At 38.8% G+C, this 63,202-nt stretch overlaps 1 protein-coding gene and 1 pseudogene across 2 annotated transcripts in view; both read left to right on the top strand.

Moving 5' to 3' along the window:
* GRM1 (glutamate metabotropic receptor 1) overlaps positions 1-4,559 on the top strand; it is a 419,049-nt gene extending 414,490 nt beyond the window's left edge. Inside the window, exon 8 of one of the 2 annotated variants that reach the window (XM_034990933.1) lies at positions 3,647-4,559. In XM_034990933.1, coding sequence (XP_034846824.1) covers positions 3,647-4,559 — 913 coding nt within the window. The remainder of the gene's footprint in view (positions 1-3,646) is intronic. The other variant, XM_034990934.1, reaches the window with a different exon arrangement.
* A 38,806-nt stretch (positions 4,560-43,365) lies between these two features.
* LOC118001381 lies at positions 43,366-59,080 on the top strand (annotated as a pseudogene).
* The last annotated feature ends 4,122 nt before the right edge of the window (positions 59,081-63,202 follow it).

The raw sequence follows: 63,202 nt of genomic DNA on the forward strand, positions 1-63,202 counted from the left end.
GTAGCCACTTGAACATAAAACACAAAAAAGCTTCTCGAATTTAGCTCCACGTGTATCTAGCAGCACATTTTATCATGATAGCACTTACATGCATTTGAAAATAGCAGTGTACAATCTATCAAGACGTAATGTCGATCCAGTCTAAAAACAAAGCTTATCGCATGTGTAGATTCATGGACCATTCAAGCTGTATATGGACCACATGTCAGAAACATCTAATTCAGAAGGACTGAAGTTTATACACTGTCCCGAAGTTTCTATGAGATGATACATTTCCTTCACTATCTCTGGTTTTTAGGAAGCAATTTATTTTGTCCTTGGGAAAAAAAAGTTAATCTAATTTTCTTAATCTGATAAATGTCCTGGGACATTCGGAACTATTTCCTAATTAAACAGTTCTTTACAGCAAATCTAGAGCAAGACTCTGAGGGGAAGGGCTGCTAATTTTGACAGCCAGGGTGAAAATCTCCCATTACAAGAGTAAAAATGGTATTGGATTAAAACAGAACTAAGATGTGATTTTATCTATATGCAAGATGATTAATAATATCATTAAAATAGGGAAGCGCATGATTTAAATAGAGGCCTACGTAGGGCCCTGGGAAGTGAGGAAAACAGCCCATGTGAGTGAGTGAGTGACGTTAAGTCCCAAGAATACAAGGATGCCTTTCTGCCAGCATCTATGGAGACTGGAGCAATGGTTTGTTGGGGTATGTAAGCCTGGTGGTTAAGTAAGGTGTAGACTAGCTCTCAAGGGACTTGTTTCTTAAACACCCACACATACACACACATATGCACACACGTGTGCACACACACACACACAGCTAAATAAAGACACAAAACATCCTTTTAGTTTAATGATTTCTTAAATAAGCATTGAGAGGCAGGCATTGGAAGAAGGAATAGATGTTTCCATTGCAATTGAAAGTGATGCAAATCAGGGGCTCCTGGGTGGCTCAGTCCGTTAAGCATCTGATTCTTGATTTCCGCTTAGGTCATGATCTCAGGGTCCTGGGATTGAGCCCTGCATTGGGCTCCCTGCTCAGGGTGGAGTCCATGCCCAGGGAGGAGTCTGCTTATCTCTCTCCCTCCCCCTCTGCCCCTCTCCTCACTCATACTCTCTTTCTCTCTCTCAAATAAATAAATAAAATCTCTTTTTTAAAAAGTGGTGCAAATCATTGAGGTTGGATGGTACACTAAAGCATATTTAAGAGGCAAGGCAAGAGGCAAATCCATGGTTTTATACTTTCTGAAAGAGTAGTAATGAACGTATAAAGAGAGAGATGGTCTGAGTAGAGTAAGGATTGGAGGAAATTGAGAAAGAAGGAGGTGGGAGGTGAGCTCACCTAAAGTTTCAAACTCAGAAGAGGAACTGTGGCTTGTGGTCTTGGTTACTGACTGGTTGATTGTCTGTTCATGCTGGGAACACTAGCCGTCTGTTCTATAGTTGACTCAACTCGGAAGAAAGGTATTCTAACAATAGTGTGGAAGCTGAAAAGCTAGGAATTTTGCATTTACAAGTACTTCTACATTCTCAGCAAATATATTAAGCGTATATTTCAGAGAAATATTAATTTTCACGAAGTATTTTGGAGATGAGATTTTTCTTAGACAATTAAAAATATAACATAAATGGGGTGCCTGGGTGGCTCAGTTGGTTGAGCATCCAAGTCTTGGTTTCCGCTCAGGTGGTGATCTCAGGGTTGTGAGATCAAGCGCCTCCAACCCCATTGTTGGGCTCCACGCTCAGCAGGGAGTCTGCTCAAGATTGTCTCTCTTTCTCCTTCTGCCCCTCCCCCTGCCTGCAGCTCTCTCTCAAATAAATATACATATAGCATATAAATTATAAGAAAGAGGAACTGCCTTTTCCCAAATAATGAGTTCAAATTTTTAACTATTATATCTATTTTAGGACTTTTATATCCAGAATTTTCTATAATAGATATCAGAATTTCTGCAAAACTCTGTATTTATTTGGCTCACTTCATTTTTCAAAATTATAATATGTAAAATGTCAAAATATTATTGTCATCATAAATGCAACACGCATGATTTTTGAAGTATTCATTCTTGCATTTTCAAAATGATTAAATAAACCATTATATTAACTATTGATCACTTCCTACATTTTTCAAAACCAAAGACCATGATACAGAATAGTCTATTTCACATATCCACCTAAGAAAAAAATGTTCCTTATCCCTATTCCTTTTACTTTCAAAAATGTGTTAACATTGTGCTACCTTCTCTGTTGTTTTCATGGATACAGTGAAAAAGCAAACTCAAAAAACAACAAAAAAAAGAACAACACGCACACACAAGAAAAAATATTTCCTGATATAAGTATTAACACTGCTGTTATTAATAGTGTGCTATGGTAAGTTACCACCATCTCCTAAAAGTTATACAGAAAAAAAGCTAAAAGTCCAAAAGTAAGACCAGAGTTATTACAACATGCAGAATAGAATTTGAATGATATACACAATACCTCTCTTTTCTTCCTCCTTCTCCTCCTCCACCTTCTCCCACTTCTCCTTCTTCTCCTTCTTCCTCCTCCTCCTCCTTCTATTTGATTGGTTTTTTGATGGTCCCGTGAAAATGAAAGTTGATAAAGCAGGAGGGCTGCTGGTTCCCTAACATTTTTCTTCTCCAAAGCTCAAAGAGGAAAAGGCCAGGGAGGGACCTTTGTCTCCATAACTTCTGCTTTCTCTGAATCTTAATTTTGTCTCATTTTCATCACAAACTATGTTGAAGGACTAAAGCAGGGTCTGAGCATCTGTTTTTTGCTGGGCTTCCTGGTTCTCTCTCTTTTCAAACACACCTAGTTAAAAGTCCCCAACGGGGAAATCCCAAACTAGCTGCTCTGAATCAGGGCCTTTATGTGAATTGTGATTCATTGTATGTGTCGGGAATAATGCGTTGGAATAAAAAGAAAAGCCAAAGTGATGACACACATAAGTGGAACATGGGTCTGGGTTTTCTGTCATCCGCTTTTTTCTCTTCTGGACAGGTGCCATGTGTCTGACCTTGCTGCGCTGGTACCAGGAAGGTGCCTATCAGAAAGGGCGACTGAGGGGATATATTTTATAACCTCACAGGATAATGAGAGTAGCTTAATATGTGGGTTTCATTTTGTTCCAGGGACTTAAGAAGAAAGGGAGGCAAGAGCTCCGGGCATTACGTTCAGGTGTCCATGTGTAACTACAGTGTTATTTCTTATTTGTTTCCTCCATCAATTGTGGAATCTTTCAAAGGCTTGCACTGAGGGGCGATGTTGTGGTTACCTTAAGGGTATGTGTGTGTACCTGAGGGCGTAATAGCTTTGTGAAATCTCAGACCGAAATGAAAATAGCTGCTTCTGCAGCAGCCTGGCGTTTCTCCCGCTGGGACTTTCTCCGGGTCAAAGTGTTCTGCCTTGTCTTGGGGTTGATGGAATCACTGACCAGCTACAGAGGCAAGCTGTGGTCACCGCAGCTTTTGGCCTTTGACCTGTGATAAGGGGAGGTTAAGGGTATGGAGGCCGGGCACACTGGGGCGGTGGGGGGGAATCAAATTGCATTGAGCTGGGATTGCGTATAATTTATATATATTTTCTCCTGTGTGCACGGTATATCTGCAAATAAATCCATCTCTATTTTATTCATAGTTCTAATGGCAAGTCTGTGTCATGGTCTGAACCAGGTGGAAGACAGGTGCCCAAGGGCCAGCACGTGTGGCACCGCCTCTCTGTGCACGTGAAGACCAATGAGACGGCCTGCAACCAAACAGCCGTCATCAAGCCCCTCACTAAAAGTTACCAGGGCTCCGGCAAGAGCCTGACCTTTTCAGATACCAGCACCAAGACCCTTTACAACGTGGATGAGGAGGATGCCCAGCCGGTTGGCTTCAGCCCTCCCAGCAGTCCTTCTATGGTGGTGCCCCGACGCGTGCCACCCGCAGTGAGCACCCCGCCTCTGCCGCCCCACTTGACCACAGAGGAGACCCCCCTCTTCCTGGCAGAACCGGCCATCCCCAAGGGCTTGCCCCCTCCCCTCCAGCAGCCACCGCAACCGCAGAAATCCCTGATGGACCAGCTACAGGGAGTGGTCAACAATTTCAGCACCGGGATCCCAGATTTCAATGCGGTGCTCGCAGTCCCCGGGGGCCCAGGGAACGGGGTGCGCTCGCTGTTCCCGCCCCCGGCGCCCCCGCAGCACCTGCAAATGCTCCCGCTGCAGCTGAGCACCTTCGGGGAGGAGCCCGCCTCCCCGCCAGCAGAAGACGAGGACGAGGACGACAGCGAGAGGTTCAAGCTCCTCCAAGAGTACTTGTATGAGCGGGAAGGGAACACGGAGGAAGATGAACTGGAAGAGGAAGACGAGGACCTGCAGGCGGCCAGCAAACCGGCCCCCGAGGATTCGCCTGCTCTGACGCCTCCGTCGCCTTTCCGCGACTCGGTGGCCTCGGGCAGCTCGGTGCCCAGCTCCCCCGTGTCCGAGTCGGTGCTCTGCACCCCTCCCAACGTGACCTACGCCTCGGTCATCCTGAGGGACTATAAGCAAAGCTCTTCCACCCTGTAGGAAGGAGGTGTCCACATGGAAAAGCAAGAGAAACCAGTGAGCACCAGCACCTCCGGAGATGTGCGGACAGCTGGGAGGAGGAGATTCGGGAGAGGAGGGTGAAATCAGAGGGAAAGGGAGACGAAGCTGCTGCCTTAGGGAAGGCCAGAGGGAACTGTGCTCTGCAATCAAAAAAGGAGCCCGGCGAGGATCCCGATTCTTGAATTATTCAAAAGCTTTCTCTGGGAAGAAAGGGAATTCTGACAAAGCACAATCCCATATAGTGTACAACTTTCACCGCATAAATAAATAAATACATACATACGTACATAAATAAATAAATCAACAGAAATAATCTCCTCTTTTGGACAATTGTGCATAGATATACGTGCCCACACACACTTGGCCAGTTTGAAAAGAGACAGCACATGTGGACCAGCCAGGTGGATCATTAGTTGACATCATGGTATTCATGGTAGTCATAGTGAGCGTGATGGAGCCAGACAGACCGGGTGGGTGAAGGAGGGGCAGGCATGGAACCACCCATGGCATGGCAGCTCATTTTTCTCTACCCTGTCTCCTTACTGGTGTTCAGGAGCCTCGGGAATTGGCCCAGACAGGGGCCTCTCTTCACCCATTGCACCTGATGCAGAGCCAGCCTTGTCACATTTGGAAAAAAGTGTATGGACACCCTGCTGCTCTGTGATTTCTCTCTACTTAGGAAAACAGGAATCGGAGCAAAAGCATCACCAAAAAGTGCTTCATCAGGAGTGCTAAGGGAGGATGGAGTGAGAAGCAAGACAGTACGTAAGCATGAGGTGGTGAACACAATCAGCACAGATAACGTCTCATAGTTGATACTCACTTATTGGTGATTTTGGAAAAAACGCTGGAACAAGAGATTGTTTTGAGAATGGCAGAAGATGTTTTGTGGATTATCTTGTGTTTGTGCCAAGGGGGGCTCTTCTCTGCCCTTCAATTAAAGAGAACAAACCATGTGGCAAAATTGTTACCTTACATTTACTGTAGCAAATATTATTACCAGTTGAACTCCTATGATGCAGTATGTGTATTTGGTGCATTGTTTCTCCTACGTACTACAGAAACTACAGAAACAAATCCATCCTCGAACTTAATGGTGTACTCACAGCAACTATTACTGATTCAATAACAAATAATTCTTTCCTTCTGTCATCCAAGTCCCTGTAACTAGTACTTAAATGTGTTCCTGTGTCCTTGTATATGTGTGATAATAAAATTTGTGCAATGTAACGTCAGTGGAACTTCGACTGGAAGGTTGTCTTTCCAATAGAGTATAGATATTTTTATGTTCTAATAATGTTTTATATATTTTCACCAATATTTACAGGAGCTCTTTGAAGGTTTGAGTGCTGTGATCGAGTGGTTTTCATACGCTGCTCAGATGGTCCTTCCTCTTCTAAGAGGGAACTTATTTTTCAGATATTTTATGATGTGGAACACATTATTAATGAAGTGGCTTGAAAATTTGTCACATTAAAAATTCATAAAAACCTGTGGGTAACAATAAAGAGGTACATTTTATAAATTTTCACACATCATTATTAAAACATGACATTGAAATGACAGTATTGAGATTACTTCAGGTCACTTTAGATTTTTTTTAAAAAAGATTTTCCAAAGCGACTTGAGCTTTCAGTGACTGAAGCATATACTAACCTCTATGTCTGGTCATAATTTTTCAAATTATCTATTCATCACCTCTTACTTTCTTTTATTTGATATTTCCATGTACTTTGATTCGTCTGTTTTCACTGTCATCACTTTTCTTTATATTTTTGTCATTTGCTGTGTGTAATATCCACATACGTGTAATACAGTTTCATTTTTATCCTCCTTTTTACACCCAATAAAAGCAATTTTTCTTGCTGTTTTGATTTCTTCTATTATTTGTGGAATGAAGCTTACCCCTTTAAATATCTGTTTATGCCTTATGTGCAGTCATATTTTAATATGCTTCCTTCATGTGGAAGCTAATTTCTCAGCCAAAAATCATCTTAGAATCTTTAAATACCCACCGCATCATTTGTTCAGAATTTAACATCAGCTCCGATATTTGAGGCTCATGTTTCTTATGTCTTCCCATATTCCACTGCCAAGTTTAGTCAGTTCCATATCAAGAATGGACTGCCTTTCCTTTAAAAATTTATTTGTAACACCTTTGGTAGAAAGACCTCATGACTGAAACAAGAATTTCAGTTCCATGTTTTCACGGTAATGAAGCAGAATGAGGAGCGTAGATGGTTCCAGTGCTTAATAGGTGGTCTGCTTATTGGCAAACAAGCAAGTAAAAGCCTACTATCTATTATTCGTGGAACATGTTTTCTTATCTTAATGCCACTAACATATGTCCTTGATATCACAGGACTTGTGCATTCAGATTTTTTTTTTTTAAGTAAGAATAGATCAGGAAAACTGCTCTACTATTCAAATAATATGTCAGTTTGTTCTGAGGTTTTAGTCTGAGACATTTGGTGAACACATTCAACACCAATTACATTATTTCTCTGAATGCCTAATGTCATGATTAAAAGTTTTCTTGAATACAATACAGTATTAGCTCTTATAGCATAATTTTTCAAAATTGGAAATGTACACATACATACCCTGTACCAAAAGGGCAGATATCTTCACCTTAATGTATGTGCTTATACAAGTTGTTTAGCTTCTTGTAAAAGTGTTTTCCTTTGGCTCATTACTGCCTTTTGTCAGATAATCTTGATAATGCTGTATAATAAATATTTTCTATTTATTAAATGTGTGTATTCCTTCTCTATGTTTTGTTGGAGTTACAATAAGAGAAATAGACTGGTACAAAAAACAGTTATTGTGGTTTGATTTTGCTCACAACATGTCTTCTAGATCAAAGTTGGAGAACATCACACAAAATCTATAGGCCAGGTAGGTAGCAAAGTGGAGTACATTTTGATTATGAGAAAGGTGGTAACTGAAACTCGAAATTTAAAATTAAATCCAGAATTTCAATATTCAATGCTATGGCAGACATTGTCTTTCATCTTTTTGATAGAATGTATGAGGCTTGACAAACTCCTGGATCTCCAGCGGAGCCCTGGAGATGGAGGCATCTGAAGGCTGCCATCTTTGTTTTATTTGTGCCCCACAAGACTCACACCCTAGAGGAACCTGGTTTCTTACTTTGTTGACATCCTCCTTCTATTCTCTTACATTTCAATAGAGACTTCACTGGTCTTCAAAACAAAGAAGCCCATTATCCATCTTTTGCCATAAGATACCTACAAAGTAAAGCATCTACCCAGTGTCATTCAAGGGGACAACAATGCTCACACGAGGACCACATCCACGAGATTGTGATGTATTTAGATGGTAGGAGCAAACTGTATACAGGAAGGCTGATGTTGAAGAAATTTCCAGAAGCAGGGGCTGAGCCACCAGGGGGTTTCTTCACTGTGTCCAGAAAATAGAATGAGAAATCATGAAATGGCAGCTTGATGTCTGAGAGAGAAAAGTCATGGGAGAGAGAATGAGAAACAAAGAAAAGAAGAAGAAAAATGGAAATGTTTCAGATGTGTAGTCCAAAAATACCCTCAGATTGCCCAGTAGGTCATAAGGACCTCCACTTGGAGAGTCCAGAAGCTTCACCATAAGGAAGACATTTGAAGCGGCTGGGTCTGGGATCCCAATACCACAAATGTTGTGTGAGTAACTGCCCCAATAATTTCTATAGAGACTTTCCTGAAAGGGAATCAAAGAGAAGGGAAGCAACATGTTCATTGGCTTACTATGCACCAGACATCTTGCTAGGTCCTTTACATTCATTCTCATTTAATCTTTCAGGTACTACTGCTCCATGGATATTTTGGAGTATTGAAATAACTTACCCAGAGTCTCTGAGCTAACATGTGGCCCATAAGCGATTTGAGCTCCATCCTAAGTTGGCCCAGAGCCAGTGAATTCGTGTTCCTTTGCAGAGCTCAGGAGAGTATCCCCTTTTTGTATCCCCATAGCATTTTATTCACATCCTAACTACATTATAGTTTGCCTGTCTCTTTCCCTTAATAGATTCTAAGTTCCTTTTTGTTTGTGATCCATTTTTTTTTTCTAATCTGTGAGACTTCAGGGCAAAGCAGATAATCAGTAAATGTCGAAAAAAGGAAATAAGTTTTGTAACACCATGTAGTTTTCCCAGCTTAATTCTTTGAAGATTTATTCCAAGAGCCTTGTGGGGTACAGAGCTCTATATTTCCACCTACTGATCCTAACTCTGCCAACTGGAACAACACATGTTTTCATCATGAAAAACAAGCTCTCCTTTTGGCATCAGAAAGAGCTGTCCCACTGAGCAGCAGGTCTGACTTTCTTGCAGAAGAGCATGGCAATACTCAGTGTCCATTGAGCCCAGCCAGAGGTCTGGCAAAGCAATAATAGGTGTGGGAAACAGTGTCCTCTTCAGGAGAACTGCCAGTAACACATAGACTACTAAAGTGGGACCCCCATTAAAGTGAAGGCAAATAACTCATCCACAGGGAAAGCATGGGCTGGAGGTTCCTTCCTTACAGAAGTACATATCCTTAGACAAGGTAAAAGGTGAAAGTAGTCACCAAGGCTTGTTGGGGACATGGAAGAAAAGGAGAGCCTAGTTTAGGGATTTGAAGTAATGACACCATTAAACCAAAAACTGGCTTGATTTTCTCATGGTACCTTGAGAAGCAAGGCTTATAAATTAATAAGAGAAAAAGAGAAGAAGAAGAAGAAAGAAGAAGAAGAAGAAGAAGAAGAAGAAGAAGAAGAAGAAGAAGAAGAAGAAGAAGAAGAAGAAGAAGGAGAAGAGAAGGAGAAGGAGGAGGAGGAGAAGAAGAAGAAGAAGAAGAAGAAGAAGAAGAAGAAGAAGAAGAAGAAGAAGAAGAAGAAGAAGAAGAAGAAGAAGAAGAAGGAAGAAGAAGAAGAAGAAGAAGAAGAAGAAGAAGAAGAAGAAGAAGAAGAGGAAGAAGAAAAAGAAAGAAGAAGAAGAAAAAGAAGAAGGAGAAGGAGGAGGAGGGGAGAGGGGAGGAGGAGGAGGGGAGGAACAAGGAGGAGGAGAGGAAGAAGAAGGAGGAGAGGAAGAAGAAGGGAAGGAGGAGGAGGAAAAGGAACTTAAGAATGAGGATAACAAAAACTGAAAAGGAAAATAATTATAGAATTATGGAGTTGGAAGTAAATTTAGATGTCATTTAAAATAAGCTATCACCTCGGGTGCCTGGGTGACTCAGTTGGCTAAGTGTCTGATTCTTGGTTTTGGCTCAGGTCACGATCTCAGGGTTGTGAGAATGAGCCCTGAGTTGGCTCCATGCTCAGCATGGAGTCTGCTGGAGATTCTCTCCCTCCCCCTCTGCCCCTCCTCCCACTCACATGCTCACTCTTGCAAATAAAATAAAAAATAAAATAAAATAAAATAAGCTATCACCCCATTTAGGACTCTATTTCTTTGTGTCCTTTTCCTCTTCCTGTGTTAGAAAGGGATAGGTGAGGAATCACTTCTGACTGGGGTGGGGACAGGTGGAGGGGCTGGGGTATAATGCCTATTACCTGCAGTTGTACAAAAAGGGAGCAGATAGCTCCTAAGTTATTTCATTACAGTTATGTTCCCATTTTTGTTGGTGATCATTTTTATTTTATCTGGGAGAGCATCTAAATTGACTGGGAGAGCAGTGTCCAAAACAACATTGTTAATCCATGAAGCTAGCCAGAGAACAGAACTAAGACACAATTTCAGAATGAAGGTATTGGAGGGCCAGGAAAACAAGGGGGTAGGAGAAGTGAGGCACCTTAACAGGATGGTAGTCTGAAGGAATTCCAAAACTAGAACCCTGGTGACTGAAATGAGCTTTTAGTGAGAATCACGGAGGCTTACGTGTGTGACCTGGGTTTATTTTAAGGAATGAGATGGATTCAGGTGATTTTTGCCCTCTAATGAAATATTTCCAGGGACTAGGATCTTGCATTTGATAAGGGAAAGTTCTAATCATTAGAAAAGCTTTTGTTTTCCTGAAACAAAGCTTTTCTTTTATTTTACTTTTGCCCAATCAGAGATTTGTCTTCTGGAAAGAGATTGAATAAATTTAGTGCACTATGTACATGACTTCCCTTCAGCCACTTGAAGACTGATTATGCCATTTGTTAGTAGTTTATTCTCCAAGCCAAATAGCTTCACTGTCTTTAACTGTTCTCTTTGTTATTAGGTTCCTAAACTCCTAATCAGGCAATGGTGATATTCCAATTTTGAGTATCCTGTAAAAAATTTTGCATCCAGAACTAGACAATACTGCACGAATACTTTGATTCACTTTAACCATTATTCTAGTATTGCTGCCTAAGATTATGCTAATTTTGTTAGCAGCCTTGCCACATTTTGAGCTCAGGCTTAGCTCGGAGCCAGCTATAATCCATGAGCCATTTTCTTATGAACCACAGGAAATGGATATGAATATACATATCTTATTAGGATGGATTTCCCCAGGAAGAGACCCTGAGAGGAGGATTTGAGTGAAAGTTGTGTACTGGGGAAGTGATCCTTGGAAGCACCAACAGGAATGTGGGGAGGCAAGGCAGTAAATGATAAGCACCCAATAAAGGGTGTGTTACCAGGCAGGTTACCACCATGGGACTCAGTTCTGCTGGAGACTCTGGGAGACGGGGGAGAGCAGGCTTCGTAATGTCCATCATCTCCATGGGGCAAGGATGTGGGGAGCATTTAATCACCAATTCCTGTCCTGGTCGAGGGCTGCTGGGGAGGGAGGGACATGCTAAATTCCAGCTACTTCCAATGTGTCTTGTATGCAGACTCCAATCTCCAAAGAAAGCCTTCAGGCAAAGAGTTACAGATCCTAACAGTTGGAAACCTAAGAGTTGGCCTGTGTGGGGAAGGTGAATGCCAAGAGGGGGCAGGGCACTAAAAATATGTGCTATAGATATGAATATGGAGATAGAAAGATAGATGATAGATAGATGATAGACAGATAGATGATAGATGATAGATAGATAGATAGATAGATGATAGATAGATAGATGATAGATGATAGATAGATAGATAACGTACACACACACAGACACAAATACCAGCACAGATAAAGAAAACAAAGAGCTATACAAGGGAAGATAAAGCTGTGATAAGGGCTTGAAGTGAGAAAGTGTTTCTAACATCAGCCAAAGAAACCCATCTCCTTATAGCAAGGTAAAGTCACAAAAGAAAATTCAAGTACAACTGTCTTTTAAATAAATTTGATGTTAGCCTCTGGATTATTTCTTCAAAACAACTTCTTAAATTGTGTCATTTTTCTATTAAAAAAGCAATAGAGGGGTGCCTGGGTGGTTCAGTGGGTTAAGCGTCTGCCGTCGGCTCAGTTCATGATCCAGGATCCTGGGATGGAGCCTCGCATCAGGCTCCCTGCTCAGCGGGGAGTCTGTTTCTCCCTCTCCCTCTGCCCCTCCACCCACTTGTATACTCTCTCTCTCTCAAATAAATAAATAAAATCTTAAAAAAAAAAAGCAATAGAATATGTGGTAGAAATTTAGAGAATTGAAAAAAAAATCTATAGTCATGTCATCCAAATATTAACATTACAGACATTTTTTTCTTCTAGTGATTCTCATGCCTATAAGTTTGGTTCTAACAGAGTTAGGATCATCTTTTATTTATAATTTTTTTTCCTGCTTTTTAAATTTTCCATTATGACCTAAGCAAGGATTTCCACTTGATCAGAGCTGAGGAAGCACTTGCTCATGGAGTTAGACAAAGTTCCCTATCCCCATGGAATCTGGATCCAGGAACTCTTTGGGGAATAATTTATACCCAGTTCCCAACTGAGAGATTCAAACATGCACCAAGTTCAAATATATAAAGCTTAGCTGATAGATGGGATGGTCCTGTGCAAGCCAGGTTAGGGGGAGAGGCTATAGATTACCTGAAAGGGAAAACAAGTAGTCATGAGAAAAGAGTATGGAATCTGGCCAGGCAAGAATCACCAACAGGGCTTGGGCAGACAGGTGGTGAATAAGCCCCTCAAAGCCTAGTGCACTCAGTGATGGAGGGGCTGTGTGGCTCAATGGCAAGAATGGATCTCTAGAGGTCTAACAAGTTTTCCAGTTACCACTCCCCAAACTCCCCTCCCCACATGTAAAATTTAGAAGAAGCCACAAGAAGGGCAGGGATCTTCCTGTAGGTCAGCAGGAAAAATAAGTGTTGTAGATCACGAGGGTCAGACCCCTGTTTTGGTATAGCTGAGCAGTGGGCCAGCCTGGTAAATGGTGCAGATAACATCAATAACAGAGATCAGGAGCAGGGTATACTGAGCTCTAAGCACAGCAAGGGAGAGAGTCTCAAAGGATATTAGAGGTCAAGAGTGGATCAGTGCCACCACGCTGTCTGTTCAGGCCAGGAATAGATGGGGAGAAATGGCTATGCAGGGATCATCCACAGCGACAAGTAACTGCAGGCAACAGCCAAAAAAGAAAAAAAAAAAAGAGAGAGAGAGAGAGATTGCAAAGCAATGGCTGAAACAGGAAGGCAGAGGTGCAGGCTCTGTGCAAGTTATAAGAAAGCATATGAAATTATATGTTTTCTCTTCAAAGACTCAACACAATTGGGAAATACCATGTTTTGCCATGTGAGGGCTTAGAGTAAATCATTAAAGTGACCTACTTAATATTCACATGTGAAAAGGATAAAAGCATTTCTTGCTGATATTAACAAAAATACTCCATAAACTTTGTTCTATGGGTATCTTGTAAGTTTTTTAACCACACTTACTGTTAGACACTTAGATTGTTTAAAACTTTTTGAATCCTATAAATAGTGTGAGGAGTTATTCCACACCAAAGATTTGTTCTATATATAATATTTCTATTTTTTTAAAGATCTTATTTATTTATTTACTTGAGAGAGAGTGTATGTGTGCTCGTGAACACAAGTTGGGGGAAGGGACAGAGGGAGAGGGAGAGAGAGAATCTTAAGCAAGCTCCATGCTGGGCTGGGCTGAAGTGGGGCTCAATCTCACAACCCTGAGATCATGACCTGAGCCAAAATCAAGAGTCAGAGGCTTAACTGATTGAGCCACCCGGTGCTCCAATATATATAATATTTCCTTAGTCTGATTTCTAAGATTATGTTATCAGTTATTTGATAATAATTATTATTTATTCCCTGAATTTTACATTTACATTTTATGCCACATTTAACTTTGTACTATCCTTTGAGGTAGGGCTTCTTCTCATTTTATAAATGAGAAAACTGAGGCTCAAAAAAAATGAAGTAACTTGCCTAAGATCACAAAACTAGTGGGATGTGGAACTGTAGTACACTCCCTGAGCTCCAAAGCCCATATTCTGAACCACCACACTCTGCTGAAAATTATGCTGATACTATTTTTATTTTTATTTATTTTTTAAAAGATTTTATTTATTTATTTGACAGAGAGAGAAACACAGCGAGAGAGGGAACACAAGCAGCGGCAGAGGGAGAAGCAGGCTTCCCGCAGAGCAGGGAACCCGACGTGGGGCTCGATCCCAGGACCCTGGGACCATGAGCTGAGCCGAAGGCAGATGCTTATCGACTGAGCCACCCAGGTACTCCGCTGATACTATTTTTAAATAGTACACTGAAAACTTTTCTGTAAGCTCTTGATAACAAACAAGCACACTTGGTCTGAACAGCAACATAATAGAAAATTTATATTGCCTGCTCTAGAAATGTAAGCAGAAAGAGTTATGGGTCCCCAGAAAAAGAAAGATGAGACTTAGCTTTCAGGACACAAGAGAAGTCAGTTTTAGGTACCCAGCTATTTTCTTTGATCTATGCCCTACTTCCCAGATCTATGCACTTCTTACAGAACTTTCTAGGAGATGTCAGAATTACAAAGAAATGCAAAAACCTTAGTAGTTAAGGGTTTTAAGGGAACAAAGAAAATGCAAAAACTGAGTCTCTACCAGGCTGGGAAAGAGCCTAACCATAACAGAGATAATAAATCAATGGTAAAACTCCCAGTGCTATATCAAAAGTAAGGAAGGCCCTGAATTATTTAGCTGAGATACTGAGCCCAAGACCCCCACCAATTTATGCAGGCTCTGGCTCTTGGAACATGCCCATAGCCCCTTCTCCCTGTCCGACAGTTACCTCTGCTCCCTACAGAGGGGTACAAGCTTCAGTAACATAACATAGGATACAATACAGGCATGTTTCCTAAGTAAGCCTGTGCAGCTTAATGCCTTCGTTACGTGTGATGACAAAGCTTGCCTTTCTGAATATTCATCCTAGCTCTAAATAAAAAGAACCCACTCATCCTTGCTCAGGGAGTCCTGGACTTGGAAATTATGCTTTGTGATCTCCTTATTTGCTGCAAATAAAGTTTCCTTTGTGACAGTCCAGCGGGTAGTACTCTACCTGTAACTCACCAAAGAGCAGACTCACATCAGTTTCATTACAAAATCACCAGTTGGGAGTTAAGTATGAATTTTCTCCCAAAGGGCTTTTAGATTTCCTACAGTTACAGAAGTTTGCCCTATCCACAAGCAGAATCATCACTGCATATTAACTCACAATGGAAATCTACCAACAGAAAAAAAAATTCTAACTCAAAATCACTGTTTAATTGTAGTAATTTATAAAAACGCTAGAAAACTACTTGAAGTTAAAAAAAATTTACAGTAATTATGGTATTTGTAAGGTAGCAAATTTTGTCACCCCAAGATATGCCTCTTGGCATGCTGATTATTTTAAGCTGGTTATTTTTAAGAAACTGCAAACACAGGAGAAGCTCTGAAAACGAAGTAGAAGTTACCCTTTTGTAAGAAATATTTACATTTATAAGAGAAATTTCCATTTGTAAGAGTGTTGGGGAGGAAAATTTTTTCTCTACCCTTCAAAGTTTTTCTAGCTGGTCCAAGACTCAAACTGACATGAGACATTAACAGGAAAAAATCAAACAAAAGTTCAATAACATGTATACCTTCTGTATACCCGAGAGAGACCCAGGAAAAGTGAGTAACTCCCTGAATGGCCAAAGACATCACCTTAATAACATCTTCAGCCGAAGATAAAAGCAGATACTGGGGCTGGGGAGTCAGTTATGGGAGGTTACCAGGAAAAGCACAGTAAACAAGGGTAAGGTTGTTATGCAGATTTAAGTAGTTGTCTTTTCCATTGATAAGACATTCTAGAGATTTAGAGTCATCCCTCCTCTTCCTTTACAGCAAAGCAGACAGCCTTACAAATGGAGATTTCCCTAATATATGTAAATGTATATTTACAAAAGGATAACTTTTACTTGGATTTCAGAGTTTCTCTCGTGTTTGAGGTTTCTTAAAAATAACCAGCTTAAATTAACCAACACGCCAAAGAGGCATTTCTGAGGGTGGCAAAATATGCCCCCTCCCTACATACTCTATGAATGTGTAATTTAATAATTAACATGCCATCCTAAAGTAACATGTTTTCTGGGAATTTCTCAAACGGTCACTTTTTTTTTTTTTAGAAGATCATTATTACTTCTAGAATGTTTACTAAAAGAACTTTAAAGTTAAAAAAAAAAATTAAAGAAGGAATGACCCCTCTCCTCAAAAATGTGAAAAATTTCATGAATGGATATAGTGATAGTTAAGTTACTAATAAGTACTGATGTGTGAAACAAAGGAGGAAGAGAAATGAGGAAATTTCCTTACTACTTACACCCCACTGACAAGTACTGAAACAGGGAGTGACATTCCTCTAGGAACTCAGCTGCTTTGATGTTAATACTTTGCTAAGGGCAAAAGGTAATCTTAGGCCTGACCCCCAGGATGCTGTAAATCTACTTTAACATGTAAAAATTCCTTGGAAATTTTCTTTATCTCAACCCCCTCCCTGCTCAAGATATATGTTGGCAATCATCCTCCAAGCATATGACCCACCAATATACATCTGAAGGGTCTCATGACTGAGGGTTTACTAAACAATAATAAATGACATTTTCCTGACAAAAGCTAGTTTCCTCAGGATCCTGGAAACCTTGTTTCCAAAATACCTGAGAGGCTTATGCTATCCCTAAGCCCCTCCCAACTGGAAAGTATATAATGCCCACTCCTTATGACCCCAGTGCAGCTCCTTCTGCCCGCGGGTCCTGTCCCTGTGCTTTAATAAAACCACCGTTTTTGCACTAAAAAAGTCTCAAGAATTCTTTCTTCGCTGTTGGCTTTGAACCCTAACATCTTTCCTACATCAAGTACCACCCAAGGATTACAAGATTGAGAGCAACATTGCTAGGTTATCACTAAAACTTCCTCATGTTAGCTACTTTCTTGAAATAAATTCAGCTGTTATTTTTAATAGATTAAACTCATTCAACAGATTCAGTGTATCTAAATGTCTCTTTCACTGAAGTGGTACATGTGGTTTGGGGGCAGATTGCAATATATTTTAAAGAACCTTAGATTGGAAATTTTTAGCTATACTCAAATTAGCTGTTTGGTTGTGGGTAAATCACTTACCTCCGTTAAGCCCCAGCATTTTTATCTCTAATATAATGAGTTTGGGTGATATAAAATAATAAATGTAATAGACTTATTATGTGTCCCTATGTCCCCAGTATTATATCCTTAATGTTGTTTAATTCTTACAACTGTGTGGAATAGGTGTGAAGTTTGCATTAATCAGGATATGCTAGGTTGTGCTTAGTATCAATAAGGAAGGAAGGAAAGAAGGAAGTGATGTGGGGAACAAAGGCAGAAGGAAATGTAGATAAAATTAAATGTCCTTATAACCTGCAGCCCATTGACAAATCCTTGACGCAGGCAGAGTATAACATTCCTCCAGGAAACTCCCAACTGTCTTAATGTTAATGCTTTGCCAGGGGGAAAAACAACCTTAGCTGGACAGTAGCTAGGCCTCCAGGATCCTGTGAGTCTTCTTTAGCATATGAACGTCCTTTTGTCTCCCTTTGTCTTTACCTCCCCCAGCTGCAAAGTCTATAACCAGCCACCCCTCACAACCCCAGTGCAGCTCTTTCTGCCCACGGGTCCTGTCCCTGTGCTTTAATAAAACCACCTTTTTGCACCAAAGACATCTCAAGAATTCTTTCTTGGCTGTAGGCTCCAAACCTCACCACTCCAAACCACCTCGGAAGGAAGGAAGGAAGGAAGGGAGGAAAGGAGGGAGGGAGGAAAAGAGGGAGGGAGGGAAAGGAAGAGGAGTGGAGGGGAGGGAGCAAGGAGAAAGAAGAGGAGAAGGGAAGGATGGGAGAGAGGACTAAAATCTTATAACCAAGCCAAACCAGAGTTTGTGTGCCCAATGTGCACAGAGCTTTGGCAGTGAAGAAATATAGACTATTGGTGTGGTGCCACCCAGGAGAACAGGGAAATAACACTCAAAATCCCAAACTGCCCCAGGGTTTACAAGTGAGGGTTTTTAAAGGCAAAAATTAGGGTATCTGGGTGTAGTTGATGTAATTTTGGAATATAGGTGAGGTTTGGTGGGGTGCGGTCCGGAGCTGACAGCCAAGAAAGAATTCTTGAGATGTCTTTGGTGCAAAGAGGTGTTTTATGAAGCCTGGGGACAGACCCCATTGGCAGAAAGAACTGCACTGGGGTTGTGGGGAGCAATTGATTATATACTAAGGGGTTGGGGGAGGTAAGGAAAAAGGGAGGTTTTCAAAAGAACTTTGATATGCTTGAGATACTTGAGGCCTTGCCATTATCAAGTTAAGGTTGCTTTTCCCTCTAGTAAAGCATTAACGTGAAGACAGTTGGGAGCTTCCTGGAAGAATGTCACACATATCCCACCCAGGAGTGGGGGGAGAGAGAGGAGTTGCAGGGTGTCAGCTTATGCTTTGTCTTCAGCTAGCCTTCTGCTGTCTCATCAGAATGGCATTCAATGATTGGTGGAGAATGAAATCATGTTGTTGACATCTTATCTTCTGTTCTTTGACTCCAGTGTGTCTGGTTGAAAAGGGATCTGTTCCATTCAAAAACTGTAACTCTAAAAAACATCTCTATTCAGTCAGTGAGTTAATAAAACAATATAATGGGCCAATACATCCTGTGATGCCTATCAACAGTGATTTATTACATTTAAGTGACTGTGTAAGTATTCTCTATTATCGACTACAATTATCTTGTACAACACGTGCCTAAAATTCTACCACAGTGATCAATAGTGGCCTACATGCAGTTAACGTATTCTACCTACATTCCATTTTCCCCCAGTATTGTTCCCAGGAGTCTTCAATCTCAGTACCTTAATAAAATAACACTTACTTCATGCTCACATAAACTCACATTCAGGTTAGGCCACTCTCCTTCATGCCTGCAGCAATCCCAGGTGGGACATGTGGTCTCTAAGTCACCATGGTAAGGGAAATGTGTGAGCTGGAGGTTTGTGTAAGATGTTTACCTGAGCCAGACTGAGAGTGCATGGCCAGTCACGGGTCCCCTGAAATCCAACTGAAAGGGAGGCAGGGAAATGGAGTCATCCTAATTCCTAAAGCTGTAAAAGGTGAACATGTTTCACTGTCTCTGCCACAGTTCTTATCCTCATTCTATAGGTAAGAAAACTGGGGCTTAGATATACAAGTAGTGTGCCTAAGGCCACACAGCTCGTAAGTGATGACAGAATTCACAGGATCATCAGAATCCAGGGTTTACTTTCCTGATGCTAAACCATCCAAACCTCTAAGTTGTGCACTAAAACTGAGTAGGCAACTAATATCAGCCTTCTGTGACCATCTCAAGTGACCTCAAGGAAGAATCAAAAACAGGAGGAACCAGAAAACTAGTTAAAAAAAAAAAAGACAAGTCATTGTAGAGGCCGAGGGCAGGCCACCCCAAGATTGGCCACTCTGATATGAAGATTATTTTGAGCTGAAGGTTCTATCAAGAACCTGCAGGCTTAAGAAAAATGTTTGCCTGTCTTTGAACTGCATAGAAGTATCTAAACTGGAGGTATTCCCTAAAATAATAGGTATTACCAGAAATAAATTTTATCTGAGTGACCCATCTGTGTGGCAGGGCACATATCTAATTACCAAACATCTGCTCTTCTTACTGCCCTCTGAACTGCATACCGTTCCTCTAAACTCTCAGACCCCTGTCCCCTTCAGGATGACATATACACCTCATTTGCCTGTCTGGAATTTCCATGTCTGTGTGGATTCTCCATCTGTACACTATTAATCAGTTTTCTCCTGTTAATCTGTCTCATGTCAATTTGATTCTTAGTCCAGCTAGAAGGACCCTTAAAGGAGACAGGAATTCTGCCCCCTGACATAAGCAATATTATAAACAATCAGATATGATAGAAACATAATATATTAAGATGACCTAAGGGTCTTTCTCATGTCTGTGTGGAAATCAGTAAATCTTAATTTTAACAACAGTAATAGATTCAACCTTGTGACTCACAGTATTTGGAGAACTGCTTGCTGGCATGCATACCCCTTTCCCTTTTTGTATATATAATCCCCTATAGCTAAGAAGCTTCGGAGAAGTTCTGCAGAGCAGCCTGATAGTTGCCCGAATTATCGTCCCTAGTAAGACAATAAAGCATTTATTAACCTCCTTTGAGGTTGATTTTCTTTCAGCTGACAACGTCTCTTGTATCTTCAGCATATTCACCACCTCGACTGCACCAGAAAACACAGTACTTGCTGATGTAGGAAAGAATATTAGGGTTCAAAGCCAGTGGCTAAGAAAGAATTCTTGAGACAACTTTGGTGCGAAAGGTGGTTTTATTAAAGCACGGGGACAGGACCTGTGGGCAGAAGGAGCTGCACTGGGGTCATGAGGCGGGGCCCATCATATGCTTTCAAGTTGGGAGGGGGTTAGGGATAGCATAAGTCTCTAAGGAATTTGGAAGCAAGGTTTCCAGGACCTTGAGGGGGGCTAGCTATTGTTGGGAAAAAGTCATTTATTACCGTCTAATAAAACCTGAGTCATGAGACCCTTCAGATGCATATCGGTGGTTCAGATGCTTGGAGGATGATTGCCAGCATGTATCTTGGGGGTAGAGATGAAGGAAGTTTCTCCAGGAATCTTATACGTTAAAGTAGACTTAGACGGTCCTGGGGGGTGGGCTAAGATTCGCTGTGGCCCTTAGCGAAGTCTTAGTACGGAGACCGCTGCGTCACTCTGCCTGTTTCAAGGCCTTGTCAGTGGCCGTAAGTAGAAAGGAAATGTAATAATCTTTCTTCCACCTTTGTTTCCCACATCACTTGCTAGTACAGACTCTCTTGATATGTTTCCTTTTTTTTTTCAGTTTTTCACTACAATCTGCTTCCACGTAGCCACGTTCACTAGCACATAACAAAAACTTATAGCACAGAGTTTCGTGACCAATCATTTTATCAAAATCTAGTGTAATGTTGAAGAGTGCTTCCAGGCCTCCAGGGAAGCTTCTGCCACCCCAAGTAATTAGAGGTGACTCCAAATCACCTTAATCCTTCCATAGTAAGATATTTAATTTACCATAAGCAGTGGTGATGGGGGGAGGAAGCACTTTTTTGTTTGTTTCTTTATTTGTTTAAGTAGGTGCCATGCCCAGTGGGGGGCTCAATGCAGGGGTGGGATCAGGGATCCCATGCTTAACCGACTGGGGCACCCAGGCCCCCGGGGGGGCGGGGGAAGGCACTTTCATTTATTTATTTATTTATTCATTCATTCATTCATTTATCTATCTATCTATCTATTTATTTATTTATTTATAAATAAAGATTTTATTTATTTGACAGAGAGAAACACAGTGAGAGAAGGAACACAAGCAGGGGGAGTGGGAGAGGGAGAAGCAGGCTTCCCGCTGAGCAGGGAGCCCAAGGCAGATGCTTAACCAACTGAGCCACCCAGGCGTCCCTGTGATCACTTTTTTTTTTTTTTTAAGATTTTATTTATTTGACAGTGAGAGATACAGCAAGAGAGGGAACATAAGCAGGGGGAGCGGGAGAGGGAGAAGCAGGCCTCCAGTGGAGCAGGGAGCCTAATGCGGGGCTCAATCCCAGGACGGTGGGATCATGACCTGAGCCGAAGGCAGACGCTTAATGACTGAGCCACCCAGGCTCCCCAAGGGAAGGCACTTTTAAATGATTGAAAACATCATTAAAGTTCCTAACATCCTTATAAGTTTTAACCAAATATTAATGTCTCTTCTTACTGCTTAACTTGTTAATAACTAGTTAAAGTACAATGAGCTAGGGAGAGGGTGAAATTCATACATCCATGGGATTACTGCAGAGCCCTAATGATACAATGAATACTTCTCTAGGAGGGAGGACATCTACTCTGAGCAGTTATTGCTCATTCAGACTGGCAATACCTGATTTGATTTGATGAAATACAAACCACTTCTTCTATAGAAATAAATACCATTTGTTACTTGATTAGATACAAATTCTTTCTCCTGTAAAGAGCATACCCTAATGGAGAGAATGTTGCAGCCTCCCCAGCAAAAGAAAGGCTCAGAGGTACAAGGCCAAGACCCAGAAATGTGGAAGTGATAAAGGGGCTCTGACCAGGGAGTGACCCACATTAGCAGTGCCTAATGAACCCTGTAACTTGACATGACTATCCAAAATACAAGAAGGTTATAATTCATGGCATCATTTATATTCACTTTTTTTTCTTTTTTTTAAAGAGATTTTATTTATTTATTTGACAGAGAGAGAGAGCACAAGTAGGCAGAGTGGTAGACAGAGGGAAAGGGAGAAGCAGACTCCCTGCTGAACAGGGAGCCCAATGTGGGGTTTGATCCCAGGACCCCCAAGATCATGACCTGAGCCAAAGGGAGAAACTTAACAGATTGAGCCACCCAGGCAACCTTATATTCACTTTTCTGATCATGTCCTCTGCTGCACAGATTTTCAGAGAATTCCTACCCATTCTAAGAGAGAGTAAAATACTGATCAAATGATGTTTTGTTTCAGCATGTTCTATCTGCAAAAAGACTGTTAATCCTCATCGCTTCTTTTACCCCCAGGTTTGAATCTATAGGTCTGAGCTCTGAAACCTCAGAGACTATAAATACTATCCACCTTCACTTTTCTACTCAACTATTCTAAATTTGCCTAAATATAAAGGCTAACCCAACAGGAAAATACGCACTCATGAAAGATTTAGTTTTCCCTGATTATCTTCTTGCTGTTTACCATTTCGGTTGGCATAGGCAGGAAAAACTGAATGACAAATTTAATTTTCACTGGCTCTTCTGCATGTTAAAATAATGATACTGAAGAGCATTATGTATAAAGTACAAAGCTGTTTCACTTTGAATCAAAAGTATCTATATTTCTCTTCTTTACAATCAACATAAATACGAGACAGATTTTAATTTTATCTCCAAAAATATTTATCAAAAGCTTAAGAAACATCATCTCTGTGCATTGAACATAAAATAAAAATATTTCCAAGCTGATTATACTTAAGCTACCATCTAGAAAGATTTCTAAACCATGATTGAATATTAAAAATGCACTTCATCCCCACTGCCCAAGGTAGAGGAGAGAGAGGACAATCCTTTTCACATTTTGGAAATCATAGGATCACTTCACCATATTGGAAATAAAGCCTGAAATATTGGTGAATTTATTTTTTTAGCAAATACTTTGTCTTTATATTAAAATATAAAGTTAGAAAGGGGTATCTATGCATATGCCATTGCCTTCTTGGACCATGTAACTGCTCAGAGACTTGTTGCAAGCTCTTCCAAAGATCTTAAATAAAGTACCAATAGCTACTTTGTTGACTCACCTGACCAAGGGCATGAATAAGGTTCTTTTCTTTCCTGAGACCTTTATGTACAAATGGGTATCACAACATTTCACACATCTAGTAGTTTGTTGCTGGGAATCGAATCAGAGGTTGGGATAGGAACCTCACTGTCTCATGATTTTCAACTGTGCTTCCTCCAGCAGAAGTAAACCCTCATTGTTGGAAACAGACAACCAGCATCATCAGGGCCTTTCGAGCCTAAGGTTTTAAATAAAGAAGTTAATAATAAGGAATGTGAAAAATATAGCGATGTCCTTTTTTTTTTTTTTTTAAAGATTTTATTTATTTATTTGACACAGAGAGAAAACAAGAGAGGGAACACAAGCAGAGGGAGAGTGAGAGGGAGAAGCAGGCTTCCCGCTGAGCAGGGAGCCCAATGGGGGGCTTGATCCCAGGACCCTGAGATCATGACCTGAGCTGAAGGCAGACACTTAACGACTGAGCCACCCAGGCATCCCTTTCTTACCATTTTTAAAGAAGAAATATGCTATGACTGGTGTGTGTGTGTGTGTGTGTGTGTGTAAAAGGTAAGACCTGTCCTAGATACTCTTGAAACTACAAAGATGAAAAAGAAAGGAGCCCATAGCGACAGGAACCATAATAGACCTGTTAAGTAAGAGGTGTCATTTAATTTATTATTACTTAGTATATTTATTATTTCATTTGATTTTATCCTTCACAATAACCTTATGAGTTTGGGTAGTACTTTTTCTTAGATTTGCAGCCAGATCTTATTCTATAAGCCCATCCTTTTTTCTAAACTAGAATTTCCTCCCCCCAAAATTTATGTATAAAAACAAAATACTAAGAGTATTTTATGTTCAAATGATTTTGTAAACTCCCAGCTAAACAAAATTAAAGATGCTTCCTTATTACAGAACAATTTAGAGCTTTTAAATGCAATATTCGGGGCACCTAGGTGGCTCAGTCAGTTAAGTGTCTGCCTCCAGTTCAGGTCGTGATCCCAGAGTCCTGGGATCGAGCCCCGCATTGGGCTCCCTGCTCAGTGGGAAGCCTGCTTCTCCCTCTCCCACTCCCCCTGCTTGTGTTCCCTCTCTTGCTGTCTCTCTCTCTGTCAAATAAATAAATAAAATCTTTTTAAAAATTGCAATATTCATTGGAAGTCTCTAAGAGAGTGATATGCACACAATGTTGAATCTGGCATCCAGTTCAGATGCAAGAATGACCGGTAAAGGTCATATTGCTCCCAGGCATGCCTGGACTGGCCAAGGAACCTGTAGGAATGCAACCTCAGTAGCTTACATACTGCTCCAAATATACTTCATGAAACTTCTAGCATAAGGAATAAAGATATTTTTCAGATTCCAAGTCTTTCTCAAGAGAGAAAAGACCTGGGCGCCTGGGTGGCTCAGTCGGTTAAGCAGCTGCCTTTGGCTCAGGTCATGATCCCAGGGTCCTGGGATCCAGCCCTGAGTCAGTCTCCCCACTCAACGGGGAGTCTGTTTCTCCCTCTCCATCTGCCCCCCCTTGGCCCCTCCCCCCTTGGCCCCGCCCCCCTCGTGTCCCTCTCTCGCTCTGCTCTCTCTCTCTCAAATAAATAAATAAAACCTTAAAAAAAAGGAGAGAGAAAGAGAGAGATAAAAGACCTACAGAGGCAGATGAAGTGGTACCAGAGCACCTGCCAGTATGACCTCATGGTTCTCCCATCAATGGTGTCTACCGTTTCAGAAGACACCTGCCCCAAATTTTGTCCTTAAATATCCTCACTTGCCAGCCATCTGGGAGTTCAGGACTTTGGCGTATTAGCTCCCTGTTCCCCTGGGTGACACCACACCAATAAACTGCCTATTTTTCTTCACTGCAAAAGCTTGGTGTCAGTTTTTATTGGCTTGCTGCACGCTGGGTGGACAAACCCTCACTGGGTTCTGTTGCAATGTTAATTCAACTGCCTTGACCATGGAATCCTTTAAGATGACTTATCTTGAGGACACTGTCTGGGGAAAACCTTTTGTAAAGCCCTTCCCCAAAAAGAGTCGAATAAAGGCACAAATACCCAGTTTAAAGGCAGAATGTGGTCTCTGTTCTCAGAGAAGTAGACATAGAAGCCAAGAAGGTTCAGAGGAGAAAAGAAAATAGCTCCAGCTGCTAGAATAGGCTGCCTGGGAAATGTGACATTTGGACTCTATTATCAGTAACATCAATTTCCTCCCAGGACCCCATACTCCAAAACCAGTGATCAGCAATCTTTGCTGCAATTTGGAATCCCTGGGAAGTTTTACCAAATGCTAATGTATGGTTCCTACTCCAGGCAGTCTGATCTATCTGGTTTGGGATGTGACCTAGGCTTTAGAATTTTTTAATTTCCTCACATGATATAATGAGCAGACAAAGTTGAGACCACAGCTGTTAACCTTGGCAAAATCTGTGACTTGACTTATCCAGAATGAAGTACTGATGCTTTCTCTGCAACAATTCTCATGCCACTCCTAGCTGTTCCCATAGCCAAAAGCCATGAGACAGGTTCTGGGTTTTAATCTCATTTATATCTACACTAATATTGCAGATGTTTTCCAGATTTGCTTCCTTCTTTCAGATTTTCTTTCCTGTGGTATATCTAACATTTAAAAAGTAAGGCTACAGAATCATTTCAGACAAGATCAGGCATGTTCAGGGTGGTATGGCCATAGACTATAGAATCATTTCAACATCAGGATAATAGAGTCACTAAGAGCACAGGCTCAGTGTCAGACTACCAGACTTCAAATATATTTACAAACTTAGGTAAGATATCTAACTTTTTAAGCCTCAGTTCCCTCATTTGTAATACCAGGTTAATAATAATACCAACACTTTCTAGGTTGTCCTGGAGATTTTAACAAATTAACTCTGGAAACATGCAGCACAGTGTCTGGCATGTATTTAGGGGTTCAGCACAAGTTGCCCCAAGATGTGTCACTTTGTCATGCAAATTATTTCAAGCTGAAAACAATCAAGGCCCGAAAAACTCAGGAATAAATTTTGACCTTCTCCCTAACTGTCTAAAAAAATTTAGATAGAGGACATGTTCCTGAAAAAGACCTATCATCATAGATAACTACATTATGATATGAATCAGGGGTGGTAGTCAAGGAGGAACTTAGCAAAGTCTGTTTTTTAAAATTCCTCTCTGTGTCCCATTGTTTCTTGAGGGCCCAGCAAACATCCGTTTACCAAGTGTTTACTCTTCCCATTTTTCCTGTGAATTGCCTTCACTCCCTCTGAAGCCCCCAACACTTACTCCCTTTCTCCTTAGTTCAGGATGACATATATACCTTGTTTTTCCTGTCTTTGGAATCTCTCATGTTTATGTGGATTGCCTGTACATAGTAATTCAATTTGATTTTCTACTGTTAATCTGTCTCAGGCCAATTTGATTCTTAGACCATCCAGAAGAACTTTAGAGGATAGAGAAAAAATTTCCCTCCCCAACAGCATTCATTAAATGTTAGCTGTCATCATCATCCTTTTATCACTTTTTCAATTACCTCACTAAAACTGTCTAGAAGTTAGAGAAAGCTTGTTAGGAGCCTGTTAGGAGCTGGAATCTTGGGTTTTATTTCAGACCTGTATTTTCAAGGTGACTTGTATGTTCATTCAGGTTGGAGAGGCAATGCTTTGGTTCAGTGGCTCTCAGCTTTGCTACAGATTAGAATCAACTGAAGCACTTTTTAAAAGTTCACCCCAGACCAATTAAATCAGCATTTCTGGGGCTGAAACCCAGGCATCAGTATTTTTAGTGTCATGGGTGATTCCAGCATGCAGCTAAAGTTGAGAAACTATGGTTTAGCTCTAGAGATTACCAATGGCACCCAAAGTCCTATTTCTCTCTCTTTCCTCTCTCTCACTCTCTTCCTCCCCCCTTCCTCTCTCCCTTTCTTTTTCTGTTTCCTCTCTGTCTGCTCTTCTACTTCAGCCAGGTTCTATTTTCATTTCCAAATTTATATGCTTATTCTTTCCTCAACCTATGTTCAGATTCTGAACTATAACTTGATAGTTGATAACCCCCTTATCTGACAGAGGATAAGCTGGTATTCCAAACTCCTTAACCCTTTGCCACGTCCTAGATGAGTCCCCACATCTGTGATTACTTTAATTCAGCCTCATCAACACCACCTGCTGATTTGATATCCTTTACACTCTAAACTGTTAAAGAGAAGTGTCTATATCTATTTTTACTTCAAGTAGGTGAACATTTCTAGTCACAAAAGCAAACAAACCTTTATTTGAAAAAAAAAAAAAATGTCCAGAACATATTACCAAGAGGACAAGAGGATAGATTGTAACACATTTTTTTTATACCTTTCAGACTTTTTTTTTTTTAAAGATTTTATTTATTTATTTGACAGAGAGATAGAGAGCACAAGTACGCAGAGAGGTAGGCAGAGGGGGAGGGAGAAGCAGGCTCCCCGCTGAGCAGGGTGCCCAACAGAGGACTCAATCCCAAGACCCTGGGATCATGACCTGAGCTGAAGGCAGCCGCTTAACCAACTGAGCCACCCAGGTGCCCCAATATACCTTTCAGACTTCTTTTACTTTCATGATTCCATGTGATTCTCACAACATGCTTTTTATTTTTTATTTTTATTTTTTTAAAGATTTTATTTATTTATTTGACAGAGAGAGACACAGTGAGAACAAGAACACAAGCAGGGGGAGCAGGAGAGGGAGAAGTGGGCTTCCCGATGAGCAGGGAGCTCGATGCGGGGCTTGATCCCAGGACCCTGGGATCATGACCTGAGCCAAAGGCAGATGCTTAATGAATGAGCCACCCAGGCACCCCCACAACACACTTCTTAAAGTATTCTCAACCTATCTTGTACTCAAAGTGATGTTCAGAGGATTTAAGTGACTTGCCCATGTCTGCAGAGCTAATGAGAGGCCAAGCCAGGTCTTAAACACTTACCTTCTCATATATCTAAGACTGTATCTCTTACACCATGCTCCAAGTCAGAAGTTCCAAAATGTGATTGCTCATACTCTATGTCAGGTAGTGCCAGCTAATGAAAATAAAGTGGAACACTGTGAACCTGTGCTTGTCTCTATCTTTGTCTAATTATGCTAGGATGCCTAGCAAAACCTGCTTCTGTGCCTTACACACTCTGTATTAAACAAGAAATAGAGATCTGGGACTCTGACTCTATTTTTCTTCAGTTTATTCATTCAAAAATTTACTAGTCCCTGGTCAAGCTTCTGTACAAAACCACTACATTATTTGCCTGGATAATGGGTTTGCAGCAATGTCTTCAATCTGAAATTTATCTGTTTCCCACAGGCTCACTCAGCCTGCCCCTCTCACTGAATATGGTTCTGGAATAGAAGGGAAGGGGGATGGGAGGAGAGCTCCATGTAACAGAAAAACAAAGCAAACAAATACTAAATAGGAAACCACATTTCTCTCAAGAATATTAAATTAAATGATAAAGCACCAGTGAAAAAGCAACAAAGCATTCTGCTCGAAAATAAACTCATTGCATTTTCAGTTTCATTCATTGTATCTTTTAGCTCCAGAATTTGTTTCATTCTTTTCATCGTATAATTGAAATTTGCTAAGAGGGTAGATCTTAATGTTCTTACCCCCCCAAAAAAGGGGAGGAGGTAATTATGTGAGGTGATAGATATGCTAATTACGTTGATGGTGGTGATCATTCATTTCACAATGTATATGTATATCAAAATAAGTTGTACCTATTAAATGTATACAATTTTTATTTGTCAAAAAAATTAAATGCAGAACAGTATGTCTATAGTTCATTTCAATAAAACTAAAAGTTTATGGTCATATACCCATAGGTATATACTATCTGCATAAAATAGCAGTTGTCCTGGAGAATAGAAATGCGGAGTTATTTATTTTTATTTTTATTTTTCTTCTTTAAATAAAAATTGAGTATCAAGAAGAGGAAGAATAGACCAGAAGTTTATTCATCAGTTTGTCATGCTTTAAATAAAAAATATTCTTAATATTTTTTAAAAATACTCATAACTTTGTGATGAATGCCCTTTTGAACACAACCCCAATTTTTTAATACATATGAATAAAGTACCTATCAACATAGTTACTTGTAGCATTTTATTGCCACCAAATAAGGGTTTTAATGAAATGAAAGGCCCAGAGACTTTAGTTAGAAATGATCTCAGTCACTCCTTTATATTAATAATATCTTGTCTGTTTCCCTATTATAGCACAGTTGTTCTAGAATGACATGGGTGAGTCTATCCCAACCACTAGACTAAGAGATATCAGGACAGCATGTGATATCGTTTAGCACTTTTTTGTATCATAACAAAGCCTCGTTCAGTATTGAATACTGTATACACATGTATTAAATGTTGGCTACTTTTAACTGAATTGGAAAACATTTAAATAATTTTCAAGATGTTATCTCTTTTCCCAATGCCTACAATGGTGCTTTGCACTAAGTGGGCATTTAATTGTTTTTAATGAATGAATAAGCTAAGTGAATGAATAAATGATTTATTACTTTAAAAAATGTGTATTCAGAACACCTGGGTGGCTTAGTCGGTTAAGCATCTGACTCTTGATTCCTGCTCCATGATCTCTGGGTTGTGAGATCATGAACCTGAATCAGGCTGTGTGCTCAGCAAGGGGTCTGTTCAAGATTTTCTCTCTCTTTCTATCTCTGCCCCTCCTTCCCTACTCTCTGTCTCTCTTTCTCTAAAAATAAATTAAAAAATAATTTAAAAAATGAGTATGCTTTCCAAAAAGGCTAATTTATTTAGCAAGCTCTAGAAATTTAAAGTAATTAAGACTTGCTAAGTGAAAGAGTAACCATACTATAAATAAGTGAATAAGTTTCAGGCTTGTTATTTCTGTTATTTTCTAGGAGTTTGCTTGTTACCCTCAACTACCCAAATTTAACATCTATTGGGCAAAGGACTTTCAGATTTTCAAAGTCCCCTTATGACAATGACTAAGAATGAATGTTTTTTGTCTGGTAGTGCCCAAATTTTCCAAATCCTTATGATCATTCATGAGCAACTTCCTGCAGGAGAAGGAAGTATCATGGAGCACTTTACAAATGTTAGGCATTTGAGTATGCACCCAGCAGAGCCAGAATCAGAGTTGGACCTATAAAAAATCCATAAGGTATTTTGCTGAAATAATATTCTTTAAATGCCATTTAGTTTTTGCATAAGCAGCTAACAACTTGAATTTACTTGAATCTTAGACAGTTTTCAGGAATTATGGGGGATAGAAGCACAAATTAAATGATACTATGAAGAAGTGAACATACAAATCCAGATTGTGAGACATTGTACAGTAAATTAACTTAGTTCTTTAACAAGTTAAGATCATAAAAAGTAAAAAGGCAGAAGACACTGCTCTAGATTAAGATGTCTTAATGAAAATTATAACTTAATATTACTTAAGTCATTACAATAGAAATATATAAACCTTTTAAGAGAGTGGGGTTTTTTGTTTTTTGTTTTTTGTGTTTTTTTTAGATAATTGAAGACATTTGAAGATGGACTGGATATTGCATGATATCAAACTTATTGACTTCTGGTTTTTGGCTCTGCATAGGAGCTTGGAAGTCTCTTCCAAGGAGCTTGGAAGTTGCCACTCCACCCTGAAAACAAGTGAAACAAGTAAAAAGTTAAACAGACTGAAAGATCAACAACTTTTCTAGGACCCATAAGAGAGATGAGGACACAGGTCAAGTCACTACCCCCAAAATTGAAGAGCCAAATTGGATAGGCAAATATAGAGAATACAAATTTACCAAAGCAGAGACTCAGCGAAAATCACCCTGGGAACCAATGCTGGGGCAGGGAAACTTGAACTGTAATTGACCAATTGCTGGAAGCTCAGTGTGGAAAATTGAGTTAAAAACTCCAAAGGGACCCAGTCATAAGGGAACCTTCACAATTTTATAAGACTTACCTCCAGGAGCTCAATCAGGTCTCTCAGTAGATAGAAATAATTCCTTCATGCTTCTGTCAAGACAGGGCAGGGCAGGGGGATGGGGGTGGGCGTGAGGAATCATTTTGAAATATGCTAGAATATTCTGTCCTTAAGAAGGCCTGCTTGGGGTATCTGGGTGGTTCAGTCAGTTGAGAGTCCATCTGGTTCTTGATTTCAGCTTGGGTCATGGTCTCAGGGTGGTGAGATCAAACTCAGTGTCAAGCTCCACACTCAGTGGGGCATCTGCTGGAGATTCTCTCTCTCCCCCTCCCTCTCCCTCTGGTACTACCTTTGCCCTGCTTGCTCTCTCTCTAAAAGAAATACATAAATCTTAAAAAAAAAAAAAAAAAAAAAGAAAGAAAGAAAGAAAGAAAGAAAAGAAGGCTTGCTCTCAGGAGAAACTAATTAACCAGAGCCTAACCTTCTGGGATATTTTCAGAGCTTAACTGACCCAGGGGAAAGGAAATACCCAGTTCCAGCCCACTCTAACCATTTTCCTCTACCAAAGGTGTGTGTGTGTGTGTGTGTGTGTGTGTATGACAGAAATAAAGGGAGGAATTAGGATTTTAGGATTATTTGATTACAAGGTATTCATGCTACCTGTGAAGTGTATACTGTTATTTGAAAGTGGATTTGGATTAGTTGTGAAAGCATATTGCAAACTCCAGGGCAATCACTAAAAAAAGTAAAAAAAAAAAAAATATATAAAATCGATTAAGAAAGGAGAGAAAATGGAATCATATCAAATGCTCAGTGTAAAGACAAGAGGCATGAAAAGAATGGATGACAAAATAAGAACAAAGAACAAGAGCAACAAATAAAAAATAGTAACGAATATGATAGGTATTAATCTAACTATATTAATAATTACTTTGAATGTCAATTTTCTAAATGTACCAATTAAAAGACAGAGATTGTCAAAGTGGATCAAGAAACATGACCCAACTATATGTTGTCTATAAGAAATCCACTTTCAATATAAATACACATAGATTAAAAGTAAATGAATGAAGAAAGATATACCATACTAACAGTAACCAAAGGAAAGCAAGAACAGCTATATTAATTTCAAACAGAGCAGATCTCAAAGCAAGGAGAGTTATCAAGGATAAAAATAGGTATTATATAATATTGAAAGAGTCAATTCTCCAAGAAAACATAACAACCTTTAATGTGCATACACCCAACAACAGATCACCAAACCACATGAAGCAAAAACTGTTGGAACTTCAAGGAGAAATAGATGAATCCACTATCATAGTTGGAGACTTCAACATCCCTTCTATCAGGAATGGATAGATCCAGTAGGCAGAAAATTATTCAGAACTTGGTCGAACTCAATAACACCATCAATCAACTGGGTGTAAGCAGAATATACATTCTTCTCAAGCTTCCATGGAACATTCACCAAGATAGACCACATTCTGAACTATAAAACATACCTTAAACATTTTTTTTAAAGATCTTATTTATTTATTTGAGACAGAGAGAAGAGAGAGCACATGAGAGGAGTGAGGGTCAAAGGGAGAAGCAGGCTCCCTGCTGAGCAGGGAGCCCGAGGCGGGACTCGATCCCGGGACTCCAGGATCATGACCTGAGCCAAAAGCAGTCGCTTAACCAACTGAGCCACCCAGGCGCCCTACCTTAAACATTTTTAAAACTATAACTTATACAATGCCTCCTCTCAGACTACAGTGGAGTTAAACTAGAAATCAGCAACAGAAAGACAACTGGAGAAACATAAAACATATGGAAGCTAAACAACACACTTCTAAATAACACATAGATTAAAAAAGAAATCTCAAAAAAATTAAAAATATTTTAAACTAAATGAAAATGAAAACACAAATTATCAAAACTTGTGGGATAAAGTAAAAACACTACTTAGAAATTAATGCATATATTAGAAAAGAAGAAAGATCTAAAACCCCACCTTAGGAAGCTAGAAAACCAAGAGCAAATAAAACACAAAGTAAGCAAAAGGAAAAAAAAAAAAGAGCAGAAATCAATGACATTGAAAACAAGAAATCAGTAGAAAGAATCAGCAAAACCAAAAGCTCGTTCTTTGAAAAGATCAGTAAAGTTGAAAAGCCTCTAGCCAGGCTAACTAAGAAAAAAAAGAAAGCGGACACAAATTACTGATATAAATTAAAGAAGGGATATTATTACACATCTTGTGGAAATTAGAAAGAATAATAAAAGAATACTAAAACAACACTATGCTCACAAACCTGATAAATTAGGTGAACCATTTTCTTATAAGACACAATCTACCAAAATTCACACAAGAAGGAATAGATAAGGGTTAGGGGAATGGGCAAAATGGGTGAAGGGGAGGTGGAGATATAAGCTTCCAGTTATAGAATGAAGAAGTCATGGAAATAAAAGACACAGCATAAGGAATACAGTCAATGATATTGTAATAGCAATGTAAAAGGACAGATGGTAGTTACACTTGTGAACATACCATAGTGTATAAACTTGTCAAATCACTAAGCTGCACATACAATGTCAACTATACTTAAAAGAAAAAAAAGAAGTAGATAAAATATTTTCAGTAAAATAGGAAAAGGGGTACTTTCTCACTTAATAAAAAATATCTACAAAACCCTACAACTGATACTATACTTAATGATGGGAAACTTGAAGCTTTCCCACTGAGATCTGGTACAGGCAAAAATGTCACCTCTCACACTCCTTTTCAACATGTACTAAAAGTCCTTGCTAATACAATAAAGCAAGAAACAGAAATAAAAGATATACAGATTGGGAAGAATGATTTAAAACTTTGTCTGCAGATAACATGATCGTATATGTAGAAAATCCAAAAGACTTGACCAACCCCTCCCCCAGCTGGAATTAATAAGTGATTTTAGCAAGGTTGCAGGATACAAGTTTAATGTACAAAAGTCAATTGCTTTCCTATAAACCAGCAGTGAATAAGTGAATTTTGAAATTGAAAACACAATGTCCTTACATTAGCATCTCAAAAAGTGAAATACTAGGTATAAATCTAACTATATATGTACAAGATCTATATGAGGAAAACTACAAAACTCTGATTAATGAAATTAAAGAACTAAATAGAGATATTCCATGTTCATGGATAGTAAGACTCAACATTGTCAAGATGTGTCCATTCTTCCTGATTTGATCTATAAATTCAATGCAATCCCAAACAAAATCTTAGCAAATTACTTTGTCAATATTGACAAACTGATTCTAAAGTTTATATGAAGAGGCAAAAGACCCAGAATAACCAACATGATATTAAAGTAGAAGACCAAAGTTGAAGAACTGATGCTACCCAACTTCAAGACTTCTGGATCAAGACAGTTTACAGTATTGGCAGAAGAATAGACAAATATATTGGTGGAACAGAATAGAGAGCCCAGAAACAAGCATAAATATAATCAGTGGATATTTGTCAAAGGAGCAAAAGCAATATAATACAGCAAAAATTGTTTTTCAACAAATGGTGTTGGAACAATTGGACATCTATTACAAAAAATGAATTTAGACACAGACTTTACAACCTTCACAAAAATTTGGGACACCTGGGTGACTCAGTCATTAAGCGTCTGCCTTCAGCTCAGGTCATGATCCCAGGGTCCTGGGATCGAGCTCCGCATCGGGCTCCCTGCTCCACAGGAGGCCTGCTTCTCCCTCTCCAACTCCCCCTGCTTGTGTTCCCTCTCTCGCTGTGTCTCTCTCTGTCAAATAAATAAAATCTTAAAAAAAAAAAAACTTCACAAAAATTAGCTTAAAATGGATCATAGACCTAAATGTAAACCACCAAGCTATAAAACTCCCAGAAGATAACAGGAGAAAATCCAGATGATTTTGGGTATAGCAATAACTTTATAGCTACAACACCAAAGGCATGATCCATGAAAGAAATAATTAATAAGCTGCACTTCATTAAAATTAAAAACTTCCGCACTGTGTAAGACAATGTCAAGAGAATTAGAAGGCAAGCCACAGACTGGGAGAAAGTATTTGGGAAAAGGCATGTCTGAAAAAGAACTGCTATCCAAAGTATAAAAAGAACTTTTAGAATTCAACAATAAGAAAACAAACAACCCAATTAAAAAATATGTCAAAGAACTTAACAGACACTGGACGAAAAAGGATGTACAGATGACAAATAAGCATATGAAAAGGTGCTCCACATTATATGTCATCAGGTAAATGCAAATTAAAACAACAATGAAATGCTACTATACACCTACTAGAATGGCCAAAATCTGGAACCTGACAACATCAAATGGAGGTGTGATGTGGAGCAACAGAAACTTCATTCATTCTTGGTGGGAATGAAAAATGGGGTAGCCACTTTGGAAGACAGTTTGACAGTTTCTTACTAAGCATACTCTTACCATACTACCTAGCCATTGTGCTCCTTGGTATTTACCCAAAGGAGTTGCAAAATATGTCCACATAAAAACCTGCACACTGATGTTTATAGCAACTTTCAAAACTTGGAAGCAACCAAGATGCCCTTCAGTAGGTGAGTGGATAAATAAACCATGGTACATCCAGACAATGGAGTATTATTCAGCAATAAAAAAGAATGAACTTTCAAACCATAAAAAGGTATGGAGGAATCTTAAATGCATATTATAAGTGAAAGAAGCCAATCTGACAAGGTTATGCACTATATCATTTTCAACTCTATGATATTCTAAAAAAGGCAAAACTGTGCAGTGAAAAGATCAGTGGTTCCTGGGCTGGGCTCAGGGCGTGGTGGGAGTGGGTGGTGTGGGATGAATAAGTAGAGCACAGAGAATATTTCGGGTAGTGCAAATACCCTCTATGATATTATAATGATGGTTACATGTCATTACACATTTGTCATTATACATTATATATTATACATGTCATAGAACATACAGCATCAAGAGTGAGCACTAAGGTAAACTATGGGCTTTAGGTCATAATGACATGTTAATGTAGGTTGTAACAAATGTGCAATATAAATTGTAACAAATGTCTCGCTCTGGTGTGTGATGTTGATAATGGGAGAGGCTACACATGGATTGGAATATATGGGAAATCTATGTAACTTCATCTCAATTTTGCTGTGAACCTAAAACTGCCTTAAAAAATAGTCTTCAGGGCTATCTGTGTGGCACAGTTGGTTGGGCATTCGACTCTTGGTTTCAGCTCCGGTTGTGATCGTGGGGTCATGAGATCAAGCCCTGTGTTAGGCTCCATTCTGGCGGTTGAGTCTTGTCGGGATTCTCTCTCCCTCTCCCTCTGCCCCTCCTGCTCATGCGCTCGCTCTCTCTCTCAAATAAATAAATAAATAAATCTTTAAAAAAATAAAGTTTTAAGAAAAAGTTATTGTTAATTGTGTTAGGAAACATAATAGCATTATGGATATTCAAGTGAAAAATATCTCTATATTTTTAGCAATGTACAATAAAGTACTTACTGATGAAATGATGTAATATTTAGAACATACATTAAAAATAATTCAAAAATAGAAAAAATAAACAAAAGAAAACACAAATGTGGAAAATCTGGGTAACTATTGAATATGAATGATGAATTATAGGGAATTATTATACTATTGTCTCTACTTCCATGTTACATTTTATTTAATATTACATTTTAACAACAACAATAAAATCATACACACTAAAATCTGAGCCTAGAGTTACAGTTCTTCCTGAAGGTGGGAAGTTTTTTCCAGACCTTGCTATCATTTAAGAATTATCCTACATATCAATAATTAGATTACTGTATATTCTATTTATGAGACCATACCATCTACCCTGTTTGGTATTTTGCTTTTTCACTTATTTTGGAGTTTGCATAACATTACATAGAGAGCTGTATCATGCTTCTTAATATCTGCATGTAATTCCATCTCACAAACCATTTTAATGAATGTTTTATCTGTTCATATGCATGATAGAGAAAATGACTTCGAGGTTAAAAAAAATCTATAGAAACATTTTTTTTTCCCACTCGCCAATGATGCATGCCTGACCCTTAGCAGGAAAGAGGCCTTTCAGCCGTAAGCCCATCACTAATGGGAAAGTTGGCATGGGTTCATCATTTCCTAGTCTTTCTTTACCCATACACAACACCAAATGCCACATATACATGGGTATGCCTGAGTATCTGACAAAATATTTGTTTTCTTCTCAAAATGAATGAAATAACATCACCCAGTGACAAGAAGGGAAAATATTTTAAGAACAGAAAATGTATCTCCCCACCCCAAAGGAAAACATATTTCTCCCAAGGTGAAAACTTGGATGTAACTTTATTTTAAAGATCAATTTAAAAGAAAGATTTTGTATTATCCAGAAAGTTGTTCAAAATATCTTTCAGGGGATGCTTGTGTGGCTCTGTTGGTTAAACGTCTGCTTTTGGCTCAGGTCATGATCCTAGGGTCCCAGGATCAGGCAGCATAGGCTCCCTACTCAGTGAGGAGCCTACTTCTCCCTCTCCCTCTACCACTCCCCTTGCTTGTGCTCTCTCACTCTCAAATAAATAAATGAATTCTTTAAAAAAAAAATCTTTCAGAATGAAATGTAGATTTTTTCAGAGGTTTGAAGCCAAAATAAGAAAGATAAGACTATTATTCTAGTTAATTCTATCTTTCCTTCTATGTTCTTCTAAGGTAAAAATAATCATTGTTAAAATATTTTAAATATTAAAGGATTAAAATTAAAAGTTGTAATTGTTAAGGTTTTATTTTCAAGAAAGAAGGACAAACATTAAACTCTAGAGGCAATTTGTACTTTATAGTTTGAATTATATTCACATTCAATCAGGAAAATGATTAAATGACACCTAGGAATTCAACCAGAAATAATAAATTATGGAAAAGTTTGTTTCTTACTATCTCCTAGTACACTGTTATACGGAATGATGAAATTTTATTTTTTTCTAGTAAGGGCTGTAGACATTGCTCCTTGTGATCCCATACCCACCCACATAAAAATCAGAAAAAAATTCTATATATCTTATATTTTTCTACTATTTACTCAACAATTTAACAAGAGTTATGTGAAGTATAAAAGTATACACATTTAATATTTGTCTATCTCTCTGTAAACATTTTGTTTTTCCAATAATGCCCACCACCACTAAGGAATAAAATGTGGTTCTTGATCTCTATGATTATGTTATTGTCACAACTCTATCCATAATAGAGTTTCCCATTAACATTGCCTTCTTTGATAACTGTAAGCACTTACAGACTTGCTCCTGGAAGCCTTTGCCACTCTAGGGCACACATCCTTAGGATGTTAGTTTTGTCTTCATTTATTCCCTCAAATCTGATTTCATTATTCAAAACCTAAAACAGAATAATAAAATGGTTTGGATAGAAGGGACCTTGAGACGCCCAAATGTAACTCCATCAACATTGTGCTACTAATAACTATCATTTGTTGAGCAACAATTAAGTACCAGGCACTGTGCTAAGAACTTCTCCTATATCACATCATTTAATCATCCAAGCAACTCTATGCAATAGATACTATAATTATCTCCAATTGATGGTAAGATCAGAGTGGTTCATAGATGTTAACTATTTTGTTCAAGCTCACTGTAGGAACTAATTAATTTTGCTCAGGATTCATTTGTCTTTCTTCTTATACTCCAGTTTTCCTTTAAGGAACCTGTCATATCCTCCTGCCCTCAATCAATAGTTAAGTTGAAGAACCCTGTCCTAGTTCTAGGAAAGGAAATCTGCTCAAAACCACGAAAACCAGAAGCCTGGTCCAAGGGTAGGTTTATGTCCTAAATTGGAGTAATCTGAATAAATCCTAGGGTAAATGATGGTACTTTGGGAAAAGAGGTACCCTCATTCCAGGGACGTTGCTGAATTGATAAGGTGTAAACCTGGAGCCCACAATGCAGAAAAAAGTCAAAAGGGATGAGACAGCCACCTAATGACGTAAGTCAGGCCTGAAGTCTGAGCTGCTCCTGGATAGGGGTTATATAAATTCCCTTTTGTAAAGTCTCCTTGAGTTGATTTTCTTTCTTTTGCACTGGAATGAGTGATGAATGATCCAATCATTAAGCTGCTACAGGACAGAGCCAGGAATTAAACCCAGGTGTCCTGTTCTAATCCATTTATATCTCAGTATTGGGATTTGATTTAATCCATTATTACCCGTAAAGAACTGGAACAATTTAGAACAAGATTTAGCCACAGAAGTTGACTCAGAATCAGATCCTAAGTCAAAGGTTTTTATGCAAGTAATTTAGTGAGGACATGCTACCAGGGGAAACTAGAAAGGAAGGGGGAAGCCAGAGCCAAGAAGGAAAAGAAACTAAGCCAAGAGTGAAATTTCTGGCAGCCCCAGCCTGATGTCTGAGGGAGCTTTGAAATGTAAATTACATTGCAGAGTTTGTTGGGCCTTGGATAGGGAACTGGGCTTCTTGATTGGATTCTAGTTAGCCACTGGCAAACGGGCCACCCTGGGTAAAGGGAACATCATTCCCAGGTATTTGCCCTCCTTGCACATACTGGAGACATAGCTTCAGTAACCCAAGAGCAGTCCTCTGAAGGACTACTACAGAAAGTAGGTCCGAATCAGAGGAACCTTTCCTGGATATCTGGCATGACCAGCTTTTCTGGATTAGAATCCTGGATAAGCCAAAGCTATAGAAAGGCTCAGTAAGTGATGTGAAATTGGGGTTCAACTTATTTCCTTGACTCCTTACAATGTTTCCCAATTCGTGGACAGAATTTCTCCAAGTCTGCAATTTCCTTTCATTTCTTTTGGTGCCAGAGAACATTTCTCCAGCCGTAAAATGTTGACCCCACCAAATATCCTTAACTTCACTTAGCATGAATTTTCTCACATTTACAGTGGGGAAAAGAATAGAGCACATATTGATAAGTTGTTTCAAAAATTAAATGACAAAATGCATTATCATAATACCTAATACTGAGCTATTTGTAAGTTATAGCCAATATGAGTTGAATTGTGTCCCTGCAAAATTCATATGTTGGAGCTCTAACCCTCAGTACCTCTGAATGTGACTGTATTTAGAGACAGGGCCTTTAAAGAGGTGATTAAGTTAAAATGAGGCTATTGTACTTTCTAATCTGCTGGTGTACTTATAAGATGAAATTTGGACACAAAAAGAGATACTGGGGATGCCCACACACAGAGGGAAGACCATGTGCAGACACAGCAAGAAGGCAGCCATCTGCAAACGAGGGACAGAGGCCCAAGGAGAAACCAAACCTGATGACACTAGCCTCCAGTATTGATCTTGGACTTCCAGCCTCCAGTAATGTAAGAAAATAAATTCCTGTTGTTCAAGCCACCCAGTCCATGGTATTTTGTTATGGTATCCTAGCAAACTCATCTCACCTGTATCAAAACTGCCCCTTCCTTAGTTTTTCATTCCAGTATCTCATCATTCCTGGGTAGGTATGAGTAGATGGCTATATGTTAGGAAAGGAAGGTATCCTCTTGAGTGTCTTGGCTCTACCAGGTTGATTATTTGAGAAACAAACCCTAGAAGAAAATGGAATAATTTTCCCAGAAGGAAATACTGAATAGACTCATATTCCATATTCTCTGAGACTGTAATCCCAGCAGGCAGGAAATTATTCTCCATGATATAGCTCAGAGACCACAGTAATGTCAGCATGAGGACCAGATGGAATAAAGCCAGACTTTAAATGCATTTATTTTCAGAGCATTAGTAAAGGATAGGTTGGAGTGAAGGTTACTTCTTTCTTTGGTCTCTCAGGTCTAATTTTGACTCACCAGCTCTATAAATGTTACTTAGGAACACTAGGTGCTTAATAGAAGCTAAACAACCTCTCCATGTCATATCTATGATTCTGAAAAATGAATCTAGGAAATCAAAGTCATAAATCTTTGTATAACTGCCTTTAAAGGAAATGATTTCTTAAATGATTTTTATTGGAATAGTAGGTCCAACACATAAATCCAGAGATGCAATGAAGCTTCTCAAGATGGAAACAGAAAAAAATGAGTTAATATATTAGAACAGAGAAAACAGAACTATGTGGTCCTCTTTTTGAAATCCTGGGTAATGATCCTGAAGCAAAAAGAATGGCTTGCTGTGTTCACAGAGCATCTTTATGTGCATTATCCCACCTGAAACCCAGAATAATGCAAAAGATTAAACAGGGAAGTTAACGTAAGGCCAAAGAATTCACCAGGTATTTTGCCTGAGATCAAAACAGTAAGTGAATAAAAATAAATCCAATTTTACAGCATTTCCTATATGTAGGCATCTGATACAACATTTATAATGATAAAAGTGAATTGCATTCTGGTTGATTAATGTCCTGGCAATCAAGAAAACTTGATTTATTGTACCTTTCTGTTAAAAATATTGTTGCTATTCAATAAAAATTTAAATTGTATTCTTCATAATTTATGGACAGTAATTAAATATAAGAAGCCAAATGGCAGGGATAGAAACAGGTTTTCTAAAATTATTGGTCATTCTATAATATTCCAAGATGAAGAGCTGGAGCCAGCACTTGAGATCCATAAGCGATCTAGTTTCGTAGTCTCCTAGGGGACTTGGAGAGATAAATTCTCACAGCCATTCTTCTTTCTTGTCATTTGTCCAGCCAGAAAAATCCAGCTCTGTACATATAGATGAGGGTCTGTATGAGTTGGGGCCTGGTGAGGAGACAAAAACTGTAATGTGTGTCTGCATGGCCAGGCTGCAGTCCCCAGTTATTCAATCCAACACTAATCTAGGTGTTGCCATGAAGGTATTTTGCAGCTGTGATCAAAATCCATAATCAGTTGACTTTAAGTAAGGGAGGTTAAACCCGGGTGGTCCTGATTCAGTTTACTGGAAGGTCTTAGGAGCGGAGCTGAGGTTTGCCTAATGAAGAAGAAATCCTGTCTGTGTATATATGTGTATGTGTGTGTATATATATATATACACATACATGTATATATATGTATATGTGTATGTTTGTGTATATATATATATACACATACATGTATATATATGTATATGTGTATATATATATAATTCCTTGTTGGGCGCCTGGGTGGCTCAGATGGTTAAGCGTCTGCCTTCGGCTCAGGTCATGATCTCAGGGTCCTGGGACCGAGTCCCGCATCGGGTTCCCTGCTCAGTGCAGAGCCTGCTTCTCCCTCTCCCTCTGCCACTCCCTCTACTTGTGCTCTTCTGTCTATCTCTCTGTCAAATAAATAAATAAAATCTTTAAAAAAATAATAATAATTCCTTGTTTATTAGGAATAACTCCTTATTTAAATTCCTTATTATATATATAAATAGTTTTTTATATATATAAATGTTTTTATATATACATTATTTTATTTTATATAAATAAAATTATTTATTTTATATATATTAATTGTATATATTTTATATATATAAAATTATTTATCTAATCTCCTGCTAGTTCTACTTTGGTTGAAACTTGACTCACATATCAGTTATTTGAACAGTGAGAATTTAATACAAATAATTGTTAACTAGGTAAAAAAGTTGTTGACTGGGTAACTGGAAGGGTAAAAAGAGAATGCTGAGATATCACAGAGTTGGGCGCCTGGGTGGCTCAGTTGGTTAAGCGACTACCTTCGGCTTGGGTCATGATCCTGGAGTCCCGGGATCGAGTCCCGCATCGGGCTCCCTGCTCGGCAGGGAGTCTGCTTCTCCCTCTCCTGCTCCCCCCTCTTGTGCTCTCTCTCTCACTCTCTCTCTCAAATAAATAAATAAAAAATCTTTAAAAAAAAAAAAAGAGATATCACAGAGTTAGCAACGAAGGAGGCAGCTACCATCTCTAGTGCTCAGAGCACAAAGGAAAGCGTTACTCTGGACTTACTAAAATTGAGAAATTGAGAGGACTGAGCCTCTGGCCTGGGAGGCAGTGCTGGCTGGGTGCTGGTGTCTCTGAGTCGGCATTGTAAGGCTGGTCTGGAGAAGACGGGAAGACTGTAAATTGGCTTCAGCTGCAGCTGTAGAAAGGCGCTGCCAGAGGGCAGAGAGCTGGACAGGGGGATGCTGACAGGCACCGCCCCAGACAGGTAGGAAGCAAACAGGAAGGGGCGTGTCCACTCTTTCTCCCAGAGCCTTCCAATCTCCTTTCGGTGCTCCCTATATTTTGGCAAAGCAAAAATGCGTTTGGCATCTGATGCAAACATTCAGAAAGATAAAGGTAAATTCGATCAAGGCTGATGAATTTCATATCAATCAAGAAGACTTGACTTAATGCACTGTTCTGTCCAAGCAGGTAGGTTTGGCACTGAGACAAAATAGCTTATTAACTGGAATGTGGTATATGTATTCCTCAGAATATATATATGTGAAAAAGTTATGTTCTCCCAAAGAAGAACCAAAAAAAGCATACAAGTGGATACATCTGCAGCATATCACTTCTTACGTCTTCTACTTTCTTAAATATAGTGAAATCAAAATTATCTACAGCTACATTTTATTCTTCTAAAGAGCAGCAATTTAAATCCTCTTCTGCTTAAAAACTCACTTCATATTCAAGACCTTAAAAATTAATTTTTGCCTCTATTGGCCCATTGAAAAGTCAGCAAGAGTCCCACTAATTGCCGAAACACTTTTAAAAATACTCAACCTAATTATATTCTTTGACTTGGGTCAGAAGTGGAAACGGAGTAGGAGTATATACCAGCTCCCCAGGGGCTGTGCAGCGTTTCAGCTATGAGGAGAAAGTGCTACAGGAATAGGAAGTAACATGATCAAGTGGTAAAAATTAGAAAGTGAGAAATGGCCAGACTTGGAGACCAACTTGGCGTAAAGAATGAGGAAAGAGGGAAATCTGGATCACCCTGAGGTGGTTGTGTTTTGTTTTCAGCAAACCTAGGTGGAGGCCAGTAACAACACAGCAGCAGCTCACGCAGTGTGGCTCACAGATGTTCATCGCTCGGACCCTCCTGCGTGCCTTCCACTCGTGGCTTAGACATCAACCTGGAGTGTCTTGAAAGTGCTGCATTTGTTCATTCATGGAAAGATAAGGAAAGAAAGGCATCCCAGGCAGAAGGCAGATGCCTTCCTTTCCTTATCTTTCCATGAATGACTTACTTAAACTTCTAGTCTCAGTTCAAACTTCTCAGTAACACCTTCTCTGACCCAGGGACACAGCACTGCACAGCCCCAGGAGTGAAACACACTTTTGTTTTATGTAGGTATTGTCCCTTGGAGTTATGCAACATGGCAGCCTCCCTCTGACGTCCCCCAGGCACCAGGCATGCTCCTTCCTCTTTCTTTCTCCCTTCCCTTTTTTTCCCTTCCCTTCCTTCCTTTGTTCCTTCCTTCCTTCCCTCCTTCCTTCCTTCCTTCCTTCCTTCCTTCCTCCTCCCTTCCTTCCTTCTTTCCTCCCTCCCTCATTCCCTTCCTCCATCGCTAAATATCTATCATCTGTCAATTATCTATCTATCTATCTATCTATCTATCTATCTATCTATCTATCATCTATCTATATCTATTTGTCTATCTATCATCTGTCTATCATCTGTCTATCAATCATCTATATCATTATTAGTCACTAGGGCTGCTATAACAAAATATAACAAAGCACAGACTGGGTGGCTGAAACAATGGAAATTTATTTTCTCACAGTTCTGGAGGCTGGTAGACCAAGATCAAGGTGCTCTCAGGGCTGATTTCTGGTGAGGCCTCTATTCCTGGCGTGTTGACAGCCACCTTCTCCCTTTCTCCGTACATGACCTCTCCCTGGGTACACTCTGAGAAAGAGACATCTCTGGTGTCTCTTCCTCTTCTCAAGAAAGATGTAAGCCCTATCGGATTAGAGCCCCATCTTTATAACCTCATTTAACCTTAATTACTTCCCTACAGGCCTTTTCTCTAAATGCAGTCACATCAGAGGTTAGGACCTGAATATGTAAGTTCTGAGGAACACGACTCTGTAACACTAACTATACTGGAGCCTTTGCCATTTCATGTGTGTCCACCCCTTGAGCTCGATTATACAGAGCATAATGTTTGTCCTTAACTGAAGGGCTGGCACAGCTTCTACAGAAAGCACATTTGGGAGAATTAGCTGATTTGGATGGAAGATCATAAATTTAACCTTAGGTATATAGATTTTAAGATGATGATAGGACAGTGTCTAAACAGGGCATTTGAAGGAGGAACTGAAGCCCAGTGTAACAAGTGAGGTTGAAGATGAGCTTGAGGAAGTTCAGAAACAGAAGTCAACACAACCGCTGGCACACCAATGCAATCGAAACAACAGATTCTACCACATTCTTTTATTGTAGCTCATGCTATTGTTCCAGCATTCAGGTCTCGAGCTCTCCACTAAACTTAAATTCTTTCATCTAATGAGGGCAGTGTGCAGGGGAATGATGTTGGCTCAGTGGGATTCATTTTCCATTAGCAGTGTTTTTCTTCATAAAAATTCAAGCTTAATCCACACTGCTTTGCACAAGGGTGCCATGTCAGTGAGTCAACATGCCTTTCCCATGGGATTCTCAGCTCCCCCAACATGTCAAACCATCTCATGAAAATGCCTCATTAATTTTATGAGATAGGATGGTTTATTAAATTGCTTTTTAAACCTATTAGGAAAAAGTAGACTTTATTGTGGGGGGAAAAAAACCCTCCAGATTTGATCCATGCTTTCTTTCCAATTAGTGGTTAATTAAAATTTAAATTCTATTCAATCATCCCTACCTAGTTTTGTACAACGATAAATCCTTCAAGTGGACAGGCTGCGATGCAGATAAACCTCTGGCATAGGTTAAAATGGAGAAAAACGGTACATTATACTGTTTGTTCCATGACATTCAATTGCATGCATTCATGTAAAACTGGATAAAATTGTTAGGTAATAAATGGACTTGTTCTACATTAGGCATTTAGGATTTGCCTTTTAATGGTAATTAGCATAAGCATGTAGTTTCAGAGTGTTCACTAGTGAATAGTTGTGTATTATTGAGAATTTGCAGAATGACAAATGACTTGGAAGGAAAAAGGAGAACAGCAGTTTACTGAATAAATAACAGAATTTGAAAAGTTATTTTCATTAAGCGCTAATGTGAATATTATCCCAATGCCTAAGTTTCATCAGCCCCATTTTTCACTTTTATATAGCCTTACGATATTATATCTTATTCTTACAATAGGAAAGGACACTTAAAAAGCGGTGGTGCATATAAGATGTTATCATCCCAACACATCGTCTTCTGGTGATGTTCGTTAATCTCCATTTTACTTTTTAAAGAGTTTACATTAGCTCCCAGGCGATTGACATTCTATATTATAATATTTAAGATTCATCTTTCTCTTTACTGGCATCTACCTTCTAAATGAAATTTTTTTATAGGAGTTTCATTAGCAGTTTTGTAAAATTATTATTTCTCAGTTCTTTATCTCATTCTGTTTGCCATTTATAGTCATAGGAAGGCAGGAATGCTTTGAACCATGGCTTGCAATATATATCATTTATATAGCAAACTTATAACAAGAAGGCTATAGCAAACAGAATGGCAGCAAGAACATTAGTCAAACTGTGATATTTTTTTACTTGGGCTTACTAAGACAGCTGCTGAACTATGTATACTGGGATCTTTAGGATTTTGTATGAGGCTTAAGCTAACGTCATGAGAACTGACTGCATCTTACACAATTGATGATCTCTAAGAAAGTCACGTCACTTTATTTTTTTCTTTTAAAGATTTTATTTATTTATTTGAGAGAGAGAGAGAGAGAGAGCATGAACAGGGAGAGGGGCAGAAGGAGAGGGAGAAGCCGACTCCACACTAAGTATGGAGCCCGATGCAGGGCTCGATCCCAGGACCCTGAGATCATGACCCGAACTGAAGGCAGACGCTTAACTGACTGAGCCACCCAGGTGCCCCGAAAGTCGCATCACTTTAGACACATTTGGTTTTAGTCAATATTATTTATTTGTATCTCTGGACAAAGCCCCAAATGTGGAAACATTTCTAGTGTTTTAGAGGACATGTGTACCAGGACGCCTGGGTGGCTCAGTCAGTTGGGCGTCTGCCTTCAGCTCAGGTCATGGTCCCTGGGGTCCTGGGATCGAGTCCCGCATTGGGCTCCTTGTTCAGCGGGGAGCCTGCTTCTCCCTCTGCCTGCTTTGTGTGCTGCTTCTCCTGCTTGTGCTCTCTCTCTCTCTCTGACAAATAAATTAAAAAAAAAAAAAAAAAGGACATGTATACCACTGTCGGCCACAAATGCAGTACGCCAATATCAGATAATAACAGAAGAAAGCCTTTAAAAAATTTATTTAAAACCAAGCCTACAAGATACTGATAGGGATTTCCATCAGTAAACTAGCTTTTGATTGCAAGACTTAGGTTCCTTAGAATCCTGGTTTCTAAATGCCCACCCATAGACCCATTTGGTTTCACAGGGCTTCCATTAGTCTCTAGTAGAATAAATCATCTACGGGCAGCACAATACATTTATCATAGCATTAAATGTATCTTATTCGAAAGAAAGTTCTTCTACTCCAAATACATGTCTTTTAAACGTTTTCTGGTGTTAAAATGGTTTTGTATTATAAAATGTCAATAAAGATGGTATTTTTTTTATGATTTGTGTTTTTTAAGAACAGAAATTGGCACCCCTACATGCATCCTCCATTTTATATGAACTTGTACTTAGCTCTAGAATCTGAAAGTTCGGAAACTGCTTAGTGCAGGGAGCCTTTTGAGATCCTCTATTCCCTTTGTTCTTTACGGTGGTAGCCCCTTCCCTTCACAGGTTTAGGCCACAGAAACATCACCATGATCTACAGAATCTTTTTTTTTTAAGATTATTTATTGATTTATTTGACAGAGAGAGAGAGAGACAGCGAGAGAGGGAGCACAAGCAGGGGGAGTGGGAGAGGGAGAAGCAGGCTTCCCGCGGAACAGGGAGCCCGATGCGAGGTTCGATCCCAGGATCCTGTGATCACGACCTGAGCCGAAGGCAGATGCTTAATGACTGAGCCACCCAGGTGCCCCTGATCTACAGAATCTTGCAAACAATAGGAGGGACCCTGGCCCAAGCAACAAGTTGCTTCCTTCTAGGCATTACACCTGCAACTCTGCTCCTAGCATTGGCCATCAGCAGGGAGCTTGTCATCCAGAGCAGCTGCCCCGTGCAAGAGATGACCTTGTCTAGAGAGCTCTGGAGAAGGAATCTACCTCTGTCCTTCAGGTAAGGACAAGGTTACCTCAACTCATTGCTTCACCGAATCCTCACATCCCATTGACGAAAAAAACATAGCAAGATTCAGAAAGTTTTTGCGGTTTGTTTACGGTCTCGTAGTGAGTGGCAGACTCAGAAATCACAAATCTCTGACTTTTCGGTTTCAAGTGACAGCTTTGCGGAAAAGAATCTTTGCGGGAAGATTTGGAAATTATCTGCTGAGGCATCCAAATTGCAAACAACTCAAGTAAATTTTACGGGGGTTGTGAGAACAAGGCACCTGAAAGCATAGCTATGATTTGTGAAATATGGTCCTCATATATTATTTCATGATCCCAGTGTTTACCCAAGCCCTGAAATGTTCTGCATTCATTTGCAACTTGTTATTCTGCTGGAGATAAACACATTCTAGCCTATCTACTTAGTTCCACACGGTTAAATGATTCGTCCAGTTCACAGTTATTTTTTAATTAAAGGAAATGCATGCTCCCCTCGGGCTCTGCTTCTCAACACTGAGAAAAGTCATGTCACAGAACCAAGGCAAGATTACCCCCCACAAACAAAAGCTTTGTGATAGCACATTTTCCTAAGGATATTGTGTTTGGCGGTTTTGTGGCTAATGGACCTGTGCTGTTTTTTCCAAGAGAGAAGGTGCAGATGATTTGTAAGTTTTCTCTGAATGACAGAGCAGTCAGGGAACACAGGTGAATAGGGGTAGAGTATCTTAAAGCAGTCCCTCATCCTGTCCTGTTACCCCAGTGCAGGGCAAAGAGCTTGGTTTGAGCCCCACCTGTCAAAAGGCTTATACCTGAAGACTGATTTAGAACAAGATTTTGAGCTGTTCATTTACTTCCCACTGCTTTCTTCAACACTCTAAGTTTTCTTTTCTCTTGCAAAATATTCCAGATATTATTAATCTGTGGTTGTAAGGTCTAAGGACTGTTATTACACCTTTGGCCATTACACCCGAAATCCAAACAGGCCTTTATAGACATCACTGCTGTTCTCAGCAAAACCAGTCTGTCTGGATTTTATCTCGGTTGCAAGTATCTGCAAAAAATCAGCCTTAAGAATAAGTCCTTCTATTTAGATTTATAGCTTTGCCTGGTGCATTTCTTTTACTTCGCCTGCCCTAGGGGAACGCTTAATGAGCAGCAAGCACAATGTGGCTGCTGGGCCCTCCTGAGTTCGCCCTTCGGAGACCGAGACCGGAAGTTTGACATTTTGTTTTGACTTTGAATCTGAAAGCCAGAAAGAGGGGAACCATGTAGGTGTTGTGGAAAATAGTGTGTGGGAAGTGGCTACCAGAGGGGCCAATGCCAGTCTCAGTTTGAATTAGTTTATTTCAACGAACAGACCTAGGACACAAGATGAATATGTTTGAGTAGCTGGAGAAATGAGAACCTGGAATGAAGAACTTTAAATACTGCTGGTTTGTGCAGACTGGTCTTTCTGGGGGAAAGGGGAAATGAGGTAATTAAAAGGGAATTGCTGACTGCTGCATAACTCTAAACCATTAAAATGCTCTACGGTGTCACTACTGCACCCCAGAGTGTCCTGGGAGCCGGAGGGCCACGGAAGGACCAAGAGGAAAAAGTGCTGTATACTTGAGGAAATTGGGGGATCCCCCCTGCCCTCACTTGGGAAGTGAATGTTGTAATAAGACACTCTAAGCCATTTTGTGAGTCAGGTTCCACTCTCCCAGTCTTGCCTTGCACAGCTCCTTACACTGGATGATCCAGCTTAGCCTCAGCTGTCCCCATTCCTGGACCAGTCCTGAGAGAGGGAGGACATGCAGCAGAGACCCCCACAGTCCCTGTCCACTGGGATGTGCAATTGATTCGGACTCTTTGATGTTGACTTCCGTACTCTGTACTCGGTCCAGCTGTCCTGCCTGGTGCTCTAGCCTCTCCGGGAAAGGAGAGTCCTCTACCTCCCCGACCTGTTTGACTTGTGCCTTTGTGCCCTGACCTACTGCTGTTGACTAGGGGAGGGGGACCAAGAGAAGAATTTGTCTCTTTATCTACCTCCTCCCAACTAGTAGGGGTCCTATCCAATAGGAACAATCAATCTTTCACAATGGCATCCATCCCTGACACCAGTCTTGCCTTCCAAAGCTGGACATTACCTGGACCTATGAGAAACAGGATACCAAAGTGGCTAATAAGGTAGGTCACAGCAGAGGCTACCTGGGTTCCAATCCCCTGCTCCATCATCTACTAAAACTATGAATTAAGACAACTTATTCAACTTATCTGAATTTCAGTTTTCTTTTTCTTTTTTTTTTTTTTTAAGATTTTTATTTATTTATTTGACAGAGAGAGACACAATGAGAGAGGGAACACAAGCAGGGGGAGTGGGAGAGGGAGAAGCAGGCTTCCCACGGAGCAGGGAGCCCGATGCGGGGCTCGATCCCAGGACTCTGGGATCATGACCTGAACCGAAGGCAGACGCTTAACGACTGAGCCACCCAGGTGCCCCCTGAATTTCAGTTTTCTTATCAGGAAAATGAAAATAATAATATACTTAGCTCTTGGAGTTGGTATGAAAATTAAATGAGAACATAGTAAATTCTTGGGGAGAATAAGCTACTCTTATGTTGATACCTAACTCTTCCCATGCTCGGTATGTCTGATCAAATACTCCATTTTGAATGTCTGTGATTATTTGGAGTGGCATACACCTAAGGAAGTACAGCAAGGATCATATTACTATCCTGCCCAGCTACCTCTTCAGGCATACAAGGAGATTACTAGAGATAATAGTAATTTGGGGAAGAAATGCTTTAATTTTTTTTTTTAAGTGATCTTTTAGAAAGTTTGAAATAACATTAGACACAAAAAGTAAAAAGATGCTACAAAGAAATACCAGTATACCCTTTACCCAGAGGTCCTTTCAAGTTTTGTCAATTGTCCTGGTCATGCCTTTTATTACAAGAGCACAATTCCAGTACCTCTTACTGTACCCAGGTGTCATGTCATTCTAGGCTCCTTCAATCTGGAGCAATGTCTTAGTCACTCCATGACCTTCATGACCTTGACATTTCTGAAGTTTCTGAGCATTCTTTTTGTAGAGTTTTTCTCAATGTGGATTTGTCTAATGTTTCCTCCAGAAGTGAAGCACATTATGCATTTTTGGCAAGAATATTGCAGAAGGGCAGTGGTGGTTTCATTGTGTTCTATCAGGTGGCACATGATGCTAATTTGTCTCATTACCAATGGTGCTAATTTGATTACTTGATAAATATTTTGTCTGCCAGGACTCTCCTGTGGAACATTACTTTGGAATTACTAAGCATTTTTTTTTGTGTGGAGATACTTTGATTTCATGCAAATATCCCATTCTTCAGCTCACGTTCACCACTTGATGCAACATGTATTGAATTTATTATTGCTACAATGGGTAGAAAGTGGTGGTTTTCAAATTGCAATATTTTTCCTATATTTATTATTTGATATTCTATTGTAAAGAATGGTTGCTCTAATCTCTACTTATTTTTATTAGTTCGATGGTTTATAACCCATTGATATGATTATTTTGATGCTTAAATTTTCCCAGATTTGGATAAGAGGAGTCCCTTCCAGTTAGATATGTATTCTAACCTGTTTTCTTCATTCTTTCAGGACTTCCTTTGTATTTGGCACAATGGGATGTTCCAAGCTCATTCTCTACTTTCCTTGACCCTGATTTGGATAAGCTACTTCTCCAAGAAGGTTTGGTTCTTTTAGTAGAGAATAGTATGTGGAAATCCGGGTCTGGATGTGAGGTAAGTTCATTGATACTGGGGCCTCAATGTTTGGCTTGTGCCTTATATTTACATTTTCTTTTCTTTTTCTTTTTTTTTTTTAATTGACGGAGAGAGACACAATGAGAGAAGGAACACAAGCAGGGGGAGTGGGAGAGGGGGAAGCAGGTTTCCCGCTGAGCAGGGAGCCCGATGTGGGGCTCGATCCCAGGACCCTGAGATCGTGACCTGAGCTGAAGGCAGACGCTTAACGACTGAGCCACCCAGGCGCCCCTATGGTTATGTGTTTTAAAAGGAATTGAGATGCCACCCTAATTGTCTATTGACCTTTCAGGATGCAAATTAACACGGCATTATTTTTCTTCTACGGTATCATGTGTGCCACTTAAATATTTCTTTACATTCTTCCAAATAACTCTTTACTATCTATGCACTTAGCGGTTGAATCTAAAATGAAACTTCTTGCTTCTAAGAAATATGGACATACAGTTACTCTTGATTTATCAAATGCAATAGGCAAGCTTTTAGGATTACAAAATTGATGTATGAGCACAAATGCAATGGGCTCAAAAGTATTGACATCTAGAGAACATTTAAAGATAACCTGGTCTCACATACTATGCACAGGACTAGATAAGTGGCAAACAGGTTTTGTTATTATGGAATATTTTTCTTTTCCAAGTACTCAGACTCATCTTAATAGATTATATCATTTTCTGCATGGCTGGATTGCTTTGTATACTTTCTAACTGAATAATCCCATGAGGAAAACAAAGAATTATTCTCACTTATATCTACTTTTTATTCAACAAAAAACAGAGAGCTGTGAAAGTTATATATGAATTGCATGTTCTCTTTGTCCAATATCTACAGTGTTTGTGTTTTAAGAAAAATAATAAGAAAACGCTAGTCTGTTTATGTCTGTGATGTTTGCAGGTGTAAGCATGTCAACTGGTGAGAGAAGAATCTGTACTCTGTCCTGTGGGAGCATTAACTCTGGATAGAGAGTGGGAGTCTTCAGTGACAAGGTTTCATCCTTGGTCAGATCAGCCAGGCACTTGGCTTATTGCCACACTACTTAAAGAGGCTGAAGTAGGGAGATCAAAGACATGGCCAGACTCTGGCTTCTCACTGAATCAGTCACATCCTATTATCACATCTGATGCATACAGTTGTCTGCACCATTCACCTGTTGACCTTTGTATTTTGTCATTACGTTTTATATCTTCTAGCTCATCTCATGTCTCCTCCTTTCCCTTGTACATGGAAGTTTACAACAGTGCCCCAGGGCCCTGAATAAATGGATCATATTCTCAAAGTATGATGCTCATTTGGCAAGAGGAGTTTGAATTGCACTCTTCCTATACTCATTTACAGAAAGGAAAGAAAGGACATTATCACAGACAGAATCTGTGAATTAATCTCTCTCTCTTTCCTTCCTATTTTAAGAGGAAACATGGGGAAGAACGTTAGACAAATATAGTCAGAGAAAGAATTTTTTAAAGTATATATCTCAATGGAAAAAGTGGAAATAAACCATTTCTATGCCAGTAATCACTACTGTAAAAGTGACTAATACAGTATATCTATATCAGTTCCCAAACACTAACACAAAAATTTTACTACACCCACAATATTGGCAGATTTTTGAGTGTCAAGCAATGCTAATGAAAAGTGAAATTGAGAAATGAGCAGCTATTAATCAACAAAGGTTACTCTCTGCATGTTACATTCTCCTAAGGGCATCTCTGCATTAGTAGTTATGGTTTCAACGTCCAACTATTCCTGAAATTCTATGCCGGTGTACATAGATGTTTATCCTCAGTCATCAGTTTATTCAGTTATCTGTTGTATGCACGTGGTTACCGAGGGAGTGTGATTAGTCAGTGCTCACCAAAGTAGCAGAATTTGGCTCCAGTGGCAGTAATGTTCTCAAGAGAAGAATATGCTATTAAGATAGTTCATTAAGAGCAACATGGACCAAGTACTCTTTCATACTTGAATATACCTATTCAACCGTGACAAACCAGCAAGGCTAGTAGTCAATGAAGGAAAGAAAAAAAGCCTAGTCTACGTCAGTCTTAACTCTGCTGACTTGTTTTCGATAGATCATTCCTCAGAGGAATTAGCAATATAATTGCCACTTAATTACAGTGCTCTATCATAGATCAATTTTTCCTTCAGAGAATGATGCTGGGAAATGTGCCTAAGGAGTCTTATTTCTCTCTACATATCTAGAGAGTTTCTCTCTGCTATCTTAAAAAACATTTCACAGGGAAGATAGACTAAGGCTCTTTGACTGTATCAGAAAAGCCAGAGCTGTCAAAGCACCCTTAAATTTGATGTCTTTAGAAATGGGAAATTCACAATATAACAGGACTGGGAGAAATTTATAGGAAGCTGCTCACCATGAGAGAGAGGGAGAGGAAATGCTTAATGAACCAGGAAAGAAAAGACAGGCATGTGTTCTTAGAATAAGGGAGGCAGTGAGTTTTTTGCTTCTTCTTACCTCAAATCCCAGATCATATTATTGCCCAGAAAGCATCAAAATCAATTAAGAGAACCCCCCTCATGGCAGAGTTGGGTAAGATTTCATTAATGAAAGGAAGTGTAGTTAAAGCCAGCCTCATCACTAACTTGCTCTGTAGTCTTGGGAGATTTCTTAATATCCTGGTATGTCAGGTTCCTCATCTGTAAAATGGGAATACTACTACTACATTCTTATGACAGGAAAGTTTGTTATAAAAATTTAAGAAAAGAATGTGCATAAAGCTTAGACTCTTAGTAAGACTCTTACTTTTTGGTTGATTGTTTTTTAGTAGAAATAAACATAAATTAACTTTTTAAAATTGAAATATATTTGACATATAACATTAAGTACATTTAAGGTATACATGTTAATTCAATACATTTATATATTTAATATATTAATATATTATATATTTAATATTTATATATTTATATATTAATATGTTTAATATTTAATACATTGTTGCAATAGTTAGCGCCTCTATCACATTACATAATTATCATTTCTCATTTTAATGACCTCTTTTAATGTTTAGGCTTAGTGTTGTAGCTGTTGGTTATATTATTAGACTGTATTTCTGTCATAGTTTTGCTCCTCTTTAATGGTAATTTCTGCTAGTAGTTTGAGTTTTTCTATCAGTTCTCTCTCTAGTAATTTGTTTAAAAAATCAGAATTGTGAAAAAACTGAGAATTCATAAATTTGATTTTAATGTGACAATTTATCTTACAGAGCAAAACTATGTTTTTGTATCTGTGGGTAAAGAAAGGTAAAGAAATTAATATTTACTAAATGCTCTCAACATCTACTACATTTCCATATGGCAGATGGCAAAATTTCCATCCAGAGTGAAACAAAAATTAGGCTCAGGGAGGTAAAATAGCATTTTTAATATATCAATAATTTTCTATGCTTTTCAGTTATAAGAACCTTTTTGAAGACATAAAAATATCACAGATCATTTCATAATAATAGTGAATAGCATTGCAATTGTTGAATAAGAAAATACATAGTGATAATAATTGAGTATAAATGTATAGTATATCAATCACAATTGTAGCAAAATAAAAATTCAAAAAGTTGATATTTTTATATAACCTATAAATTATGATGTATACATTAGTCTACATCTAGACTTCTTGTAATAACTCTGTATGGACATAGGGCTTTTTAATCAACAGTTTTAGGAACCTCACACTACATTATTACATATATTATAATTATTAATTATTATAATCATTGATTATATAATTATATTATTGATTATGTAGTGATTATTGGTTATATATTATTGGTTATTATATCACTGGTTATTATGATCATTGACTATGTAACATGTTTCATAGCAGTTTTGAAGCATTTTTAGGGTCTTGGTTTTTTCACTATTTCACTTAGATTAAGTTTATTAAAAATATAATGTTTATATAAATGAGATTTAATAAATATAAGCTTTAATGGATGTCTTTCATTGCTATCAAAATAAACACTCATGTAGAGTATGTGTATTTTATTAGCGTGGGGCCTCACGCTAATAAGAAAAACTTGCAGTGAGTGACAATTTCAGAACCAACATTAGTCAGAAAGTTTTTTGTATACAAATCTGCTTTATATTCTAGTCACGGTTACATTAGGAAATGAATAGGTCATCAACATTGATTTAAAACTCACCAGCTGATGAGTTCCCTTTGTTTGATCTGCTTTGAAGTTCTGAGAAGAACTAGAAATCTCATCCCCTCTGACTCTATCTTAGAAATCCCCCTTATCCGAAAGGGTATGTGCACCCCGATGTTTATAGCAGCAATGTCCACAATAGCCAAACTGTGGAAAGAGCCAAGATGTCCATCGATAGATGAATGGATAAAGAAGATGTGGTATATACATACAATGGAATATTATGCAGCCATCAAAAGGAATGCGATCTTGCCATTTGCAACGACGTGGATGGAATTGGAGGGTATTATGTTGAGCGAAATAAGTCAAACAGAGAAAGACATGTATCATATGACCTCACTGATATGAGGAATTCTTAATCGCAGGAAACAAACTGAGGGTTGCTGGAGTGGGAGGTGGGGTCGGAGGGATGGGGTGACAGGGTGATAGACACTGGGGAGGGTATGTGCTCTGGTAAGCGCTGTGAATTGTGCAAGACAGTTGAATCTCAGATCTGTACCTCTGAAACAAATAATGCAATATATGTTAAGAAAAAAAAAAAGAAGAAGAAGAAGAAGGTAGCAGGAGGGAAAGAATGAAGGGGGGGAAATCGGAGGGGTGGACGAACCATGAGAGACGATGGACTCTGAAAAACAAACTGAGGGTTCTAGAGGGGAGGCGGGTGGGAGGATGGGTTAGCCTGGTGATGGGTATTGAGGAGGGCACATTCTGTATGGAGCACTGGGTGTTATGCACAAACAATGAATCATGGAACACTACATCTAAAACTAATGATGTAATGTATGGGGATTAACATAAGAATAAAAAAAAATTAAAAAAAATTAAAAAAAAAAGAAATCCCCCTTAATACAACACTTGAGGGGGACTGCCTCTGTCTCTATGACCTAAAATGACTGACAATGATGACTTTCAGATACCACTTCTTTTTTTCTGAAGGAAGAAGACAAAAACACAATTATGGTAAAATACATAAAGACTGTAAAACTTCCCTTACTTTTGTTCTTTCCATTTGTATAATTTACGTAGATAGACTATAAGAAACAGAATATAATAAACTACTACTGTACCATACTTTCCTAAAAGCAGTTGACAAAATCCATATATTTAGAGAATGAAGCAATATTGTCTCATGAAAAATGACTATGCTGACATGCATAAAGCAGAGTAGGCTACTAAAACATTGTAAAATTTACTTAGTTAAAAACAAATTATTTCTTTTTGTTATGAGTTTGCCACCAGAACACAGGTCTTATGAGAAACATGACTAAATTTAAGCCAAAATGGGAAAGGAAAAGATTCACATCATACTGCTATCATTGGACATGTAAATTCAAGCAAGTCTATTACTACCGGCCATCTGTTCTACAAATGTAGTTGGAATCAACAGAATAACCACCAACATTTTTGAGAATGAGTCTGCTAAAATGGGAAAGTCTCCTTTAGATATGCCTGGGCCTTGGAAAAACTTAAAGCTGAGTGTGAATATGGTATCACCCTGGGTATCTCCTTGTGGAAATTGAGAGCAGTAAATATGTGGCCATCACTAATGCTCCAAGACACAGAGACTTTATTAAAAATATGATCACAGGTACATCTCAGGCTGACAGTTTCGTTCTGATTGTTGCTGCTAGTATTTGTAAAATTGAAGCTGGTATCTCCAAGATTGTGTAGACCTATCAGCATGCCCTACTGGCTTACATGTTGGGTTTGAACCAACTAATTGTTGGTGTTAGCACAGTGGATTCTACTGAGCCACTCTATAGTTAGAAGAGAAATGAGGAAGTCGGCTTCTACATTAAGAAAATTTTCTATAAACTTAACACAGTAGCATTTGTGCCAACTTCTGGTTTGAATGGAGGAACATGCTGGAGCTAAGTGCTAAAATACCTTGGTTCAAGGGATGGAAATTCACAAGAAGGATGGAAGTCCCAGTGGAACCACACTGCTTGAAGCTCTGTATTATCTCCTAACACCAACCCATACAACTGACAAGTTCTTCATCTCTCCCTCCAGATTGTTTATAAAATTGGTGGTATTCGCATAGCTGCTGTGAGCTGAGTGGAGACTAGTGTCCTAAACCAGGCATCATGGAGCACCTCGCTGGCTCAGTTGGTGGAGCACGCAATCATGATCTCAGCCTCACGAGTTTGAGCCCCAGCAGAGAGTATACTTAATAAAAAATAAACAAACCAGGCATAACAACCATCTTTGCTCCAGTCAGCATTACAACTGAAATAAAGTCTGTTGAAATGCATTTTGAAAGTTTGTGTGAAACTCTGCCTGGGAACAGCATAGGCTTCAATGTCAAGATGCTTGTTGTGACAATGTGGCCGGTGATAGCAAAAATGACTTACTAATGAAAGTAGCTGGCTTCACTGTTCAGGTGATTATCCTGAACCATTCAGGCCAGATTAGTGCTGGTTATCCACGTGAGCTGGAGTGTCACACTGCTCACATTGCTTGTAAGCTTGTCAAGCAGTGGAAGAAGATTGATAGTTGCTCTGGTAAGAAGATGACAGTTGGCCCAAATTCTTGAAATCTAAGGGTGCTGCTATCATTGAAATGGTTTCTGACAAAATTATGTGTGCTGAAAATTTCTATCATTCTCTGGGTCATTTTGCTGTTCATGATATGATGCAGACAGCTGTTACAGGTGTCTTCATGGCAGTGGACATCATATGCTGCTGGGTTTGGCAAAGTCACCAACTTGGCTCAGAAAACCCAGACTGGCTAAATGAATATTATCTAGAACATTGCAGTCAGTCTTGATTGTTTGTGGAAGAACGTCTCAGAACTGTTTGTCTCACTTGCCATTTAAGTTTAATAGTGAAAGACTGATTAATGATATAAAGGCTATGTAAAACCTTCAGAAAGAAAGGGATGTTTTCCAGACCATTTTTGAGGTAGTTTTAAGTTGTGAGATTTTATAATCAGTACTTTTAAAATAGAAACATCTTGACCAAAATCTGCCAGAGAATTTTGACACCCATTAAATGAAGTTTGATAAACCTGTATCTTCTTTTTGGTCAATACCAAAGCTCCCCATAGAATTTCTTAGGCAAAAGACTTAAGGAAAAAAAGTTGCCCATGATCTATTTCTGGTGTTCCATTTGCCAAAACTTGATGAATTTGATATTTCAGAGTTCACTGATTAGTCTCAGGGCAGTGATTAAAGTGCTTTTTCTAAAAATAAAAAGGTATTTTTTCTTCACCTACATCTCTTAAGTTGATTTAGATACTAAGTGACAAGTTATGGGAGGGATCTGTCATTTTCAATATTTCATATTTCTTGGAATAGATAAGCTAAGAGTAAGTTGTAATGTTATATGTTACCTTATAAGAGGGCCAAAATTCTGCAATAAGTAAAAGTCATGTGTGTTACATAGAGAATTTAATTTTATGTATTCTATCAGTATTCAGTTAAGTAGTTGGTGTAATCTCTTACACTTCATTTCCCAGTTCTTAAATGCGTTCTCACATTTACAAATAATGCAGTAGAGTTTGTCAAAACAAGAGTCTAAATTATAAGGTTAAGTATTTTGGAGTGGCCTGGTTTTAAGAATTAATCGTGTCTAGTTTCTTTGGAAAATAAAGATACTGAAAGTTGAAAAATAAAAACCATTTCAGAGTGCTTTTTCTTGTAAGCATGGAATAGTTTGTTGCATATCAATACCTTCACCAAAAACAAATAGAAAAGCAGAAAAAAAAAATCTGTTTGATACCATTGAAGAGATATCGAGGCAACTAAGGCTTCAACAGTTAGGATCCTGGCATAAAGAAACAAAAATTGGGCTAAACCCCACATTACAACTATTCTAAATTTTTACTACTGTGAAAATACTTTTAAGGCATTTTTAAGCTCTTGAAGGTACAGAGGCTAAAAAGATAAGCAGAATGTGGTAATAAGAAATTAGCAAGCTGAAGAGAGATTTCAGCAATTGTGTGGGACCATGAAAACAAAACTTACATTTTAGGGCCAGTGAAGAGCATTCTGACTTCCAGTTTGAGTCTGAAAGGTATACACTCTAAGGATAAAATCCAATCAAAAATAGACTAACCTTCATAAAAGAGTGAAATCCAGCTTTGAATCCCTGTAATCTGTCCCTATTTTAATAGCTTTCTTGAAAGCAAAATTACATTCTCTATGAAAAAATGCTAATGTTAATAAGGGCCTCAAATTATATTTGCAATTTTATATACAAATTATCTAGAATGCAATAAAAAAAAAAGATCAAGTATGCCACAGGAATAACTGACCAAAAAACAAAAACAAAGAAAATCCCAAAACACAAGAGGAAAAAACAGACAATAAGAGCAGATCCATAAATGATTATAGGTATTGGAGTTATCAGCTGTGAACATTAATATAATTGATTTATATATTCAATAAAACAGATGACAAGATTAAGAAATTCAATAGAAAACTAGAGTGTATGAAAACATTCTAATGGAAAACAAAATTTAAAAATATAGCAAATGACATAATAATTTTTTTAAAAAGGGTAAGCATTTAACAGTAAATTAGATGCAGCAGAACTAAGAAATATGAACCAAAAATCAAGTGACTAGAAAATATACAGATTAAAACATGGCAAAAAAAAAAGAGATGAAAATATAGAAAATATCTTAAGCAATCTATAGGCAAGAAAGAAAAAAGCACACTACATGTGAAATTATAATCTTAGAAGGAGCAAAGAGTGTGAAAAGATAGAGACAATTACTGATGAGATCATAGCTGGGAATTTTTTCAAAACTTCGAAACAATAACAATCCACAGATTAGAGAAGATCTGTGAATCTCCAGAAGGGTAAATCAAAGAAAACTATACCTGGAAATCTGGGAATGTTATATTAAAATTGATGAAAACCAAAGGCACACACACAAAGAATCCTAAAAGTAGGCAGAGGGCAGCAAATCACACAATACTTTTAGTCTGATACCTAACTTTTTCACAGAAACTATGGAGGCAATAGACAATGTTTAAAATGCAGAAAGGAATTAATTGCCAACTTAGTGAAAATATCCTTCAAAAATAAAGGCACATAAAACATACTTTCAAGCAAGAAAAATTGGGGAGAACCATTACCAATAGCCTCACACTAAAAAACAAAACAAAACAAACACAGGGAGTTCTTCAGGTAGAAGAAGAATTATTACAGTTAGAAAAACAGAAATACAGAGGCACCTGGGTGGCTCAGATGGTTAAGCATCTGCCTTCAGCTCAGGGTTCTGGGATCGAACCCCACATCGGGCTCCTGGCTGGGAGCCTGCTTCTCCCTCTCCCTCTGCCTCTCTCCCTGCTCATGCTCTCTCTCTCTGTGTCTCAAGTGAATAAATAAAATCTTTAAAAAAAAAGAAAAACAGAAATACACAACATAGTGATGAGAAATGGGACTAAATAAATGTTGGAAGTCTAAAAATAATAAAGTCCTGTGACATTTCAAATATATATAGAATTAAAATGCATTAAAATAATAACACCAATTTGGGAAGGAAAAAAATGGAATTAACTGATCTAAGATTCTTATATTGACTGGGATTTAGTATTTGTAATTTTTAAATATTATGGGTTTTTTTAAGATTTTATTTATTTATTTATTTATTTATTTAATTTATTTATTTAACAGAGAGATAGAGCCAGAGAGCACAAGCCGGTGGTGGGGGTGGGGAGGTGCAGAAGCCAGAGGCAGAAGGAGAAGCAGACTCCCCGCTGAGGAGGGAGCCCGATACAGGGCTTGATCCCAGGACCCTGGGATCATGACCTGAGCCAAAGGCAGACATTTAATGCCACCCAGGCACCCCTAAATACTATGTTCTATGAGTTAAGGAAGTATGTTAAAATGTCTAGGACAGTAACTCCAAAAGGCAATTAACTAATAAGCTAAATAAAGCAAACCTAAAATGAAAAAAAATAAATGATATAAAGAAAGTAAGAAAATAGAGAAATACATCCATAATGGAGAAGTTGGTATTGGCTTACAGTCCTACAGTCAACAATTATAAAAGCTGGGCCAAAAATAAAAATTATAAAATTACATAAAAATTATAAAGTTATTAAAATATGTGAAAATTATTGGTGGCTTCTGAATAGCAATTAGCAAAAAGCTACATTTGATAGAAGGAAAACCTATGAAAAGGACCTCATATCCATCCTGGCTTTCAACTTGAGGAAATTTCAAAGCTCAATTTAAGGACATAAGACCCAAAAGAAAGTGATTATTTAGGTGGGCAGAAGAAAAGAGAGATTGAAATTTGGGGATGATAAGGCAGTTGGGATTTGTGGGTCATAATAATGGACAGGTCAAAACTTCACAGAAATAGCTCCAAGAAAACCTAAATTAAAATTCTTCTTGGGGCATCTGACTCTTGATTTGGGCTCAGGTCATGATCTCAGGGTGGTGGGATCAAGCCCCGTGTTGGGATCCATGCTCAGCAAGGAGTCTGCTTGAGATTCCCTCTCTCTCTCTCCCTCTCTCTGTCACTCTCCCTCTGTCTCCCCCCTCACCCACCTAAAATAAATAAATAAATCTTAAAAAGAAATTTCCTCTTAGGCCCCTGGATAATTCCTAAACTGAGTGTGTATATATATATATATATATATATACACACAAAAAAAGTATGAACAGATATTGCACAAAAGTGGCTATCCATCTGGCCCCTAATATATATAGTAAGACTCTGGAAGGCATGGCATAGAAAGGCCACTGGGAAACTGAAGAGCTGAGTGAAGACTTCAGATGTGATTAGGTGTGGAGAAGTTGTAGGTGTTCAGCATAACCAGAATAGAGAGACCATGGATAGAGAGACCATGGAGAACTCCATGGGCTTTTAAATGAGACTCCAGAAAGTACATGTA

The sequence above is a fragment of the Mirounga leonina genome, unplaced genomic scaffold (genome assembly GCF_011800145.1).
Source record: "Mirounga leonina isolate KUSES-001 unplaced genomic scaffold, KU_Mleo_1.0 Mir_53, whole genome shotgun sequence".
Lineage (NCBI taxonomy): Eukaryota > Metazoa > Chordata > Mammalia > Carnivora > Phocidae > Mirounga > Mirounga leonina.